General features: G+C 37.2%; 5 protein-coding genes and 3 non-coding genes across 13 annotated transcripts; 5 read left to right on the forward strand and 3 right to left on the reverse strand.

Annotated features, from left to right (window-relative positions):
• The first annotated feature begins 1286 nt into the window (after positions 1 to 1286).
• LOC111793914 (BURP domain protein USPL1-like) lies at positions 1287 to 3209 on the forward strand. Its single transcript, XM_023675986.1, has 2 exons — positions 1287 to 1387; positions 2204 to 3209. Exons 1-2 carry the CDS (start codon positions 1328 to 1330, stop codon positions 3077 to 3079), a joined length of 936 nt encoding a protein of 311 aa, XP_023531754.1. The 5' UTR covers positions 1287 to 1327; the 3' UTR covers positions 3080 to 3209.
• Positions 3210 to 4483: 1274 nt separating this feature from the next.
• On the reverse strand, positions 4484 to 7869 carry LOC111792274 (EKC/KEOPS complex subunit bud32). Of its 2 annotated transcripts, none has more exons than XM_023673639.1 (7): positions 7695 to 7869; positions 7356 to 7511; positions 6983 to 7096; positions 6608 to 6886; positions 6384 to 6497; positions 4779 to 4851; positions 4484 to 4688 (listed from the first exon to the last, which is right to left on the reverse strand). In XM_023673639.1, the coding sequence occupies exons 2-7, from the start codon at positions 7416 to 7418 to the stop codon at positions 4651 to 4653; spliced, it is 681 nt and encodes a 226-aa protein (XP_023529407.1). In that variant the 5' UTR covers positions 7419 to 7511; positions 7695 to 7869; the 3' UTR covers positions 4484 to 4650. The 2 variants fall into 2 exon arrangements, with proteins under 2 accessions (XP_023529407.1, XP_023529406.1); XM_023673638.1 differs by having other exon boundaries at positions 7356 to 7470; positions 7695 to 7868.
• Positions 7870 to 28609: 20740 nt separating this feature from the next.
• LOC111792857 lies at positions 28610 to 34351 on the forward strand. Of its 4 annotated transcripts, none has more exons than XM_023674459.1 (3): positions 28610 to 28774; positions 30484 to 30599; positions 30726 to 34351. In XM_023674459.1, exon 3 carries the CDS (start codon positions 30826 to 30828, stop codon positions 33385 to 33387), a length of 2562 nt encoding a protein of 853 aa, XP_023530227.1. In that variant the 5' UTR covers positions 28610 to 28774; positions 30484 to 30599; positions 30726 to 30825; the 3' UTR covers positions 33388 to 34351. The 4 variants fall into 4 exon arrangements, with proteins under 4 accessions (XP_023530227.1, XP_023530228.1, XP_023530229.1 ...); XM_023674460.1 differs by having other exon boundaries at positions 28610 to 28824; positions 30726 to 34153; XM_023674461.1 differs by having other exon boundaries at positions 30824 to 34153.
• Positions 34352 to 39691: 5340 nt separating this feature from the next.
• On the reverse strand, positions 39692 to 42189 carry LOC111792881. 2 transcript variants are annotated; one of them, XM_023674496.1, is made up of 7 exons: positions 41732 to 42189; positions 41327 to 41545; positions 41161 to 41247; positions 40927 to 41073; positions 40819 to 40845; positions 40466 to 40561; positions 39692 to 39916 (listed from the first exon to the last, which is right to left on the reverse strand). In XM_023674496.1, the coding sequence occupies exons 1-7, from the start codon at positions 41936 to 41938 to the stop codon at positions 39716 to 39718; spliced, it is 984 nt and encodes a 327-aa protein (XP_023530264.1). In that variant the 5' UTR covers positions 41939 to 42189; the 3' UTR covers positions 39692 to 39715. The 2 variants fall into 2 exon arrangements, with proteins under 2 accessions (XP_023530264.1, XP_023530265.1); XM_023674497.1 differs by having other exon boundaries at positions 39817 to 39897; positions 41732 to 42187.
• Positions 42190 to 44352: 2163 nt separating this feature from the next.
• LOC111792900 (probable histone H2AXb) lies at positions 44353 to 45479 on the reverse strand. Its single transcript, XM_023674522.1, has 2 exons — positions 45179 to 45479; positions 44353 to 44832 (listed from the first exon to the last, which is right to left on the reverse strand). Exons 1-2 carry the CDS (start codon positions 45365 to 45367, stop codon positions 44611 to 44613), a joined length of 411 nt encoding a protein of 136 aa, XP_023530290.1. The 5' UTR covers positions 45368 to 45479; the 3' UTR covers positions 44353 to 44610.
• Positions 45480 to 56145: 10666 nt separating this feature from the next.
• TRNAC-GCA lies at positions 56146 to 56217 on the forward strand. Its single transcript has one exon. It is a non-coding gene; the product is annotated as a tRNA-Cys (tRNA).
• A 160-nt stretch (positions 56218 to 56377) lies between these two features.
• TRNAC-GCA lies at positions 56378 to 56449 on the forward strand. Its single transcript has one exon. It is a non-coding gene; the product is annotated as a tRNA-Cys (tRNA).
• A 428-nt stretch (positions 56450 to 56877) lies between these two features.
• Positions 56878 to 56949, forward strand: TRNAC-GCA. The gene has a single exon. It is a non-coding gene; the product is annotated as a tRNA-Cys (tRNA).
• Positions 56950 to 71911: the final 14962 nt, after the last annotated feature.

Raw genomic sequence — 71911 nt, forward strand, 5'->3', positions numbered from 1 at the left:
TCGATACTCAATCATGAATCCTAAATTTGAGACATTTCTCTAACTAGACCAATCTAGGTCACATGATCACTACAAAATTGTGAAGCTACCCATTGGTTTAGTAGAATTATATGTGACATCTAACAAATTAAGGCAAGACAACTGACCTATCTAAGTGAGAAATATTGAGATCATGATTAACCAAGAGGTAGGGAGATATAAGGTGACTTTGTGCATGGCTAAGGTGCCATGTTATATAGGTTTGACTTGGTACGAGATATAGGCTTGACTTGAAACCGTTAGAGTGTTAGAGTGTCATGCAGTTGGTGAAGAATTGTTAGAGTGTTTGAGTGTCATAGCTATTTACGAGAAACCATTGGCTATAAATAAGGTACGAGATATAGGCTTGACTTGGTCCATCTCTTGAGGTCGTACATAGCTAATAGGGTGCCATGTTAGGCTTGTAGGGTGCCATGTTAGAATCTCAAACAAGTGTTCTTATCTAAAGATATTCGATCAACAAGGTAATTTGAATCTTAGTTTCCCAAGTGATTCCTTATCAAAATAGAAATAAATAAAAGAATGTAAGAAGATTCGAGAATGCAAAAATATTTTATCCTAACATTTCTCGTCCCTTCATAGCAAACCTCATCATTCACTTAGGATATCCTTGCCTTCACCAACAAAAGAATAACGTTTTAAAAACTACGAGTATTGAAAAACATCTAGTAAATGATTTCACTGTTAGAATCAGAATATGCAAACACATGCAACATGACTGAGACTACCTTTTCTCTAATGGAATTTAAAATCTTTCAACTTTAAGTGTTATCTTTCTTCTAAATGTGCACTAGTTTCATACACGTCAATGTACGCCGTCTAGAGTTGTGTATCTCTTTCACGCTCTTCAAATATACCTCCATCACTTTCCCGTGCATCAAACCCTCTAGATATTCATCACTCTCGTGCCTTATCATGTGTACATTATTTTCATGTACATCAATAACCATAATTCTTTCAACTACTCTTGCCCATAACCATTTCAATAAAATATAGACAAATTTAATTATAATATTGTTTAAAATGTGGAAAATTCAACTATGTTCATAACATTATTTAAAAAACATGAAGATATTATCCACAAATAATGACACTATATCTAAAAAGCAGATTCTTTCAAGATATGATTCCCATAAATTATCATTCATCAGCTATTTGGAAGCATTATACTCAGATCCAACATACCATAAATGACAATAACAGGATCAACTACTTCCACTATAAGAAGTTTATTCCACATCCCATTTTATGCACCGAGTAGAGGTTGAAGATAGCTCAAGGGAAAAAGATGGGTGGCACCACAATGACTTCTTGCTTCCTCTTGATACCTCTTCTATTGCTTGTTATGGTGAAGTTTTACAAAGAAAAAAACAAGCTACTAATTCAAAATTTAGTGTTGTAACTTGTTCATGTGAGAATCTCGGGTCATGGGTCTCGTAGGGTTTTGGTCGAGTTGATGAGATGAGGCGTTGAGTTGACTTGCAAGGAAGATACTTGTTGTGTCGATGTGGTGCTATGCTCAACACTCTTTGATCATTGAGTAGTAATACTAATTGTGTAATAGCTCAAGCCCACCGCTAGCGGATATTGTCTTCTTTGGACTTTTCCTTTCGGGTTTTCCCTCAAAGTTTTTAAAACGCGTCTGCTAGGGAGAGGTTTCCACATCCTTAGTGTTTTGTTTGACTCCCAAACCGATGTGGGATCTCACAATCCACCCCCTTCTGGGCCCAGCATCCTCATTGACACTCATTCCCTTCTCCAATCCACTCCCTTTGGGGCTCAGCCTCCTCGCTGGCACATCGCCCGGTGTCTGGATCTGATACCATGTAAGATCCCATATCGGTTGGGGAGGAGAAGAAACATTCTTTATAAGGGTTTAGAAACCTCTTCCTAGTAGACGTGTTTTAAAGCCTGGAGGGAAAGCCCAAAAAAGACAATATCGGCTAACGATAGGCTTGGGCTGTTATAAATTGGGTTGAACATAGAACTTATGTCGTTCCCCACAAATGCACTAAATGTTTGTGTCGTCTTCCTTGCATGTCAACCTGACACTATGACTTGACTACGAGTCTACATGAACATAACTCAATGCTATCATATGAGACTCATTATATCCTCATGTCTAGATTTTGAAGTTCCTAATTACTTGTTGCATATTTTGCAGTTTGGTGAAGCAAGGCAAGGCTTTAGTGAAATTGAAGAGAAGAACAAGCAAATTGAGTTGAATGATCATATAGAAGCAACAATTAAAGCAAAACCCATCATAAAAATGGTGACCAAAATGGCTAATGATCACAATTCCCATGATGCTCATTCATCTTCATCTCATATGGATCACATAAACCCTTTACTCATAGTTTTCTTCACCATAAATGACCTAAAACAAGGCAAAAAACTCCCAATTTACTTCCCTAAAAGAGACCCATCAAAATCCCCACCATTATTACCCAAAGAACAAGCTGATCCAATCCCTTTCTCCCTAAAAAAACTCCCTCAAATCCTCTCCTATTTCTCCTACCCTTCAAACTCCCCTCAAGCCCAAGCCGTTAAAGAAACCCTTGAACAATGTGAACTCAAACCCATCAAAGGAGAGACCAAATTTTGCGCCACTTCCATGGAATCAATGGTCAATTTTGTAAGAACAGCCTTTGGCCCAAAAACCCATTATGAAGTTCTTACCACTTCACATCTCACAAAATCCAATGTCCATTTACAAAACTACACGTTCATTGAAGCCCCTGAGGAAATTGCAGCGCCTAGGCTCGTGGCTTGCCATACGATGCCGTATGCATATGCGGTTTATTACTGCCATTACCAAAAAGGTGACAATAATGTGTTGAAGATTCAATTGGAAGGTGAAAATGGAGATAGAGTTGAGGCTTTGGCCATTTGCCATATGGATACTTCGCAATGGAGCCCTAGCCATCCGTCGTTTCAAGTGCTCAAAATCCAACCCGGGACTATCCCCGTTTGCCATTTCTTCCCGGCTGATGATTTTGTGTGGATTCCGGTGCCTACTTCAAACTCTGAATTATATTAAGTGATGAAAATTGGGAATAGTATGTTGAACTCGAATAAAATAAAAAAAAAGTTTGATTGTACGTGTTCAATTAGTGGTTGAAGTATGTATTAGTGTGTTTATACGTAGATGAGTAAGTTTGAATTTCGTATCTTCAACTATGCAATGTAATAAAAGTTTAAATTTTGTTATATCTTAGTTTAAACGTCTTTTTAGTGTTTGAACTTATTTATTATTTTTTGTTGAAGCTATAGCAGTTAGAACAATCGACCAAATTTATTCTATCATGTGAGAAATGTGTCAAGTATGTTAAATTGTCTAGTTGTTGCAATTGATTATACCTAGCATACGGTTTATGATTATGAGCTTCTTTATGCATATGTTATCAAGATATTGTGTGTGGGAGCTGATAGAGGGTCACCAACTAACCTCTAGGAGTCCTGCCCCTTATGTTTATAAGCAAGATACAATATACGGACTATTAAAAAGTTAACCTCTAATAGTGAATTATTTAGATTGGTATGGTATGCATTTGTATCGTGGTAGTTGGTAGCTATGGGGTCGCACCGTCCATACATATAACATGTATGATGATATGCGTGTCATTTTATCAAGATACTATTTGAGGGGACTGTTATGAGATCACAACTATCTTCTAGAAATGAACTTGCCTAGTTAAAGATATGGGTCTACATTCATATCACCATAGTTGTTGTCTCTGCCAAGGGGTCACTCTCCTAACTACTAGAAAGTCGTCTACTAATCTCAAACACGAACCTTGTTTTTTGACAGGGTTCCTATATTTAGAGGTGCATCGGCTACAATGTATTATCTTATCCGTTGCAGAGAATAGTAAAGAACACTCCTAGACTAGCTCAACCAAAAGTAAAACCTCGAGAATAGTAAAGAACACTCCTAGACTAGCTCAACCAAAAGTAAAACCTCCACGTTTAAGATAAACTCAAACGAGCTCATGGAATATTAAGAGACCATAGCCTAAAGGATTTCGTAACATGATTTATGAATGGTTATAGCCCTACAAATGAGACTACTTAGAATAGGTAAATTATCATCATCAACTTCNCCACGTTTAAGATAAACTCAAACGAGCTCATGGAATATTAAGAGACCATAGCCTAAAGGATTTCGTAACATGATTTATGAATGGTTATAGCCCTACAAATGAGACTACTTAGAATAGGTAAATTATCATCATCAACTTCTATTTTAATGCTGTTATGGAATCTCTTTTTGTTTTGATTTTTTTCTTCTTTTTTCTTGATTTTAGGAGAGCATTCTTTATGTTTGAATCAGGGGGTACTTTAGGCATTTTGTTCAATAGAAACACATTTGGCCATTTAACAATTAAAGAGACTTGGCTGCGAGTCAGCATCTGTAAAAGTCGAACTTACAGGAATAGTCTCATAAGTGCAAAAAGCTCACCACGTCTAATTATAAATCTCCAAAACAACATAAACAAATCGTCTGATTCACTTAAATATATAGCTTTTATAGTCAAAGACACTTCACTATAACTAAATACATAAGAAGTTCAATGAGTCTACTACAAAGGGTCACTAAAAAGAGAGATGTTAACCAACCATGGTGCGTTTTCGGCCTCGCTGACGCACTGTAAAATCGAAGTGAAAAGCAAGAGAAGTAAACTAAGAAATCATAGGGAATAAAACAGACAATGAATGATAAAAGACGGGATTGCTACCTTGAGCTAATTTGTTCGAGGTTGACGACCACTGTTTCGAAGTCTTCCGGTATGAAGCAAGAATTTGCTCCATCTATAAAATATGTAAGAACCATCAATGTATATCAATTTGGGTATCAATTCAGCCCAGTTTGTCAACAAGTAGTCATAAGATTGCATGAAAATCACTAAAACAAGAAACCAACAAGAGGGCCAACTAAATGACAGCCTAAAAAAAGAGCCACAAACCTAAGCCTGACATGTAATAACAAAAGACTTCGGAGACCGATGCTTCAAGTGAGGCATCAAACCTAGCAAGGGACTATACCTCCTCCCAGACCTCCACTTTTCCAAAGGTTTTATTGTTTCTCTCAAGCCATCCCATAACACTGCATAAACACTAGCACTCTAGAGGAACGGCCATATGCCTGAGGGGAGGGTGAAAGAAAACCCTCTTCAACGTATGGCAACAGTCCCGGTTACGACTGAGTTAGACTAAGAAAGGGAACCAAATTTATAACTACGCTACGAATTCTACCCTGAGATAACAGTAGAGTTGCAAGAGGGAAGGTTAGAAAAATACACTTAACAGAACGAGAGAAAATTGTTAACTTATTTTGGTTGTTCAGCAGAATATGAATATGTCAGCTTGCAGGAGAGAATCCTGGGAGGAATTTCAATATCCCTCTTTTTGCATAGTTCTAGAATTAGAGAAATATGAAGAGAATAGTCAGAAGAATGGGCACAGAGGGTATGATATAATAGTAAAATTGCATGGAGGATGGTGTAAAATATGGCTAGCAGAAGGCCGGAAGTCTGTTAACTTCTTTTGTCATTCAGCAGATAACATCGTGCATGAGAGAAGCAAGGGGTCTTGATTTATAGTTACATCTTTTGGTACTTCCTATCTAGATAGATGTAGCAGCCCAAACCCACCGCTAGCCGATATTGTCCTTTTTGAGCTTCCTCTCAAGGTTTTTAAAACGTGTCTGCAAAGGAGAGGTTTTCACACCCTTATAAAAAAATGTTTCGTTCTCCTCTCCAACCGATGTGGGATCTCACAATCCACCCCCCTTCGAGGCCCAGCGTCCTCGCTGGCACTCGTTCCCTTTCTACAATCAATGTGGGACCTCCCAATCCACCCCCTCCTAGCATCCTTGCTGGCACACCGCCTCGTGTCCACTCCCTTTGGGGCTCAGCCTCTTCGCTGGCACATGACCCGGTTTCTAGCTCTAATACCATTTGTAACAACCCAAGCCCACCGCTAGCAAATATTGTCCTCTTTACACTTTTCCTTTTGGGCTTCCCCTCAAAGTTTTTAAAATGCATCTGCTAGGGAGAGGTTTCCACACCCTTAAAAAGAATACTTCGTTCTCCTCCCCAACCAACGTGGGATCTCACAATAGAACTCTAACTGTCATCGCCTCCTATCAATCACTAATTCTATTGCTACACGCAGGTGGATAATAAACATCATAAGTCTTTACCACACAAATGTTTACATTTATAGAAAAAGAATCTCTAATTGGGAAGGACAAAAAAAAAAAAAAAAAAAAAAAAAAAAAAAAAAAANAAAAAAAAAAAGAAAAACTTACAGCAAACCAAGTGCAAGGGAAACCAACTTACCACATTGCCACATGAAGAATGCATCGATAGCAGTGCTCGTTCCAACACATATAGATCAACTGCTTTATCTTCAGGAATAGTTGAAGTAAAGCTCAGACCAAAATCAATAAGGACCTGAGAAAAGACAATTGCTCTTATGACAGAGATCAATTTATTACAAATCTTAGCACGACAAACTAAAATTTCTCACATTGTAAATTATTATAACCAAAGATTCAACTCACAAGTTCATTGGTACTACTCCTGACCAACATGTTAGACGTCGTCAAATCACCATGAATTAAACCACCATCATGCAACTTCCCAATTGCAACGCCGATCTGCATTGCAATGTCCTTCAACTGTTTCGAACCATCACCACTTGACCCAATTTCAAGTAATATATCTTTCACAGAACGACCTTCCACGTACTCAAATGTCAGGGTATATAGTATCGGATCAACAGCATACAACACTGGAGTAGAAACCGCAAGTCGCCTAGCTTTGGTCATGCACCTTGCTTCCTATATCATTTAGTTTCAGTCAAACATATGCAAGACAATCTTTTCGCTAGTTATTTCTTCAACTACAAAAAGGCGTTTCATTAGAAGAAAACAAACTGCATTCAATCGCTTGAGTGTGAGTTTGGAATCCAGAGATGGATGTCTATATTTCTTTGAGAAGCGTTCCTTAACAATCGATCGCCTTCCTACGAAAGTAGACTCAAACACTCTCTGCAAGGTAAGAACAAAAAACAATATAACAAAAGACCTGTGTACTTAATACCTAAAATTCGTAAGATGAGTTTGGTATAACTTTTGGAACAATGAAAAACATTTTTCAAATTCTTCACTATGTTTGCTTACAAAGTGAAAATTAATTCTGAAAGTTCCAAAAAACTTAGTTAGTACTTCTTCCAAAAATGTTGTTTATAGAATAATCTCCCTTTTCCAAAGAACATCCCAGATTAATGGACTAGAGATTCAGACTTACAGCTTCAGCTCCTTGCTTAATTAAAACGAGTGAGCCATCATTACTATCCGTCTTTATCTCCATAACTACAGCAGGCAGCAGCAGCAGGATGTGTTGAATAACAAAATAGAAGTTCCTGGAAGAAACTTCCAAGTTATTAATTCTACAACCAGAGCCCTAAACATGAATCCCATAGTGTGAACATATAAACCTACTAATAAACTCAACAAATTTGCAAGAAAAAAATGAATTAGCCAGTAGTTCATACACTCGGAAAATTGGAATCAAGAGAAGGCAAGAACAAGCAGAGTATAGAAGAATCCCATAAACGAAATTATGATACACGTTAGAGAAACTCACCCGAATTAACTCTTAGAATCGATATGAAATCAAACTGAAAATGAAAGAAATACAACTGCAAATGAGAAATAGGAGCCGAACGAAGCCGCAAGTCCTCGTTGTCGCTGGTAGTGTGGTGGTTTAAAGAGGAAGTTTTTGTAAAGATTAGAACCCAAAATTCTATTAGTCCCCAATTCGAAATTCTATTTTAGCCAACAACCCTAATGGAAGTCAAAAAGCCAAAATTAATAAATAAATAAATATTATATATTATTGTCAGCAACCCTAATGAAATTCTTTAAAATTGTTTCTCAGTGACCAATAGTGATTGATTACTCTCGATACACACCGTGTATAACCCTTACCACGAAAATAATTTTCAACAATCACCCATGTGACCAATAATAGCTAGCTACATGCGCAGCGTGTAACCCTTACCACATTTATTTCGTTAAAAAATCATAACATGCACATATGCGGTCCAAAAACAATTATTTCCATGATCAATAAGCATGACAACATACAACAACATTCATATAAAAATCCGTATAATGGCATACACATCCAATCGTATTTTAGAAAACAAAACAGTTTAGTTTCAATAGGAAAATCTCTTACATCAAAACGCTTTCCTTAATCACTACTAGAAATATTGGTTCAACCCTAACTTAGACTGAACCTACATTAACATATCTACAAATTAATCTAAACTGCACAAGGCATGACACTACCAAAAATTTTGGGCTTTAATTCTCATCGTCCTCTAATAGAATACATGGCCTCAATTCCTACTTTTACAACACAGATCGTTGTTGGTGCTTCGACTTCTCACCTTGGTACTTTGGTTACTGTACTGAAAGTTAGATATAACCGTTAGTGGTACGTCAAATCCAGAATCGAGATTGGGTTAAAAGTATCAAGCCTCACGAAAATAATCGTTCACTCTTCCCAGCGGCAACAGCAATGGCTGCTGCAGTAACGGTGCATAGTGGCACCAACTGTGAGCTACCGATGCTTTTGGCGGTCATGGGTGGTCGCGTTGACAAGGAGATGGGTCTGTCATATATCGTTGTAACATAGACACATGAAATATTATGGACTCCTGCAAGAGCAGGTGGTAGTGTCAAACGATAAGCGACTCGTCCAACTCACTCCAAAATCTCAAATGGCTCAATATAGCGTGGTCTTAACTTTTCCTTGCATCCAAACTGAAGGATGCCCTTTATAGGTGTCACTTTTAAGAATACCTTGTTCCTCACTATGAACTCAATATCTCTTCGTCTCACATTCGCATAACCTTTTTGCCTACTTTGGGCCGCACACATCCTAGTTCTTATCTTTTGGATAGCCTCATTAGTAGCTTGGACTAGGTGTGGACCCACCAACTTGCGCTCTCTCACTCCGTCCCAACACATTGGGGATCGACATCTTTTTCCATACAGGGATTCAAACGGTGTCATTGTCAATCATCACTTGATAACTGTTATAATACACGATTTCCATAAGGTGCAAATGAGTGTCTTAGCTACCTGCATAGTCCATAATACATGCTCGCAACATATCCTCTAGGGTTTGGTTTAGACGTTTTGTTTACCCACCTATCTATGGGTGGAATATTGTACTAAACCCCAGTTGCGTACCCAATGTGTGTTGTAGGCTCCTCCAAAGTTGTGATGTAAAATGGGAATCTTAATCTGACATAATTGACACTGGTACTCTATGCAATCTGACAACTCCCCTCAGGTACAATTGAGCCCACGGGTCTATAGAATAAGTGGCTTTACCGGGCAAGAAGTGTGCAAACTTCGTGAGTCTATCAATCACTGCCCATATGATTGTATTGTTAGGTTATGGAGTCTGCTCTCTTATTTATAGCTTGGTCAACGGTTATATCCGATAAAGCTATATTTGGTAAAGCTATATATAGTAAAGCTATATATGGTAAAGCTATATCCGGTAAAGCTATATATGGTAAATAGCTATATATAGTAGATGACTAAATCTGGTAAAGCTATATATAGTAAACTAAACCATATATATATATATATATATCTAGTCCGGTAGAGCTTTGAAAATGTACTTTCTATTCTTATACTCTCTCTTGTTGTACATACCTGAAGTCATCAATAAAAAAAATCCTTTTAGCCAGAGTTCTCCTTGCAATTTTCTCTATCCTGTTCTTTGTGTTCATCCAGATCGAGCGTGTGCGTTGTTGTGCGATCCTAACAACTGGTATCAGAGCTAACAACTGGTATCGATCCCAACACGTATAGCCCTTGGTTGTCCCAAGCACCCAGCGATAAAGTCCATTGCAATATTCTCCCATTTTCATTCTGACACATTAAGAGGTTGTAACAATCCCGAAGGTCTTTGCCTTGGAGCTTTAACATGTTGACAATTGAGACATTTTCTTACAAATTCAGCTACATATCGCTTCATATTCCGCCACCAAGAATATTGCTTCAAATCCATATACATCTTGGTACTCCCTAGATGTATTGAGAATCGCGAACAATGGGCCTCGGTTAGAGTTACTATCCTCAATTCCTCACTGCTCGGCACACACAACTGTCCATGATATATAAGAGTCCCTTGCCAGATGCTAGCGAAAACTCCTTAGTCTGTTCTGTGATTAATAACCTCCATTTCTTGATCAATTTTGAGTCCATCTATTCCTCATCAATAATGCGGTGTCTCGATATTGGTTGTATTGTAAGCTAGGCAAATTGTGTAGTGACGAACATGGCTACCTCGACATGTTCCATATCACGATCATGGTCGTGGTTAGTGATTAGTGTCGATGTACGTGGTGATTTCCTACTTAGTGCGTCGCCCACCATATTGGTTTTTCCAAGATGATAGACCATCTCCACATCATAGTCCTTACTAAATGTAACCACTTTCTTTGTCTCATATGTTCTCTTTTGAGGTGAAGAAATACTTTAGGCTTTTATGGTCAGTGAAAATTTTGGATCTTCTCCCCGTACAGATAGTGCCTCCAAATCTTTAACGCAAACACTACTAATGCTAGCTCAAGATCAGGAGTAGGATAATTCTTCTCATATTCTTTTAGTTGACACGAGACATAGGCGATAACCTTCCCATGTTGCATGAGGACACATCCCAACCCCTTCTTCGATGCATGGTTGTATACTACAATGTAATAGCCCAAAAATAAATAAACAAATAAACAAATAAAAATAATTATATAAAAATAATAATAATAATAATAATAACTCCTCAACCCATCCGCCAGAAAGTAAAGTAACAGTTACTGCAAAAAGAAACAGAAAAACAATAATGGTTAGATTTACTTGAAAAAAAAATGACCTTTAACCAGTTGAGATTCATCGAAGATTTACGTCAAGATATATCTTGATCGTATATATTAATTCTTCATTTTCTTTTATCCTATTTTTTTTAGAAATCACAACCAAATTATAGTTAGATCTTCATTGAATTATTACAATGGTTTAGCTTTGAGATAGAAACTAATGGTCTAGCTCTAAGTTAGAAACTAAATGTCGATCATTTATAAGTAAATCATGTCAGATTAGTAATATTAGATTAAATTTTTATCAGCAGCCAAATGAATAGATTAAAGATAGAATGACCAAGAAACACTGAGATAAGGAAAGATTTAGAACAGTAATTCACTCGAAATTTGGAATGCATGAAAACAGAATTAGAAGGCAACAAATAAAAAAAAATTAGGGAATTAAAAGCCACATACTAAATATAGAGGGAAAGGTAAACACAGAGGGTAAATACAGAGAGTAGTAAAGCCGAGAATAACTTGAAATAGCTGTATCTACTTTCTTATACAATAGTAACCATGAAAAATAAGATTTTTAATAAAAATATAATTATAGATATATAACATTTCAGACTTTTAACAATAGACCAATGTAAATTAGAGAAATAATGTTGTAGTGTTCAAACCTGAAACTAATGTCATGGGCTCATATAGGTTAACTCGGATTTCAAAGGACGGAATCGAACTTTCATTAAAGATATATTCGTAACAACGACTTAAGCTAGCCAATTAAGTGACCTTACTATCGGCATAGTTATATTTAATGTTGACACGTGCCCCATGGGTCTGCACGTGTCATATATATTAATATGTGTGAATTGTCTGTGGATTGATATGTTTCTTATATGTTATGTATATGTTATAATATGTGAATTGTATGATAATAATTACGGTACGATATGTTCAAGGATATGTTTGAGATAGGATACGAGAAGGATGCACAAAAGGAAATGTAACGATAGGAGTAAAATACATTCATGAAACGTTAAGGTTAGGTTACATACCAGAGTGATATGGATAAGAGAGATTGATGAAAGAATATGGTTAAGCTACGGGTAGAAAGGGATAGGTTTGTGATAGATTGATAGAACGATAGCGTTAGGTTACGTTCTTGTGATGATATGACTGAGGTACGTTCACGTAATGATATCTCTGTGATAGGTATAAGAACGTTAAGGCTATGATAAGTTAGAAAACGATATGACTACGATTTACGTTATGACTTGTTTATGATATGATACATTGTGATGCAATATGTCATGGTTTTTCATTAAAGATATATTCGTAACAACGACTTAAGCTAGCCAATTAAGTGACCTTACTATCGGCATAGTTATATTTAATGTTGACACGTGCCCCATGGGTCTGCACGTGTCATATATATTAATATGTGTGAATTGTCTGTGGATTGATATGTTTCTTATATGTTATGTATATGTTATAATATGTGAATTGTATGATAATAATTACGGTACGATATGTTCAAGGATATGTTTGAGATAGGATACGAGAAGGATGCACAAAAGGAAATGTAACGATAGGAGTAAAATACATTCATGAAACGTTAAGGTTAGGTTACATACCAGAGTGATATGGATAAGAGAGATTGATGAAAGAATATGGTTAAGCTACGGGTAGAAAGGGATAGGTTTGTGATAGATTGATAGAACGATAGCGTTAGGTTACGTTCTTGTGATGAGATGACTAAGGTACGTTAACGTAATGATATGTCTGTGATAAGTAAAGAACGTTAAGGCTATGATAAGTTAGAGAACGATATGACTATGAAGTGTTTATGTTATGACTCGTTTATGATATGAGACATTGTGATGCAATATGTTATGGTATGATGTGTATATGATGAAATGTTATGTTAAAAGCATAGAACGTTATGTTAGGTCTCCTAAATTGTGTGTATACAGCATGATATGAATGACATGAAATTACGATAAATGACATGAAATATAACCCCGTTAGAATTATGTATGATTTGAGAACTGAAGAATGAGAAACAATATGATATGAATGATGAATGATATCTGAAACGATATGAAAAATGATATGATATGTACATAATGCTAGCGGGGTTGTATTAAAGGATAATGAAAATGGAAAAGTTTTGGGACCTCATGCATGTGGGGGATACCCCTATCCCATCACGAGGGTACAGACACGTACATCCAATGGCAGGACGACGATAGTTATGCTTTGCATAGCGCTGCCGTGACGGTTACTAGTTCTAACAGGTTCCGGCATAAGGGTCTCCCAGAGTATGCCCACCGGATAAGGAAAGTGGCCCAGCGGTATGCGAACTAGCTGGTGAACCCATACTCACACGTACGGGCTGTGTGTAGAGTATATGGTACAAGTCCAAAATTACTCATTAAGACAGCACCGTAGGGAAAACGAAACGAAACGAAACGAAAGATAGGTCCCATCCTTTCATTGCATGTGATTGTTGCATTTAACCCCAATAGTTGGGTCACTTACTGAGTATTTCTTTTAACTACTCAAGTCATGTGCTACTACATTTTTCAGGTTAAGGCAAGGCATTCCTGTATGGCTGACAACGGCATCGCAACTCGAGACCATGGCACATGCGTAGGATAGTGGTAATTATTTTCTTAGACTTAGGCTAGAATAGGATGTTTTTAACTTCAACTTTTATTCTTTTTATTTAGACTTTTGTTATGTCGTTTTAAAGATGTTTTCGAAACACTTTCCATGGCTGTGTTTTAAGATAAAGGTTATGTTTTATGAAATTTTAATAAGTCTTCCGCATTCAATGTTTATGGTAAGTATACAGTAGCGACCTTAAATTAAGCAAAAAATTTCGGATCATTACACTACAAAGTCCCCCATCTCCTGTCAGCATGGTTTAGAACTAGTGCTAACACCAATCTCTGCTTTAAGTTCTTGGAAGCTATCTTCACATTGTCTACTTCATGTAAATGATTTTCCCTTCTTAGTCAATTTTGTGAGAGGGGTTACAAAAATCTAAAGAAAATAGGTTGAAAACGAGTTTTGATTGAAATCTAAATTTTTTTGAAGTTTTAGGAGACTTACGCGAGGACATGCAACTGCCGGAGGAGAGAAGAATGTGTTCGCCTCAATGATCGACACATTTTGAGTGTTGGGTGGAGAGGCGCGTTTGGCTTCAGATCACGATGCATGTCGCGGGTTAGCCCAACTCAAACTGTATTCGATCCAAGATTCATGTGCAACTTGGCTTAGTACCTGCGGTCCGACTTGACTTGGAGCGCTTATTAGTGGTTATCACATGTCACTCCTAGATATTCAAAGGTAAAGATTGTGTTCGCGGGGGCTTGGAAGCAAGCTCTACCTGCACACTGACTAGCCTATCCACGAGTGTATCACAATATATCATATCATTAACATGTCAATTTATCACATATCTCATACCATAACATATTCTATATCATTTCGCAAACACTTCGTAGTCATATCGTTTCCATATGCATTTCTTAGCCATATCGTTTCCTAAACTTGTCATAGTCTTATCGTCCTTATACATTTCATATTCGTATCATTTCATAAACATACCTTAGTCATATCGTTTCCATATGCATATCCTAGCCATATCGATTCTTAAACTTGTCATAGTCTTATTGTCCTTATACATCTCAGAGTCGTATCATTTCATGAACATACCTTAGTCATACCATATCCCAACATATCCTAAGTCGTATTGTTTCATGAACATATCCTAGTCTTACCATTACAGGGACGCATCCTAATCATATTGTTTCATAAGTGTATCCTATTCATACCGTTACAGGAACGTATCTTAACTATATCGTTCTATCAATCTATCATAATCATATCCTTTTCTATACATAATCTAACCATATCGCTATGTCAATCATATCTTAGTCATAACATTACTATAATGCTCCTAATTTTCTTAACCTAATTAGTGACGTCACCCATACATAAATAAATCATTAAGCGGAAGTTCATCATAAATAACTTTGAAAAACAAAACGAAGTCTAACATAAAGGTCCAAAAATCCAAACCAAACATGTCTGCGAGAGTAAAACCTTCAGTAACTGAGTTCAGAAAATTCTAAATAAAAACAATGTTCAATGTTTTAGCTTAAAACAGTCAAATAAACGTAAACTACTAATAATGCCCCCTCTTCAACTTCCATAATGTCCTCAGCTCCATCGTCATCCGTACACTGGTGTCTTGCCTTTACCTGAAAAATGTAGGTAGCACATGACTTGAGTATTTTATGAAATACTCAGTAAGCCACCCCACTGTTGGGGTTAAATATGCAAACACATGCAACATATGAGCGGGACCTAACTTTTCGTAAATCTTACATGGCCTTGGGTGCTTTTCTATTCTAGGTCGGTTGTGGATGTATATAATAAAATGACGCCAAAAACCGATCAAGTTTTTGGCGCCGTTGCCGGGGAACCTATCTTGATCGCTTGTGGATGTATATAATAAAATGACGTAAAATTCACAAGAATAAGTGCAAGTATACACTATCACAAGTAGCAAGTAATATGTACATTATCGATTCCACAGGGAACCTATCTTTTTGGTTAATTTTATCGCTGGAAATTTAAGTGAGTTTTTGGGTAACATTCAAATGGGCGTTGGAGATTTTAACTATTTAAACAAAACTAAAACAGAGTGTCACTGCTGTCGAAAACAGAAAATGATGAGAAAATCAATTATAATGAGGAAGGTTCGGCTAAGAGAGATTAAATAGATAAGTTGTTGAGTTTGTGGTAGATTTTAGTTCCCTTTAATAGATTCTCAAGCCCACTTTCGAGGGTCATGAATGGTGATTATTTCCATAATCGTTGTAATTTCTATTAACAAGGCTGTAGGAGAAGAATTATTCATAACCCTTTTATTACCCTTCAAGTCTCCTTGCTATGGAACTAGAGTATTAAAGAGAATTTCATTGCTCCCTCTCTTCTCTCGAATAAGAGAACAACTATGTATGTAAAGTAGCTAATTAAACATACATGTAAATCATTAACAACAACTCTTTAATAAACTAAAATCATACCGTCAACATACTTAAACTATATAAAACTCTCTTGCCTCCCCTATTAAGTTTAGCTCTCCATACAAACTGAATTAAACAGAGGAATATGCATCTTCATCATATAAAATTGATGGAATAAGGAAAGAGAATAAGGAAATAGAGAGTTATCCCGGTTTGTTGTCGTTCGTCAATGGAAGTTCCCTTCTCTTGAGCTCTCACGTCCACCTCTTTGCCCTAATCAATCCTTGTCGGTCTCCTTTTCCTTCTACTATCAACAGCTGCTGGATTAGGGTTTTCTTCTTTTTCTCGGGTTTCACAGCAGTTCACTGCAGCAGAAACTGCTACTGTGTAATTCGATTTTCTCCCCCAAAAATGTGTATCCTCCTCTTGGTCTTCCTTTTCCTTTTATATTGAGCATGAGTTCCTCTTTAGGGCTGAAAAGGAATAAGTTGTCCAATAAGATGTTTCTCATTGCTAGTCAATGACCCACTTGGACTGCTGACGTGGATTTAAAATTTCCATATCCTCCCCCATTTGTTTCCAAATTTGCTACTCCCACATGATTTAGCATAAATGTCTGAAATTTTACCACATAACTCAATTAAATATACAATTAAGATCAATTTATGCAAAATCATATACTTTTCATGTTGGACCGCAATAAACGATTTCATGCTCACTAAGTAGAATAAATGAGGAATAAATGAGAAAATGGTGAATAAGAGTGCAATATTAACTACAAAAAAACTTGATAGGACTCTACATTTAGTCAGTTATCACACCCCAAACTTAAAAGATTGCTCATCCTTGAGCAATCATTCTCTCCACTCTCCCCTTTTTTTCTCATTAACAAAATGTTCGTAGAGTATTCATCAAAGACATGATTTAGATCACATTCTTTATATTCCTTCCTCAAATTAGTTATTTCCCACATTTCACCCTATACTTATCACCAAATCTTACAAAAAATAACACATTCCTCACTTCCACCGTATTCCCCAAAACACTTCTAAAACGATTACCATTCCTTTTTACCTTTGCTTTTGTGACTTGAGTTCATAATTTATTTCATTAACTTTCTCTTGTCATGACAAAAAAAAATTTTCTCCCAAGAATCCTTCAAGTCATCCCCCTATTCTCTGGGTGCTTCCACTTGTGGTGCAAATCACCTAAGTCTTCAAGGGATGACTATACAGGCTAACACTAATTCTCCCCTTAGCTCGACTCTTTTGCTAGCATCCTATAGTTTTCAGTGTGGCCACATTTGTGATGCAACTCACCTAAACAATAAGGATACTTTTTTTTTTTTTTCTACATCCCAATTACCTTCGATTCAGACACCTCCATTGGTGATGCAAATTTCCTGACAACGAGCAATTAGGACTTTTTTTTCTCCATTTTTTTTCTTAGCATTGAGAGTTCAAGCTTTAGGTTGAAGAGGAGTGGTCTCGGGTATGGATTCTTTTTCGTTTTTTTTTTTTTTTTTTGTGGGGGCGATGGAATTTGCTTTAATGGCGAACATAAATATAATATTTCATTCTTTCATAACATAAAGAGGAAGAATCCCAATGCAAGTGACATACATATATGCATGAGGTTCCTTAACATACCTAATATGGCATTACATAAACATTACTAACATTACATATACGTTGCTTACATTACATGATATATTACATAACTTACATTACATGGCATATTACATAACTTACATTATATGACATATCACATAACATGAAAATACGTTCCAATTCCATAAGCATTTCATAAACAGTCACCCGTCAACACAATCCATAACTTTTCATAGCGTAAATAGTCAACATAATCCATACATCACATAATCATATCACATAAGATATGGTGCATGCAGGGTCCATAGGGCACACACCATCATACATCACGCAATAAGCTAACTCCAACAATAAGGTCACTTACCTCGACGGCCTTGGCTGAAGTCACTCACAAAACAAGCTAATTCCAACGGTTAATTACGTCCTATAAGAACCACATAAAAATTTAGGAACCTTTCATAACATACCCTAGCTAAACCTCGTGCTATTTAATAAAATAAACCCCCAACACAACCTGTCTTTGACGGTTAGGAACCATATTGACCTTAAATGGTAAAAATAAGGGCGGAAACAACTTCGGAAGGGCCGAAAACCTTCTTCATCCGAAAACAACAACCCCAATGTTCCAAGAGTCCTTCAAAATACCCAATGAACAAACCCCTCGATTTCCCTTCAGACGCTCTTGATTTTTTCGTTCTCCCAGACACACTCAGACACCAAAGGCAACTTTGGGAGTAAAATCGTTTTTAAGGGAGGTAAATGGTTGGGCATAAAATATAAAATGAATCTCAAGACATTTCCCAATAAGGTATTATAGGGTTTTAGAATAAGGAAACTTAGAGAAATAGGAATGTTTTTATTAGGCAATAAATGTCTTGCCAGAAATTCCACGATGGAGATTTCGTGAGACCTTTATTTTATTATTTTTTTTTTTTTCAAAAAGTCGAATCGTTACAGTTACATTACATTTATCGCATCTCTCTCGTATCCTACCTCACATATATCATTGAACACATCATAACGTAAGAGTTATCATATCATTCACATATCATAGCACATGCATAACATATCATAGTCATATCGATTCATAAACGATTCACACATATCAAATTTATGACATGTGTAGAACCATAGGGCACGTGTTAGCATCAAATATAACCATGCCAATAGTAAGGTCACTTACTTGATTACTTAGGCTGGTGTCCCCAATTTATCCTTAATGAAAGTTCGACTTTTCATTTGTATCCAAGTCAATCTATATAAATCCATGACATCAATTTCACGTTCAATTCTCTAAATTTTACAATGGTCCATGTATTAGACTTCATGTGAGCATTAAGGACTTCATGAGTATTAGACTCCAGATTTGTTTCCAAGATTAGTGGTTAGTTTCTATTTATGGTTATTTATAAAGCTATAATTTCAGTATTCAATAATATCATCACTTCAAAATTCAATAGTTTTGTTTCTGGCTTCGTTATGTCAAAACCTAATAATTGGTATCAAAGCCGCAATTTTTGAGTGATCAAATAGAGAGAGTACGAGTGAAAGACAAAACTTTAGCGAAGATCCCTCACTTTAATGGTCACTATGATCATTGGAGTGAGCTGATGGAAAATTTTCTCAAGCAAAGGGTCTATGGAGTGGGGTGGAGATTGGTTTCTCAGAACCAGAGGAAGGAACAATGTTGACTGAGGCACAAAATGGTCACCTTGATGATGCTAGACTCAAAGATCACCAAGTAAAGCATTACCCCTTCCAGGCAATTGATCGTACTGTCTTTGAACAACTCTTGAATCGTCGTACAACCAAGATTGTTTGGGACTCAATGAACCGAAAATTTGGTGGAAACCAAAAAGTGAAGAAATCTCTTCTTAATGCATTAAGGAGAGAATTTGAGATCCTAAAGATGAAGAAGGATGAAAGCATCACAGATTATTTTGCAAGAGTGATGATAATCTCTAACAAGATGAGAAGCAATGGAGAAGATATGCCAGACAAGAAAATTGTAGAAAAAATATGCATACCCTGACTGAAAAATTTACTTATGTTGTAGTATCAATTGAGGAATCCAAAGATACTGATAACATGTCTATTGATGAATTACAAAGTTCATTAGTGGTGCATGAACAAAAATTTCGAAGATCCAGCATTAATGGAGAGAAGCAAGTTCTAAAAGTCTAAGGACCAACGAAAATAAGTAATAGAGGAAGAGGAACTTACAAGGGCAAAGGATGCGGAAGAGGAAGATCAACTTTCAACAAAGCAATGGTTGAATGTTATAGGTGTCATGACTCGGGTCATTTTCAATATGAATGTCCAAAGATGAATAAGGAATTGAATTATGCAGAGCTAGAAGAAGAGGATGAAATGCTGTTAATGGCTCATATGGAAAGACATGAAGCAAAAATGAGTGATGCTTGACTCTTAGATTCTGGTTGCTCAAACCATATGTGTGCATTAGATTCTGGTTGCTCAAACCTTATGTGTGCAAGTGAATGTATGTTTTCAAGCTTAGACAAGACATTTTTCCACATTGTCAAACTTGGAAATAATACAAGTATGAAGTTATGGGAAAGGGTGCAGTGAAATTAACTTTGCATGGCGTTCGTTGCACTATTAGTAATGTGTATTGGGTACATGAACTCAAAAATAATTTCTTGAACGTTGAACAACTACAAGAAAAGGAAGTAGTAGTGTTGTTTAAAGATGATGTATGTGCATTTATCATCCACAAAAAGGAAAAATAGCATAGTCAATTATGAGCGCAAATCGGCAGTTTATTTTGCGTAATGAACTATCTACCACAACAAATGAAGAAAGATGCCTCCAAGTTTCAAATACGGATCAGTCAATACTTTGGCACTATCGTTATGGTCATCTCGACTACAAAGGCTTGTGCACCTTGAAACACAAAAACATGGTGAAAGGCCTCCCGCAAATTGTAGCTCCAAACACCACTTGTGAGGCATGTATGAAACGCAAGCAACATCAGACTCCATTTCCAAAAATGGGTAAATGAGAGCAACGGAAAAATTGGATTGAGGAAAATATTGAAATTGATAAGAACACAGCTGAAGGAGGAGGAATGACAGAGGAAACGATTGAACCGGTTGCTGAAAAAATTGACCAATTGCTGAAAACAATTTTCCAGTAACTGTTGCACCAGATTTGACAATTAGAGAGGGGAGAAATCAACATCCACCTGTATGGTTAGCAAATTATAATTTCGGTGAAGGTTTATATGAAGAGGATGAAAAAAATATGACATTCTTGATGATTTCAGATCTTGTGAATTTTGAGGAAGCTGTCAAAAGCTCAAAATGCAGATTGGTTATGGATGAAGAAATTAAATCCATTGAAAAAAATCAAACATGGAATTTCGTGGTTCTACCAGCTGAAGCGAAGAAAATAGGAGTGAAATAGATTTATAAAACCAAGCTAAATGAGTCTGGAGAAGTTGATAAATACAAAGCAAGATCGGTTGTACAAGACTACACACAAGAGCATGGAATATGGAATTGCAAGTCTCTGATGCACACGTCAGTCTCTGATCACGATGCCACTGTCAACTGTACATGGGAGCCTTGCCTTTACCTGAAAAAAAAAATGACACACGGCCTGAGTATTTCGAATCAGTAAGTGACCCCACTATAGGGGTCATGCTAATGCAAACACATGCAATCATGAATTAGGGACCTATCTTTAATCATCTTAAGGGTGACCTCCAGTCTCGGACAAATTGAATGTGTAGTACTTCCCTACACACGACTCACATGTGCGAGTGTGAATCCCTAGGGCACTCGCACACCCCTTGGACCCTTTGGTTAAGCTAATTTGTAGCGACGTCCGGAGGTCAGCGGAACCCCATAGTGTATGCGCCTCATGAACACCCTCATCTATGTGCGTTCGCACCTGTGTGCATTCGCGCTCATCATACGGTGCGCGTCCGCACTCATCATCTCTAGGGAAAGTAGCCCTATGCTTATGAACATACAATAGGCATGAGGTCCCTCTAAGTTCAATTATATATCTCTTCTGACACAACCCTCTAGTCTCATCTCTTGGTTACACTATGTAACACGTGCTCATGGATATTTACATTAATATCATTTTCATACTCTTAGGGTTGTGTCCTATGTCGATCTAACAACATGATGCAATATGGTAAACAACATCAATAGGCATGTTCAACATGGAAAACATCATCATGTTAATAACATCGTCATGCATACATCATACTCATCATAGAAGACATTAAGTGCATCAAATATAACATGTACGTCATGCATCGAAACATAAATAACGTACATTTAACAGACATCACAACATAACGTCATACTCACATATCATCATAATTCAAACAATCTTTGGCCTATCCTATAGTAAGATGTAAGAGCCATACAGCTGGTAACAAGTGAGGAGAGAGAAAAGCCAGTTGTACTACTCTTTTAGGGTTTAAAAAAAAAGAAAAAAAAAGAAAGGTCGCGGGGAGGAAAAGAGAAAAGAAGAAAGAGAAAAAGAAAAAAGAAAAGGAGAAGAAGACAAAGGAGAGGGTGGAGCGGAGGAGACGAACGACGAGCTTGAAGCGCTCGTCAGCAACGGTGGGCCGAACGGTTGAGGAAGGGAGAACGCCGATGGTAAGTCCTAGTGGTGTGATTTTCATTGTTGTTTTCCAAAGCCCTAATACATTTCACTGGATCGGTGTACCTAGGTTATTGTCGAGGGAAGTTTGTGAGTCCTTGTGAAGAAGAAGGCATGGGGTGTTGAGAGGAAAGAAAGATCAAGAAGAAGGTGGGAAGAAGAGGCTGAAAACTAAGGGGGCACGACCTGACCCGACCCGACCCACCTATACAGAACCGAAACCTGATTTTTCCCATTTCGCACCATTTGATTCGTCTTTATTCAGATTTAGGTATTTGACTCACACACTCGATAATGCCTTATTATAGGAAAATTCCAAACTTAGTCAAGGGGACACTTGAAGACTCGATAAAGTTTTAGGAAGTCTACGATCAGGTAAGTAACCATCTAGAGCAAGATTTAAGTAATTGCTTGTAGGAGTCGGTTTGGATTTGTGGCCAAACAATTTAGTATCGTATTTAGGAATGGATAAAGTTAGTTCATGGAGGTGGTACTTCGATGATGTATGTGGTTGTACTTTGATTGTCGTTATGGTTATATAGTTTCGTTGGCATGAATGTGAAATTTTGTATAGGCATATGGGATGGTATGTTTTTATGTTGAGCTAGATGGTTATTATGTGACTTAGCATGGCGACGTGTTGTTGTCGTGGTTCTTTGTTAGGCATTGGGTGTGGGGCTTGGGTAGCCCATTGTTACCCTTTGTGAGTTGGATCATTTATTAGGTGCTAGTTATCATAAGTTATGAAGCACATAGATGACATTGTACCGTTTTCGTAGTCACCCACAAGGGGTTGAGGGTAATCATAGTATATTACTATGGAAACACGTCAGAGGTGCTTAGTGGGACGAGCCATGGCCTTTTATTGATCCAGCCGAGCGGCATAGTGACAGGTAGTTACTGTTTCTAAAACAGATAGTTTTACTGATCTGAGTCGACAATGGCGTAAGACATGTAGTGACTGACCTGGCCTAGAGAGGCACAGTGGCAGGTAGTTACTAATCTTAGGAACAGTTAGATGTTGCCAGGCACCACTAGGTCTCTGACTATGATTGTTCGAGCATAAAACTTAGGATCTCGTGAATAGGGCTAAGTTCGACAAGAGCTTACGAGCAAGTTGCTTACTGGGTATTGTTTATATACTCATTCTGTGTTGTTTCTATTTTTCAGGAGAAAAGTAGATCTGGGTCGGTGGCAGGGACGTGTGGAGTCGTGCAGCTGCAGAAGGGGGCCCTTAGATTGAGTCCTCTTCTCCCATGTCATTTTGGTTATGATTTTGACGTTTTTGGAAAACCTACGATATTTTGTAACCGTTTATTTATATGTGACTCCGCGGATTTTCGTTATATGTTTTGTATTATTTTGTTTGAAATGTATATCAGGCAACTTTTAACTTTTAGTCCCCTGTTCAAACTATAAGAAGTATTGAAAGTTTTTTTTTTTTTTTTTTATCTTGAGTCCATGTGGTGACCCATGATTCGGTATTTTTGAAGATCGGTCGTTACATAAGGCCACTTACTTAGTTGGCTTTAGCCGAAGTATTCCCTAATTAGCTAAACGTAAGCTCCCGTTCCGTGAGAGCTGCTTCCTACATTGCCAGGGTTTGTTTCCTATCACATCGTTCACCATCTTCCGTTAGTATTCCACAATTAATTAACCAGTAATTTAATAAATGTGAAATACAGCTTTAAACCGGTCTCGGATACCTTAATTGGGACCGAAAACAGATCTAGGAGGGGGTCGAAACAGTGGAAACCGAATTGAAAACAGGTGTGCCAAGTCAAACAGCCGCTGGTGCGTCATCGGAGGGAGCCCGAGCTGTTTGCACCGAGCCAAGCTGAGGGACCCTCTGTGTCGTTGTTTGACACGTGGCAGCAGCAGAACGAGCCATGTCGTGTGGTAGCGTCGGGTTGAGGCGCGAGTCACAGTTCGGTTCGGGTCGCAGTTCGGGTCGAGGGCTGCAAAAGGCTACTGGGCTAGACTAATTGTTGGGCCTCGGCCTACTGAGCCAGACTAATCGTTGGGCCTTGGCCTATTGGGCCAAACTAATCGTTGGGCCTCGACCTACTGGGTTGGGCCACAAGTGTTTGTGTTGCAGTCTGGTTCGATTGGACCGTGGGTCTGGGTCTCAGGTTGGTTCAGCTGAACTGTTGCTTCTAGGCTGGTTTGAGGTTTGGGCCGCTATAGTTGGGCTAGGCCGAAGGCAGAGACCGAGGGAAAGAATCGGGCTGGCTCTCTCAGGTTTTGGGTTTGGGTTGACCTAGATCCGTAGATCTCGTCTTCCTTACCCGACTTCGGCCGATTTTTCGGCGCGTCTTCTCTCTCCTTCCCGCAGCGTTTCCGTTGCCTATTTTGGTCTTCTTTCTTCCTTTTCCTCGTTGTTTGTCGTCCTTCTTTCCTTCCTCAAAGTTTTGCGGCCTAAAAGTTCCTAAAACCACAGATCTAAGAACGTTTAGGAAAATTAGATTTTCCGACCTCGGTTACCGCAACGGCGCTTACGAAAAGGCACAAAATGTACCTTAAGTTATTGTGCTTTCGTTAGGGATCCTTCTCGTGGTGGTAACTGAGCGTTTGGCATCGGTTTTAGGGTGGTTTGGGGCTCGTCGGAGGAATTGGAAACTCGCTGACGTTATTCGAAATCTCTCTCTCTCTCTCTCTCTCTCGTATTTTCGTCATTTTCTCTGTTTGCAGGTACTTTGATCGATTTTGGGAATCGTGGGTTGAAGGCTAAGTGAGGTGTGGCTGTCATTTCGTGTGGGGTCCGTGAAACTCGGCGGTCGCTGGAAAACTCACGAGTTTTCCGGCAACTGTGTTTTTTTTTTCTTTCTTTTTCTTTTTCCGAGTCGTTACAGGAATTTAAACGTTCCATTAAGAAATAGTTTGATATAACTGACTTAGGTCAGATGAGATTTTTTCTTGGAATAGAGATAATACAAAGATTAAATGTTATTTTTATATATCAAAAAAAGTATGTTGCTGAAGTTTTAAATCGATTTGGCATAGAGAATTACAATTCTGTTTGTAATCCCATTGTTCGAGGACAGAAAATTGGCAAAAATAAAAATGGTGCAAAAGTAGATGTAACTTTGTATAAACAAATAGTGGGAAGTGGCATAGAGAATTACAATTCTGTTTGTAATCCCATTGTTCCAGGACAGAAAATTGGCAAAAATAAAAATGGTGCAAAAGTAGATGTAACTTTGTATAAACAAATAGTGGGAAGTGGTATAGAGAATTACAATTCTGTTTGTAATCCCATTGTTCCAGGACAGAAAATTGGCAAAAATAAAAATGGTGCAAAAGTAGATGTAACTTTGTATAAACAAATAGTGGGAAGTGGTATAGAGAATTACAATTCTGTTTGTAATCCCATTGTTCCAGGACAGAAAATTGGCAAAAATAAAAATGGTGCAAAAGTAGATGTAACTTTGTATAAACAAATAGTGGGAAGTGGTATAGAGAATTACAATTCTGTTTGTAATCCCATTGTTCCAGGACAGAAAATTGGCAAAAATAAAAATGGTGCAAAAGTAGATGTAACTTTGTATAAACAAATAGTGGGAAGTTTGATTTATCTCACAGCTACTCTGATCTTATGTTTGTTGTAAGTTTGATTAGTTGTTTTATGGCATGTCCAATACAACAATATTTTGCAACAGCTAAAAGGGTTTTAAGGTACTTGAAAGATACAGTAGATTATGGTGTATTTTATAGAAAGGGAGGAGGTGGTAGTGATTTAAATGGATTTACTGATAGTAGTGACTATGTCGGAGACATGGAAGATAACAAGAGTACTTCAGGCTATGTGTTTATGATGAATGGAGGAGCAATAACTTGGTCTTCTCGTAAGCCGCCTATAGCCACCTTATCAACCACAGAAGCTGAGTTTGTTGCTGACAGAACCTTATCAACCACAAGCTATGTGTGATAACTTCAACTATTAAGCTATCCAAAAATCCAATTGTACATGGACGTTCCAAACACATAAGAGTAAGATTTCATTCTCTTAGAGATTTTACAAAAGAATGAAAGGTTAATTTATTATTTTGTGGTACCCAAAATCAGCTTCCTGATTTGTTGACAAATCCTCTAAAATTAGAAGCATTTTGGAAGTTGGGTGAACTGGGTGTACAGAGTTTTTCTGACTTAACTAATTCTTGACTAAGAAGAAGTTAAAAGGAGGGATTGTTATAAGAATTTGATTAGCTCATAAGAGTATTTTTAGGTATTTAGTTTAAATATTTTATAAGATTTGTTATGAGATCGGTGGTTAGTTTCTATTTTTAGTTATTTGTACATTATTCAATATCGTCAATTCAAACTTCAATTGTGTATGTTTTTTATCAACTCATTATAGCACAAGAAGTAGAAGCAGCCCGCTAGAATTATCTTCATATTCATATTTCATCAGGTATTTATTGCTTAACTTTAAACTTTTAATTACTGTGATGTCCCACATTGGTTGGGGAGGAGAACAAAACACGGCAGAAACCTTTCCCTTGCAGACGCATTTTAAAGCCTTGAGGAGAAGCCCGAAAAGAAAAGCCTAAAGAGGACAATATCGGTGGATTTTGGTCGTTACAAATGATATCAGAGCCCGACACCGGACGATGTGCCAGCCTTCTCGCTGTTCCCCGAAGGGGGTAGACACGAGGCGCTGTTCCCCGAAGGGGGTAGACACGAGGCGATGTGCCAGTAAGAACATTGGCCCCCAAAGGGAGTGGATTTGGAGGGGTTCCACATTGATTGGGGAAAGGAACGAGTGCCAGCGAGGACCCTGGGCCCCGAAGGGGGGTGGATTATGATGCCCCACATTAGTTGGTTGGGGGAGGAGAACAAAACACCCTTGCCCAAAACACCCTTGCCCTGGCCCTGAGGGTTTAAACTTGAGGGAAAGCCCAGGACAATATCTGCTAACGGGAGAGTTTAAACTCTTGAGGGAAAGCCCAAAGAGAACAATATCTGGTAACGAGGAATCTGGTTTGTTACATTTAGTTTGTTTAAATCTGAATAAAATCGAAGTTGTGTTGTACACACTCTCATGTCATGGAGTCATTCGTATCAACAAACAAAATAAGAGCACCTTTAGCAAATGATGTCCACATAGAAGATTTTCTCTACCACTATACATCGAGTTTTTTTTTTTGGCACTTCACTCCCGAGATGCAACAACCTTATAGAGAACTTGTATGTAGCTCAACCCTGTTACGAGACGAACCGACGAACCCTTTTACTAGACCTAGAGTCCTTGTATGCTCAAAATTGAATATCAAAATTAAAAAAAAAAAAAAAAAAAAAAAAAAAAAAAAAAAAAAAAAAAAAAAAAAAAAAAAAAAAAAAAAAAAAAAAAAAAAAAAAAAAAAANTTGAAAAGGTCCCTAGGTAGGATATAGGGGTACTTCCCTTTGATTAGGGGTCCCTTTGAGCAAGTCTACAACTAATCTTTCCTACAAAGAGTGGATAAAATGTTCAATAAAAAAATTAAATTAAATCTTCAAAATACCTAAGAAACCCTAGCTCATTCCACGCGCACACACGCACGCACACACGCGCATATTTCTTCCTTCCCGTCGTAATTGAAAACTATGTTAATCGATTGTTTGTTACAAACACACACATCGAGAAATTTAAAGAAAAAAACTCATTATTTTGCACTAATCTTCTCTACATTTTTAAAAGACGGAAAACTCGATTTTTATTTGGTGTTCGGTTGCAGGTAATTTTTATAAATCAAAGTTTTGCATTAATTTTCATTGAAATAAGGAGGAACCTTTTGGATATTATTAGCCAAAACCGAGGGGAACTCCGAATACACAAACTTTTGGTAGCTTGTCTTCTCGAGGGAGTGAGAACTATTAAGAACAAAATGGAAATGGTCCCAGCTAGAAAGAGTTCGTTGAGAGAGGAAGAAAACGAATACGTTTTTTAGTAAGGATATTTTTGAAAATTTGTGAAAGGTCAAAGGTATTAAAACCCGTGTTCGTTTTACGTTTTTGCATTTAATGACAAGTTGGAAAGTTTGTGTTGGAAATGGACGTGGATTTTAAAGACCGAACAAAACTAGGGTTGAAAAGTCTGGAGCACTTTTCAGAATAAGATGTTCATTTAACTCATAGGGACCTATCTCGAATGGGGTAAAGAATACTAAGAGAGTAGAGAAAGATATTTCTCCGTGAATGAAATGGTCTCGAGGACATCGAGGACAGGGATTATATTTTTATTATTTTATTTTTGGCAGGAATAAGAATTGAAATAGGAAGCGGGGACGTGTCGACCGGGCCGGGTGACATGTCTACTTTGATTGGGCTTGGGCCTGCGAAAAGTACGGTATAAAAATGGGATGAAAAGAACCAGAAAACTGGAGAGTTGGGAGGGTGGAAGACAGAGAGACACACAAACACAGCCGAATTTCACAGAGAAAAACTGGGAAGTCGGGCAATTTAACTTCCTTCTTCCCCCCAAAATTTTTCATTCTTCCCGCGCCATTTTTCTTCATTTCTCTTTCATGTCCGATGCTGCTCAATCGGCTTTTCAGCTCTCGGTAACTCCCTCCCTCCCTCATTCGCTACTTCTCTCTCTTCTTGCCTCCAGGTTCCATTCTAGGGTTTTCTTTTCATTTCCTCATTTTAATCCATTTTACTCTCTTGTTTCCATCATGTTTATTGATTTCTAGTCTCTGTTTTTGCTTTTGATTTATGTTTTGCTTATGTTTCTTCTCCTTCAGCTGATTGTTGCTTCTAATTGGTGTTTGTTTCCTGGTTTGTGAGGTCTTCCGTGTTTTTTGTTGCGGATTTTTGTAATTTTTGCTGCTATTGACTTGTTTTCATCGAAGTTGAACTTTGATTGGATGGTGTTTTGGTTACTGCTGAATTGTTATGTTGTTTTTGTGAATGTGGGAGTTGAAAGTTGATCTACTTTGTTCAGATTTTTCTTGAAGGAACTCATTAGTTTCTAGGCTAGATGCCGGGGAAATGAAATGGAAATCTATGACAAAATTATAGCTACTTGAAGAGATAATTAGACGTTTTGAAGTACATTAGTAGTAATGCTTTCCTCGAGCGGATGGAAGGTTGATTTTCAATTTGTGCGGGTAAAAATGGTTTGAAGTCTAACAGTTGGTGGGTCTATTAGGAAGAGCCTTACTAATTTCTTAGTTAAGGTGAAGTGGTAAGAGTTTAAACAACAATTTTTTTTTTAGAGTTTACGTTGTTTTATAACCCTAAAAAGAACGGATCTTAGCGCACCTTGCAGCTAGGTGCAAGTGCAACATTCTTAGACAGTGGAAACTAGGGTTTAAATTAAAATCAAATTTAATAATGGTATAACCAAATTAGGTGATGATAGTTTCAAATTATAGGAATTTAAAATAATTTTGTGGGGTCGTTGTTGTAAGTATATTTTTCAAATCACTACGCACATTGAAGTGCAAGAGCCCTTTGGAACTTGAGTACTAACAGCAAAAATGTTCAAACGAAACATTTTATAAATGATTTTTTTTATTTTTTTATATAGTAGCTGCTTGGGAAATGAGGTTTTACAGAACACATTTTATTAATTTCTTAGGGGGAAAAAACGTAGGCCTGATGTGGCATATACCTTAGTGAGGGTACCTGGCTTTATCTGAATTGTGGAAGCCAGATGACCTTAAATGGGCCTTTCCTCTATTTTCTCTTTTCATGCTTCGTCTCACATGAGTACTCACATATTTTTTGGGCTCATTGTCCTCAGAGGGTTATTTCGCATTCTTCTTTGAAAACATTGATAGTATTTTATGAATTCGTTGTTTTCTTCATATTAATAGCTAGGACATCCTCACTGAACTCCTTAAATTTAAATTTGATAATATTGTGTGTACCAATTAGGTGAAAAAAGAAAAAAAGAAAATTCCATTTGCATTAAATGAGGAAACTTCGTTCGTTGGAACTTGGGGGTTGATTGAATATTTGGATTGCTTTCACCAGTTACAATAGTTCTTTAAGTAAAAAAGTAATTTTCTAATGGAAATGCATTGTTCATGAGGAATGGTGTTTAGGTTTAGAAACTTGTGCTTATGATCTGTCTGAGGAGCAATTGACTATGTGAATAACCTACAATCATAATGAATAAACAAAGAAAAAATACAAAAAAATATAATGCTTGTGATTGTTTCGGAGTTCCAAATTTTAGTTTTGCGTGTATTTCTCCTTTTTGCTCGTATATTTTCCATACACTTGCTGGTTCTGATTTTTCATATTTGAACTGTACTTGCAGATATTAATTTCAAGTATTAGGATCCCCTGCACTCATAATGTTGTAGCTCCAATCCCTTTGATTGAGATGCCATAGTTTGTTTCAAGTTTATTACAGTATATCCAACTGTGATGATGGTAAAATTCTCTCTGTTCTAAACTTAATTTCATGCCTGCACTTCAAATCATGAATATTAATATACATCTTTGTTTTTAAAAAGTCCTGGGAAATGTTTTTAAGTTTACTGGCTTACCTTAATGCAGATTGAAACTATTGACTTTTGGTGCTGACTGACAGTCAGCAAAGTGAATTGAGAAATCTGTGTTTGAAAATTTAAATGGTTAATACTTAAACGTGGTAGCAATGGAGTGCAACAAGGAAGAGGCCATTAAGGCTATGCAAATTGCTGAGAAGAAGCTGGAAATCAGTGATTTTTTGGGGGCGAGGAAGATGGCTCAGACAGCACATAGACTCTTTCCTACACTTGAAAATATTACACAACTGCTAACGGTATGTGATATTCACTGTTCAGCTCAGAATAGAATATGTGGAACTGAAAATGACTGGTATGGGATTCTTCAAATAGAACAATCAGCAGATGAAACCACTATAAAAAAGCAGTACCGGAAGTTTGCATTGTTGCTCCACCCAGATAAGAACAAGTTTACTGGTGCAGAAGCTGCTTTTAAACTTGTTGGTGAAGCTAACAGGCTGCTCTCTGATCAGTCAAAACGCAAGTTATACGACATGAAGTGTGGAGCTGGAAGAAGAAATATTGCACCTAAGTCATCTCATGATCAGTCAAATGGATATGCAGCAATGAACAAGCAAGAGAGTGGAACTGCAAATGGTTACTCAAGTGTTCCTTTCTCACATTTTCCTGGAAGAAATTCATACAAACCACCACCACCACAGCAGGCTTTTTGGACGTGCTGCCCATTTTGTAATGTGAGGTATCAGTACCTCAAATGTTATCTTAATAAGATGTTGCGATGCCAGAATTGTGGCAGAGGTTTTATCTCTCATGACTTGAATAACCAAAATATGCCTCCACCCTCCCACCAAGGTCATGTCCCTCAGAAGAAAGTAGCTCCTGAGTCAGGACCCTCAAAATCAGCTACACAGATCAAACATGGTTCTGATAATAAATCTCAGGATAGGTCTGCTGGGGTTGAACGAGCATCAAGGGAAAATTACACTGCTGGCAGTGATTTGAATGCTAAAGGTGGAAAAAAACAGAAGGCACATGGGGATGCCAAAGATGGACAGGGTGGTAGTGTTAAGCCCAAATCAGCTCCAAAGAGTGGAAATAGGAAGCGACAACGAAAATCAGCTACAACACCTGTCAACAATTCTGAAGATGACCAAGATGTTGATGATGACGATTTATATGAAAAGGATTCTGGTCAGGGTAGAGGCAATTGTCAAAGGAGATCTTCAAGGAACAAGAACCATGTTTCGTACCAGAAATATTTAAGTGATGATGATGATAATTTACAGATTCCAAAGAAATCAAGGGGCAGTGAATCTGCGGACATTAAAGAGAAAACGAAAGATGCAACTGCAGATGTTGCAGCATCTACAGTTGACAAATCTTCAGTTGGTAATGGTACTGTTGATGGTCACAAAAAGGGCATCAGACACGAAGTACCTTCTCAACATCCGGAAGTCTTGCCCAAAATGAAACCCAAATGTGAGGAACTGAAGGTAATGGAAGAAGGAAACAACATGTCAGATCAAAATGATAAAAAATCCAAAGTTGAGGATATTGATACAGAGAACAAAGATGTAAAAGTACATGTTTTGGTATGTGCTGATCCTGAGTTTAGCAATTTTGATAACGATAAAACGGAAGATTGTTTTGCGGTCAATCAGGTATGGGCTATATACGATACCATTGATGGAATGCCAAGATTTTATGCTCGTATTAGAAAAGTGTTCTCCCCTGTATTCAAGCTCCAGATTACTTGGTTCGAACCAAATCCTGATGGCAAATATGAAATTGATTGGAGCGATGCAGAATTGCCTATTGCATGTGGCAAGTATACTTTAGGAGACACTGAGGAAACTGCTGATCTTCCCATGTTCTCTCATATGGTACATTGTCCCAAACAGTCTGTGAGGAATACGTACTTGTTGTATCCCAGAAAAGGAGAAACTTGGGCTCTTTTCAAGGACTGGGATATTAGATGGAGCTCTGAACCTGAAAAACATGTAGCTTTTGAATATGAATTTGTTGAAATCTTGTCTGATTATGTCAAGGATGTTGGCATCTCGGTTGCTTACATGGACAAGATCAAAGGGTTTGTCTGCTTGTTTCAGACTACTGAGAAGCATAGACTGAACTCCTTCAAGATTGCACCTAACGAGTTGTACAGGTTTTCTCATCAAGTTCCTTCAGTTAGAATGACTGGAAAGGAAAGAGAAGGCATTCCGAAAGGATCATTTGAATTAGATCCTGCTGCACTTCCCCCGAATATTAACGACCATGTCAATCTTACTAACATCAAGAAGGAGACTGACAATGCTGCTGCTCCAGGAATAATTGATTCATCTCATGACTGTGAATCTCCCGAAGTGGAAGTGGAAGTGGAAGTGGAAGAGATTGGTATTGAAAATAATGTGGCTGCAAACGTACAGAAGAAATGCAACTCAGAGAAGAGTAATCTGAAAAGTGAGGCCCCAACTATCGCACGAAAATCTCCAAGGAAGTTAAACACGACTGAAAATGATGCTCAGGTAGACATAGATAGGCACATGCCTGAAGCTAATGGAAGTAAAGTTGCTAGTCAAAATGACCAATCAGCACACAACAAATGCAGTGTGTTTCAAATAAATGGAGGAACACACAGTCCGAAGAAACATGTCAAGATAGGCATCGAGCGAGAAACGGTGATACTTAGAAGATCACCTAGATTTGGGTAAGAAAAATGCAGGTTAATGTGTTAGAAAGGGAGAGAACAGCCAATCTGGATTCTTCCGATGTTTAAGGCAAATTTTGCTTTAAAGAACGGGAAGTATTCATCTCTCTATAAAATGAGAGCCGCCCAGTTGATTTCGTTTCTTTCTTTCTTTTTTATATTTTCTCGTTCTAGAGAACTCTCGAACACTGTTCCATGCTTCTTTTCAAGAAGGCATCTATTGACAAGTTCGAGTTTCAAAGTTTCTAGCTGAAGAAAACTTGGATTTTGCTCAGACTGTCTGACAGTGGAGGGTAGAAGAGAGAGCTGGGTAGGCATGTCCTATCATAGATGAATGATATCAATCCAATGGGAAGAGCAAGGAGTTGAGTGAGGCTGTTGTGAGGTTCATATCTTGGTTCTAATTTGAAGATTGGTCTGCAAAAGCAGGAATTGTAAATTGGATGATCCAACATTTTAGTGTAGGAGTAGTAGAGTCAATAGACAGAGAGGAGGAGCTTCATATCTTCCATGTTACTGGAGTTTGAATGAAAGTTACTCGTGTATGGAGAATTTGTTGGTGGATTTTGGATGAAAATGTTCATGTAGGGAGAGAGGGGGATGCCTTCTGATATGTTATCACTAAGTTCATCTTAGGGGTCTGATTTTCCCATATTTATCCATTTCTCTTCTACTATCTTAGTAGCTATGTTTGTAAAGATGCTTGTAGGTTGGACTTTCTTCAGCAAAACTTTCTAAGGATCAACAACAGATTATAATCCTTTTGTGAACTTGGGTCCTTTGTACTTTGCCTAATGCTTTGTGAGAGCACTTCTAGGAGTTTTGAGAAATAGTCCATAGTCGGACTTGATGAGAGGGATAGCTGTCTCGAGAACGCTACTGATATTGACATTCAGTCGAATTGTCATATTTTTGTAAGTCGTATTGTCGTATTTTTTTACTTATAATTCTAATCCAAATTTTTGTGAGCCTCTAATTTTCAATCGTGAAATATAAAAAAACCATGTGTGACTTGACCTATCTTGACTTTCATGGTCTTTCCAGCATTTATCGTCATCCATGCAAGGTAGCACGTGACTTTATCTATCATGACTCCATCATCCGGGGAGCTTTACCTTTACCTAAAATATATAAAGGTAGCATGTGGCTTTAGTATCTTAAAAAATATTTAGGAAGTCACTCCAGTGTTGTAATGCAATCACACACATGACATAATTGGGACGATCTTTTAAAAATATAACATAACTTCATGCTTTTTCCAGTTCCATGCAGGGTTGGATGTGCAGTATTTTCCCACACACAACCCACGTATGCGCATATGGATCCACCAGGTGGGCTCATATATGTACTCCCTGAGCCTGACTTGGTCGGGCACAACGCATTAACACGTCACCGGACGCCGCAGAAAATGAAAAGTCTGCATGATATCATGGNTGTAACGTAATTTATGCTTTTTTCAGTTCCATGCAGGGTTGGATGTGCAGTATTTTCCCACACATGACCCACGTATGCGCATATGGATCCATTAGGTGGGCTCATATATGTACTCCCTGAGCCTGACTTGGTCGGGCACAACGCATTAACACGTACCGGACGCCGCAGAAAATGAAAAGTCTGCATGATATCATGGTGAACATAATTATCAAAGGTACACGTCCGTACTTGCATAACATAACGATGAAGTATTCCGATTCACATGACATACATACATGCATGAGATCTACATGATTTTCATTCATAGCATAACATTACACCATTCCCTTTTTCCTTTCGTTCATGGTTGTACATATATGCATCATATATACATCACAATCATCATATGATCCATCACATAACTTTACGTGACAATATATAACATGACATATATGGTGATTCGTTTCATTTACGACATGGCGTAATGGATATCACATGCATACATATTATAACATCATATGTCATTACATAGAACACATACACATAGCACAAACAATATGGTGCACGATGTAGGGGCCATGGGGTATGCACCATCATACAACATTCAACTACCTAACTTCAACAGTAAGGTCACTTACATGGTTGAGTAAGTAAGGTGACTTCATGGTTGGCCTTAGCCGAAATTCCTAATTATTTCAGTGTTGCAGCCTTTTTTACCTTATATCAATTCATATAGGGTTACTTATTTTTTTAAATCTCAATTAATTTAAATCTCAATTAAATACTTAAGTCATGTACTACTTTTTTGAGGTAAAGGTAAGTATCCTTGTGCAGATAATGACACAACTGGAAATAAAGTCAGAATAGTTTCATTTTCATTAAGTTGTAGCCTTAGATCAGATTAGGGCGTATGCATTTCTTTTAATTTCAATTTCATTATTTTATTGAAGTTTAATTTTTATTCTAAATGAATTTTACCAACGTTCAAGTCTATGACAATATTTTAAACTGTATTTAAGAATTTTTCGTATATATTAGATACGTCATGTATGTAGTGACAACTTTATTTTAATATTAAAAATAGGGTCGTTACATCAAGCCACATTAAGGTTGAGATAGACAAGTGTTATGATCCGACGACAACACATCAATCCAACACACCAAGGAGAGTGTACATTTAAGCTAAGTTGAGGCATAAGCAAGATTAGAGGGGACAATGGTGACACAGTGTTGAAGACAAGCTCAAAGAAGACCAAGTAGGGCCTCGAGCATACTACAAAAGTCGAGATTTTGACATGAGTTTCAACATGCGAATCTAGAGTTAAGTCTGTCTATATGAAAGATGAAAACTCACCAATTTTGGTATCAATCGGATATCTGACGGACGCACCTCGGGATTGTATGATTGCTCGCTAAAATCATGTCAAGTCCAAAAAGATCAAATATGCCAAAAAATGTATTTTAGGGGAAGCATCTTAGCAGCTCTCCACCATCTATGGGCCCTTTGATCTAAGTGAGCTACCATGTGGCAATAAGTGTATCACACTGTGGGCGAGTGATGCAAGATGAATGTCTTGAGCGTCTTCCTTTGAAAATAAATTTTTTAGGACAGTGTTCAACGACACGGGTGTGTCGACATTGCACACCAGCCCATGAATCAAAGGTTGGTATATGGGACCGCTCTCCAATACAAAATTCATAAATGACTTGGCATGAACATGAGAGGGTTCATGCCTTGATAGTACCTAAATGGATAGATGCTCAAGATGTCTCAATGACATAAACGACTCATGGTCGATTTTCGACAAGTGTGCCTAAGTGACTAGTATGGGCCAATGACATCCCGAGACTTGGAATGACATCATGATGCATGNTACATAACATAACGATGAAGTATTCCGATTCACATGACATACATACATGCATGAGAGCTACATAATTTTCATTCATAGCATAACATTACACCATTCCCTTTTTCCTTTCGTTCATGGTTGTACATATATGCATCATATATACATCACAATCATCATATGATCCATCACATAACTTTACGTGACAATATATAACATGACATATATGGTGATTCGTTTCATTTACGACATGGCGTAATGGATATCACATGCATACATATTATAACATCATATGTCATTACATAGAACACATACACATAGCACAAACAATATGGTGCACGATGTAGGGGCCATGGGGTATGCACCATCATACAACATTCAACTACCTAACTTCAACAGTAAGGTCACTTACATGGTTGAGTAAGTAAGGTGACTTCATGGTTGGCCTTAGCCGAAATTCCTAATTATTTCAGTGTTGCAGCCTTTTTTACCTTATATCAATTCATATAGGGTTACTTATTTTTTTAAATCTCAATTAATTTAAATCTCAATTAAATACTTAAGTCATGTACTACTTTTTTGAGGTAAAGGTAAGTATCCTTGTGCAGATAATGACACAACTGGAAATAAAGTCAGAATAGTTTCATTTTCATTAAGTTGTAGCCTTAGATCAGATTAGGGCGTATGCATTTCTTTTAATTTCAATTTCATTATTTTATTGAAGTTTAATTTTTATTCTAAATGAATTTTACCAACGTTCAAGTCTATGACAATATTTTAAACTGTATTTAAGAATTTTTCGTATATATTAGATACGTCATGTATGTAGTGACAACTTTATTTTAATATTAAAAATAGGGTCGTTACATCAAGCCACATTAAGGTTGAGATAGACAAGTGTTATGATCCGACGACAACACATCAATCCAACACACCAAGGAGAGTGTACATTTAAGCTAAGTTGAGGCATAAGCAAGATTAGAGGGGACAATGGTGACACAGTGTTGAAGACAAGCTCAAAGAAGACCAAGTAGGGCCTCGAGCATACTACAAAAGTCGAGATTTTGACATGAGTTTCAACATGCGAATCTAGAGTTAAGTCTGTCTATATGAAAGATGAAAACTCACCAATTTTGGTATCAATCGGATATCTGACGGACGCACCTCGGGATTGTATGATTGCTCGCTAAAATCATGTCAAGTCCAAAAAGATCAAATATGCCAAAAAATGTATTTTAGGGGAAGCATCTTAGCAGCTCTCCACCATCTATGGGCCCTTTGATCTAAGTGAGCTACCATGTGGCAATAAGTGTATCACACTGTGGGCGAGTGATGCAAGATGAATGTCTTGAGCGTCTTCCTTTGAAAATAAATTTTTTAGGACAGTGTTCAACGACACGGGTGTGTCGACATTGCACACCAGCCCATGAATCAAAGGTTGGTATATGGGACCGCTCTCCAATACAAAATTCATAAATGACTTGGCATGAACATGAGAGGGTTCATGCCTTGATAGTACCTAAATGGATAGATGCTCAAGATGTCTCAATGACATAAACGACTCATGGTCGATTTTCGACAAGTGTGCCTAAGTGACTAGTATGGGCCAATGACATCCCGAGACTTGGAATGACATCATGATGCATGAGCCATGTTGTGGGGAATCAAGATGTGATATGAACCAAGAGACATCAATCATACAATATGCTTCAATGAAGATGTGAAGAAAATATTGTTGAAATCATCAAAAGATATTTCAATTCATGCCACATTTAAGAAGAATGAAGTTTCATGTGATAAATTTTGGGTGGATTACAATTTAGAGTTATTGTATTTCATTAATGTAGTTGAAGAGTTTTTATTTACTTTAGGTTACAATTACATAATGGCTAATTATGGCTATTAAGTATGAATGTTACAACTTTTGGAATGCCTTTAATAGTTTGATTTTGAGGCTATATAAAGCCATATATGTTGGATATGTAAGAGACTTCGAAAATATATACAAAAGGAGCATTTGTGCTCTCTTTAGCCAATGACTAAGTTTATTTGCAATTCTATGTAGTTTAGGTTGCATGTAGAATCATTCAAGCTCGACATGATCAATCTTACTTGTGGAGTGATTCGAATCTCAAACAAGTGTTCTTGCATTGAGATATTTGATCAACAAGAATCATTCAAGCTAGACATGATCGATCTTGCTTGTGGAGTGATTCGAATCTCAATCAAATGTTCTTCTTGCCTTGAGATATACGATCAACAAGGTAATTTGAATCTTATTTCCCTTGTAGTGATTCCTTATCTTATCAAGATGACAAGATGAGATGCGACATTGTAAATGGAAGACCTTGATCTAGAGTAGAGACAAGTCAGCTAAAAGTCGCAAGCAAGAGAACATGCACACATGGGCAGCATGTGTAGCCGATGCATGAGTTGTGTTCAGTCAGCGAATGAGAACCTCACTTATTCAACAAAGCTGCAAAGACAAGCGATGTAAATGGGGTTTGAGTTCCTCTTAAAACTTTTCATGAGCGTGCAAGATTATGACTACGTTTGGTTGAAAATGTATAATAATCACACTTATCAAGATAGTTTCAAATTTATAGGATGAGAAATTCAAGTCTACCTCGTGATTTAGAGTCTAACTCTTCTAAAGTTACTAAACAATTTATGAACTATTTATAACTTAAAAGTTTGTAACACTTAAACCTCCTAACATATAAAATAATTACCAATGACTTTGGAAGGTTCTATTCAATATTGTTAATCATTCAAATTTCACAACGAGGATTCTTTGCGCAAGGATGTTCGCTTGTACGTGTATCATAAATAATATACATCACAAGTCGTGTGATAAAAAACTCAATTTCCGCTCAAATAGGCTTGTGAAAGAATCGAATGGAGGAGAAACATAAAATAAATCTACTCTTATTGAGTTTATTGTAACTCAATAGAATTGAAAATTTTCACCTCAAACAACTCCCGTTTCCTAACTCTTCGTGATCCGTTTTCTCGTACAGTAGCATCTTAAAAAATCAAGAGAAGTAGAAGTAAAACGTGTGATTTCATTTAGATATCATCAAAATCAATACTTTTCTCAATAATGTCAATACAATTCCCTACAGATTTTCCAGAAGACATAGCATCTGCAAGCTTAGCTCTAGCACTTTCATGGCGGCGCAATATCAGAACAGTGTTTAGAACTGCCCATCTTACTTGGGAATCTGCCTTCTTCTGTGTAAACCCTAGCCCTTTCAGCAACAAATCCAACTGCCCCAATTGTAAAACAAAAACCATTCTTCAAGATATAACAACAATTTTAACAAAAATACAACCATTTGATTGGTTCGGATTGATTTTCACTACTCAAATGGAATAATCAACCTTTTAAGACCAAAACAAAATAGAAACATTCAGTCTAGATTTCATTTCTAAAAATATAAAAAATTATAAGTTTAGTTCTCGAAATTTTAAGATTTCGAAATTTTTCTAACTTCAAAATTTGGGAGAAGAACAAGAAAAAGTGTTATGAAAAATTATATCCCTTTTCTATTAAAAAGATACAAAAAAAAAATTAGAATAATAATGATTACGAAACACATTTTTGTGAACAAGAAGCAGAAATATTACCAAATTTTGTTAGTTTTTCAATTTTGGGACTTATTTTGGTGGGGGTTTGATAACGTCTTGTTCAAAAACAATCAAATCAATTATTAGATGATTGTTTCCTCGAGTAAAACCAAAGTTCTAAAAGCAATGAAAATCATATCCAAACAAAAATGTGATAGGATTTAGGTAAAAGACAGTAAGAAATGAAACCTTGTTAATGTCAGCAAGGCCTCCCTCGGCACATCCATATAGAAGATACTCTGTAGCCACACCAGCAAGTGCTATGCATGAGAATCTGTTCAACATCTGATGAACAACCCAAACAATCCCAAATCAATGTCTTCACTTACTAAAACACTTCCCATAAACAATTTTTTTAGTTATTCTCGTCCGAATCTTCTGAATATTTCATTTTAGTTCTTAATTTGGAAAAGTCTTCAGATTTTTGCACAGTGATTTCTAAAAAACTAATGTAAAAGATTAAAATGGTATTATAGGCAAACTTTAGGAGTTCTAATAGAGCATTTTAATGTTGGATGGGGTGTTCAAAGTAGAAAATGTACCGTTCCAGAAACTTTTCCTGCATTGACCTGTGAAATCAAAGGATATTAGCAGAAGTGAAATGATAAGAAGCACAAGTAATTGGGTTGAACTACAATTCTGAAACTTACTTCTTCAAGGAATTCAAAATCAACGAAAGCAGTGCCGGCTTGAAGATTCAGAGATCCTTCCTTTTGCAATGCTTCCAAACTCGACAACGTATAGCCCTTCGGAACAACTCCGAGCAAGTAGGCGATCAAGAAATGCCCAGCTTCATGCTATTTCATAACTATGTTTTCTTAGAAAACTATTCCAAACAAGCTGAAATATAGTAAAATAGCAGGATGATGCATGAAGATTGTTACTTGAATAACTCTGTTGTGGTACTTTTGACTGAAAGTGTGACCAATTGTATCAAGAACTAAGCTTCCAACTCCTCCATTCAAACCCACCTTCACATATTATTCAGTCTCATCATTTTGATGGGCTTGGATTCAAGTATAACTAGAAGATATAAGAAAGTTTAGTTACCGAATCCAAGGTCCAGAGAAATAGGAATCCGACCGAAAGGTAGAACAGCTGTTGCGGGGTAATGTGAAACACATTCCAAGCACAAACACCAACCAAAGCAGCAGCAGCTTGAATATTTCTTTCAATCGATCCAAGGGTTGCATCCAATGGTGACAAAAGAGATGAAGCTTCAATTCCATTCAGCTTTAGCTCGTCCAATGTGTAAATTCTCTTTGGAATCTGAACAAAAACAACTCTACTTTCATGAAATTGAAGATCAAAGTACAATCTCCCATCAATCTGGTTGAAGCATTTTAACAAACACCTTGAATGCAATATGAAGATCAACGATAAAACTTCTCTAAATTCCATCTAAAAATTCCTACTAACCACAAGGTTCCGATCAAAATCTATGCAAATACTGACCTGACGAGCAGCTCCGAAGCATCGAAGGCCACCAGGCTTGCCCTGCCATTCCTTAAGGAGAGACAAAGCGGCTCGATCGTCACCTTTGGCTAGCTCTCCGTCCAATTGGTCAAGAACTTGGCGGCGCCGGACACCCACCTCCAATGAACAGTTCCGGATTCTGATCGCTCCAAAACATGGTCGGTGACATAAACCTGCATACTGCATTGAAATTTTCTGGTTGGAAGCGATCTCAGGAGGAGAATTTGTGGAAAGAAATTTGAAGAGATTTTGTTTTGTGGATTTTGTGAATTTCGCAATCGTTTTCTAACCTCACAGTTACGGATAATTTATGAATAATCCGAAAACTGTGAGAAGCTGAATCGGAAAACGACATCGTATAATCTCCAAACAGTAAACGGGAGGGAGAGTTATGCTCTTCACTTTGGCTCATTACAATTGCACCTGCAACTTTTAGCTTCGTCGGAGGATTCCGTCTACCGGCGCCGTTAGCTTCGTCGGAGGATTCCGTCTACCGGCGCCGTCGCTCCGCTGTTTCACCCATTGAACCAGTTTTCGTGTCGGATAAATGCTACAGAAGTAGTTTGGATCCAATAAATTCATTAATTAATTTTAATCGTCCACAATAAATTCATTAATAAATTAAAACAAAAATAAATTCCAAAATTGTAAATTAAATATATTAAAGGTAATTATAACTACCTTATTATTTTATATTAAAATCAACGTCACCAATATATGTTTAACACGTCGTGTTAAAATTAATTTAAAATATTCATAAATAATGCAAGAAATTTGTAATAAAAAATTTAAAACGAACAAAAAATTATTAAAGTAATTTAAATAAAATAAAAAGTAAATTTTATCGCTATGAATAACATGAATGCATCTATCAGCCCCTAGACGTCACCACAATGCTGTTATCCATGTAGAGATGTCTTACTTTAACCTAAAGAATAAAACTACTATGTGGCTTAAGTATTTTAAGATATACTAGTAACTCCACTATTGGAGTAAAAAAATGCATCATAACATGACCTTGGTTTATATTTCTAGTCCGAGCAAAATTAGATGTGTAATACTTATTTACACACAGTTCACATACGCGCACATGGACCCCTAGGCAAACTCGTATACGTACTTCTAGACTTAGTCTTCAACTAGCATACACTCATGTTACCGATATACCACGAACGGAAGGGAGCACGCATAGTATCATGGTGTACATAATACTGTATCATAATACCATGTGTGCGCATTCATACTAATTATAGCAATAAAGTATTTCGATGCACGTGAACATACAATATGTATGAGATCTCCATAGTTTAAAAATCATGGCATGTATCTATGATGCAAATTATATTTTCTTTTATTTCATATGTAACCTAATCATTTTATATGCATGAAGTCCCTGTAATTTAAAAATCATAGCATGTATCTATGATGCAAATTATATTTTCTTTTATTTCATATGTAACATAATCATTTTATGCCGTCTCATAATGTATGTATAACATGTTATAACACTTTCATAATTACAACATAACATATCAAGTTCCATAATACAACATACTCACAACACATCAATAACATAATAAACAAACATTAAAAATTACAAAGTATGATACATGCAAGGGAAATCCACTTATGTAAGTAGCGTCACTAATTAATCTTTGGAGCTAATCCAAGTTAACCTAGGTCAATTCACAACACAAAATGAGATTAGATTAATCTCTGGAGCTAATCCAAGTTAACTAGGTCAATTTCCACTTATGTAAGTGCTTAACTGAGAGTCACTCATTAATCTTTGGAGCTAATCCAAGTTAACCTAGGTCAATTCACAACACAAAATGAGATTAATCTCTGGAGCTAATTTTTGGAGTGCTAATCTTTGGAGCTAATCCAAGTTAACCTAGGTCAATTCACAACACAAAATGAGATTAATCTCGGGAGCTAATCCAAGTTAACTAGGTCAATTCACAACACAAAATAAGAACTCACTTAACTTTGGAGCTAATCCAAGTTAACCTAGGTCAATTCACAACACAAAATAAGAACTCAACACAAAATAAGAACTCACTTAGCAGCCTAGTCTACGTAATAGTCATAATCAAACCTCTAATTTAGCTTACAACACTTTATCTAGCCTTTCAAAATGTCAAAATCAACTCTAAAAGGGTAAAAATGATAAAGAAGTTTAAAATAGTGGAATAGGTTAAAAATTGATAAACCGAGTGGTTAAAGCCATTGGAGCCACCGAAAGCTAAGTCGAACCAAGCAGCGTTGGAGTTAGGGATGCACGAGTTGAAGACAGGTACGGGTTCATTATGGAGCAGGCGCAAGTAAGTCAGCTGGTAATAGGTGCATGGACATGTGTTTGGGGCGAGGCGGATCTGGGGAAGGCTGTTGCACACACGGGTTGGGCGCATCTAACACATGGGCTGGGTTAAGGATCTGGCCTCATTATCAATTATGAACATGAGGACCGAGAACCACCCTTTCAAAGCTCAGGTTCGTTTATCAGGATGCATAAAGAAAGGGATTCAAGGTCCCAAATGAAATGAAACAAGTTTCTATCTAAAATCATTTCAGATCGAAGCAACCATTAAGCAGAAATAATCAAGAACACAAAATTGAGTGCTTTGAACAAGAAATTACACATTTCATACTTCTAAATCTAGAAGGGAGTATCACCATCATCATCATCATTCTTGATAACAACATTACATGGATCCAGACCAACCATATGCATCTAAGCAAAACTAAGCAAGATGACCCAGCAAATGGAACAGATCCAAACCCCATTCATTTCAACATCACACTTCTGTCATCTCTGGTAAAGAACCAAAATCATCCCCAAATTACAACCTAAAACCCTAGAACTCTTGTGATGCAGACCCAATATCACCCTTGTCTTTACCAACCTTTTTAGGCAAAAGGGTTTGGTGAATGTTGGGCAAAACTCCTCCATTTGCAATGGTTACGCACCCCAAAAGCTTGCTCAACTCCTCATCGTTCCTTACGGCAAGCTGAATATGCCTTGGCACAATACGATTCTTCTTGTTATCTCTTGCTGCGTTCCCAGCAAGCTCCAATACCTAATTCCAATCGACAAATACAAGATCAAAAACAAAATTCCAAGTTCGATCCATTAAAATCTGTGCTCAGATACATTTTCTTCATTATACTACAACTACAAGTGTTAAATCACCACAAGATGATTCTTGAAGTGCTGTTTTAATCAATCGTTTTAGATTCTAAGCCAAAATGATTGTTCCTAAAATGATTATTACTTGGTTACACTAATTTTAAAGAAGAAAACCAATTTTTGCCTTACTAAAGCACTTGAAAAACTAGTCCAAACGAACACACTCTATATCAAAGACAGCATTATATCAAAACCACTACAAATTAAAAAAGCAAAAGAACAGAGGATCCAGTCACCTCAGCGGCAAGATACTCAAGAACGGCAGACAAATACACCGGGGCTCCAGCTCCGACTCGCTCGGCGTACTTCCCAGCCTTTAGAAACCTCGCGATTCGACCGACGGGGAACTGGAGGCCGGCTTTGTGCGATCGTGTGACCGATTTGGTGGCTTTGGGCTTTCCTCTGCCTCCCTTAGTGGAACTCATTGTTGAATCGGAAGAAACTGATGAAATTTGACAGAGATGAAAAATCGAAAAACCCTAAACTGTGGCTTCTAAGAGTATCGGCTTCTTGAAGGTGAAAGCAAGAGTGATGATTTTGGTATATATAGGAACGAAGAGAGAGATGTGATTGGTTGAGAGAGCGACCACGCGGATTGCCAGCGTGGTGATGCTTTAGATTCGCGGGAAAACATGGAATTTTGGAGGATTTAATTTTTAATAAGGGGAAAAATAGTGGCGCGGCGAAGCGGGAAATTATTTCAAAACATCATTTTTTTTTTTATAATTAAAAAAAATAAAAAAAATTAGAATTTCAATAATGATCATAAAAGTTACATATGTTTTTTTTTTTTTTTTTTTTGACGTGCGAAGACACTCCATAGTTAAAAAGCGTGTGTAAAAACGCAATTTAACCTAGTGATCGATTAGACTGAATCACGGGAATGATTGATTCAACAAACTATCTCCCTCTATTCTCAATACTAATAGTGTGAAGATGAATCCTCATTACTGGTTTTAGCGTTAGACCTTAGCCGTTGTCATAACTCGAATTTCAAAGCACTTAAAAGTAGGAGTGATGGACTATGCAATGCAATATGAATGTATGAGAAAACAATGAAAAACTACCATAAAATTTCACACCATTTTTAAACCATTAAACAACGTTTCCAAAACCAATGTAATAACTTATACGTGTACAAATGTTCAATTTATTCATAAATGAAAGAACGGGATCGGGATACGAAAGATGTATATGACATTTTAGACTATAAAAATATGTGGACAAGATAGACGCTCTGGGTCGACGTCACTCTATGGCTACTGGGCTCCCGAGTGCCACGGTCGTACTTTTTCAACCGTGCGTTGTCGTCGTCTTGACACACTCACGACCAGCCTTGAGGGGAACACAAGCCCTATATTTATTTTTTGCCTGACTTTTTGGCTTTGTTGAACCTTAGGTAAGGTTTGTTTTCGCTAATCGAACATCACTTGTGTGAAATCCAAGCTTGTTTAACCACACATGCCGTCAGTGAGTGCATGTTCAATCATCTGCGACACAACCAACTTGTCTCTACACTAGGCCAAGTCATTCGCCTCGACCTTGCCTCTACTTGAGGCCAAGATCTCTCATGTGCAACATCACATCTCAAATCATTTTGGCTCATAATTAACATGGCCCTCATGTTTTGACGCTATCCCGAGTCATGGGGTGTCGTTGCCCATCGCAGGTCACTCGGTAATGCTATAAAAAATGGACGCACATGTCATTCATAACATCGGGACATCTGAATATCCATTCATCTAAGTTTAATCGAGGCATTTGCCCTCCCGTGCCTATGTCATGTCATTTATGAATTTCATATCAGATAGCAGGTGCATGATCCAACCTCTGACACATGGGCTAGGGCACAATACTGGCACACTCGTGCCACCAGTACTGTCCTTAAAAGATCCATTTTAAAAACAATTAGCCCATGACACTCGTCTCGCAACGCTCGCCCTCACTATGACACACGTATGTGCCACAAGGTAGCTCGCTTAGGCCACAAGATCCACGGGTGGTGGAGAGCTGACATTATGTCTCCCTTTATGGTACATTTTGAGGCATTTTCAATCCTCCTCAAGTAGAGGTCATTTTGGCGAACGATCATACTATGTCATGGAGTGTTCGTTCGGTGTCCGATTGAAACCAAATTTGGCGAGCATTCATATTTCGTATAGACAAACTTGACTCCAAAATCGCATGCCAAATTCTATTTGAAACCCTAACTTTTGAGGTTAAGGCTCAGAGCCCTACCCGACCCTTCAATAAGCCTATGTTTGACACTCGTTGACCATATCTTGCTTATGTCGTGTCTTTTTTCAATACTCACTCGGTCGCATCATGACACTTATCTAGGCCCTTGCATGGTTGGATGGGCGCCACTTGAGAGTTGCCACTTTACTTGTCGCTACATGAGGGTCACAACCTACTCTCTCCATAATATCATTGTGATATTCTCCCCCACTTAAACTAGTCATCATACTCGATAACTTACTTGGGGGCACAATCACACCACAGATTGTGACACTCTCCCACACTTAATCTTGGCATCATCCTCGATGATGATCTAACTTGGAACTGGCTGCGGACGGACTCATTAGAAATATGTCCTTTAGATTGAATACATAAATTGCAGACTACTTATGAGCTATCCCACTAATGGACCTTCCCTCGATCTTTAAGAGTCGCAACATAAGCACGGCAAAAAAAGTTGTACTATGGGTGTGGGTTATCCCCTTTGGAGTCTCCCTTACCCTTAGACTCGACTCAAGACTCACCAGACAAAGCAAGACAAACTAACTAGTTTTGAAATATTCTCGCCTAGGCTTGGGGAAGTGCACCCCAAGCTTGGCCACTTTGCCTCACTCATCGTATTCTCTCAATTGCACATAAAAGCGCACCCCTCGAGGTGAGGCTCGTAAGCCAAGCACAACATTTACTCATAGTGACACCAACCCTTACAGTAGCAATGTCTGAAAGCTTGTAACATAGCTTTGTGTTGGCACTAAAATTCAGTCAACTCTTCAACTGGCCACCTTCATGTGGTGATCGCTGCCTTGACACTTGTCTGCTCTTCCTACAACTTCACTTTTATTTTCCAACGTCCAACTGATGCTCACTTCTCGAGCTGATGCTGGTCTTGATCCTCTTGAAACCACTCACCTTAGGCACGAAGTGGTGGCTCAAGAAATACACGTGTCCTCATACTTTAGAGCACATTCACAGGGTGAGTAACCCATTCACTCGGGCTCTCCCCCACTCAAACTCGGTCGCCTCTCTACAACAAGGTCATTCCCTCCATAAGGACTTCTATTGTGCTCAACTTGGCACTTGGCAGACGCTTGTCTCGTCTGACCCCGGCTTCTCTACTTTGCAACCATTGACACTTTTCCTCTAATGTGAATGGTTCTTTGGAAGACACTCGACTTATGTGCCTTTTATTGAATCTCTTGCCCAATTTGAAACCCCAAACCCTTGATAAATGAGTTTGGTCTTGCTTGATGGTTAGATCTCCCCACAATGAGGCGTCGACACACAACACTAATGAACTTAAGGAAGTTTTGGCTTCAACCCATAACTTGTTTTCGATCTTGACAACACAACTGCTCTGTCAATACTGACACTCTTGATGCACTGGTGCTACTTTGATTTGACCCTCGGATTCATTTCTCTAACAATCTTGTCTAACTAGACACCCGAAGTATGATTCCGATACCAATTGTCACAGTCGTATTTTTTTTTAACTGTGCGACGTGTGACCGAACAAGCTTAAATTTCGCACAAGTGATATTCGATTGACGAAAACAAACCTCATTTAAGGTCTGACGAAGCCACAAAGGCGGACAAAAAATGAATATGGGACTTCAAATTTCTCTAGGTTGGTCGTGAGCGTATCAAGATCACAACACCGCATGGTTGAAAAAGTATGACCGTGACACCGAGCACCCCCCTCGCCTCGACCAGTAGCATCATGCACCTGAAAAAGAAAATGTAGGAAGGGTTTAGTATATAGATATACCTATTAAGCAACCTTTTGTAGACTCTTATTGCATCCTTAACATAGTAGGTTACCACGGGATTTACTCAAAGCTCTAGGTGAAGGGCTATTCTTGTTCTTAGACTTGGGTAGCTAACTTAGCTTACGCAACGGTAAACGGTGAAGGGCTATTGTTGTTCTTAGACTTGGGTAGCTAACTTAGCTTACGCAACGGTAAACGGTGAAGGGCTATTGTTGTTCTTAGACTTGGGTAGCTAACTTAGCTTACGCAACGGTAAACGGTGAAGGGCTATTGTTGTTCTTAGACTTGGGTAGCTAACTTAGCTTACGCAACGGTAAACGGTGAAGGGCTATTGTTGTTCTTAGACTTGGGTAGCTAACTTAGCTTACGCAACGGTAAACGGTGAAGGGCTATTGTTGTTCTTAGACTTGGGTAGCTAACTTAGCTTACGCAACGGTAAACGGTATCCAAGGTTGAGGCACTATCTCAAAGAACTCTCTCTTCAAGGTGGGGACAACATGAGAGTGCTAACCTGCTCGTCATCCATGGAAGGTTAGCTGGCAAACCCATCCCATAGGTCCATGTAGTGGCCCAAAGTTGGGCGGAGCGACCCCCTTGTACGTGTCAGCTCTACTAATTACTTGCATGATCAACGCTTACCACCGTGCAAGATGATTCAACTGAACTATCAATTCTCATATCCTTAATCAACCTCACGCCTAGCTCAATGGTACCGTACCAGAGTGGAAAGAAAAGTGGACCTCTATAAATATTGAACCGAATGCTATCAGCCTAGGCATCTACCTTTGTTTACCAAGGTTGTTGTGGTGGCCTTATAGGTCCCTAGGGCAGTTTGGCAGCCTTGACATAGATTTATGTCACCAAGTTTTTCAGTTTCAACTCCTCGAGTCTGGTTCGGTCGGGAGCACTAGGGCTACACCCTCTAATTGTCCCTGACGATTCTAATGCACTCGGACTACTGGAGGCGTTCCCTCTTAGGTCATAGTCTAACCAAACTAACACTCACACCCTAGTCTTATTACTTTTCCACTACTTTCACTCTACATGAAGATTTACACAATCAATCAATCACCTAGAGTTACTATACTATACATCATGCATTTTGCAACGACCCGAAATTTTCTACTTAATTTAAGGTCGCTACTATATACGTACCATAAACATTGAATGCGGAAGACTTCATTTAAATTCCATAAAACATAACCTTTAACTTAAAATACAGCCATGGACTTACGTGTTTCGAAAACATCTTTAAAACGACACAACAAAAGACTCGAAATAAAATAAATAAGCGTTTAAGTTTAAAACCTTCTATTCTATCCTAAGTCTAAGAAAATAAATGCCACTATCCTATGCATGTGTCATGATCTCGAGTTGCGATGTCGTCGTCAGCCGTACAGGGATGTCTTGCCTTAACCTGAAAAATGTAGTAGCACATGGCTTGAGTATTTAAAGAAATACTCAGTAAGTGACCCCAGGTTAAATGCAACAATCACATGCAATGAAATGATGGGACCTATCTTTCGTTTCGTTTCGTTTCATTTCGTTTTGTTTCGTTTCGTTTCGTTTTCCCTACGGTGTAATCCTAACACCATCGTTCTATCAATCTATAACAAACCTATCCCTTTCTACCCATAACCTAACCGTATTCTTTCATCAATCTCTCCTATCCATAGCACTTCGGTGTGTAACCTAACCTTAACGTTTCATGAACGTATCTTACTCCTATCGTTACATTTCGTTTTGTGCATCCTTCTCGTATCCTATCTCAAACATCTCCTAGAGCACATCGTACCATAATTATTATCATACAATCCACATATTATAACATAACATAACATATAGAAAGCATATCGATCCACAGACAATTCACACATATCAATATATATGACACGTGCAGAACCACAGGGCACGTGTCAACATCAAATATAACAATGCCGATAGTAAGGTCACTTACCTGGCCAGCTTAAGTCGTTGTCACGAATATATCTTTAATTAAAGTTCGATTCCGTCCTTTGAAATCCGAGTCAACCTATATGAGCCCATGACATTAGTTTCAGGTTTGAACTCTACAACATTATTTCTCTAATTTACATTGGTCCATTGTTAAAAGTCTGAAATGTTATATATCTATAATTATATTTTTATTAAAAAACTTATTTTTCATATTGTTGTATAAGAAAGTAGATACAACTTTTTCAAGTTATTCTGGGCTTTACTACTCTCTTAAACTCTCTGTATTTACACTCTGTGTTTACCTTTTTCTCTCTATATTTAGTTTGTGGTTTTTAATTCCCTAATCTTCTTTTTTTTTTATCTGTTTCCTTTTAATTCTGTTGTCATGCGGTGCAAATTAATTTCCAGTGATCTCTGTTTCCAAATCTTTCCTTATCTCAGTGTTTCCTATTCAAAAGTTTTGTTGGCAATTCTATCTTTAATCTATTCATTTGGCTACTGAAAAATTTAATCTAATATTACTAATCTGACGTGATTGACTAGAATCGTATAAATGATATAAATGATTGACATTTAGTTTCTAACTCAGATCATTGTAATAATTCAATGAAAATCTAGTTATGATTTTTAAAAAAATAGGATAAAAGAAAATAAAGATTTAATATATATCTTGGTGATCGGATCTATCTTCACTTAAATCTCAGNTAAATGTTACTTGTTGTCGTAAGGATAGGTTGAGGAGAGATAATTGTGGGGGATGAGAGGTTAGAGGAGAGGTTAGCGGAGAGAAGTGGGGAAAGATTTTTTTTTAATTAATTAATTAATTAATTTTATTATTATTATTATTTTAACTATTTTTATAATTATGTTTATTAGTTTATTTCTTTATTTATTTTTGGGCTATTACATTATTGTGATATCTTGGTTGAGGAGGAGAACAAATCACCTTTATAAGGGTGTGGAAACCTCCCCTAGCGCGTTTTAAAGCCTTGAGGGGAAGCCTAAAAGGGAAAGCCCAAAGAGAACAATATCGGCTAGCAGTGGATCTGAGTAGTTACAAATGGTATCTGAGCCCGTCACCGAACGATGTGCCAACCTTCTCGCTGTTCTCCGAAGGGGGGTAGACACGAGGCGGTGTGCCAGTAAAGACGCTGGGCCCCAAAGGGGGTGGATTTGGGGGCGGTCCCACATCGATTAGATAAAGGAACGAGTGCCAGCGAGGACGCTGGACTCCGAAGGGGGGTGGATTGTAATGTCCCACATTGGTTGGGGAGGAGAACAAATCACGGAAACAACAAATCACCTTTATAAGGGTGTGGAAACCTTCCCCTAGCAGACGCGTTTTAAAGCGTTGAGGGGAAGCCCAAAAGGGAAAGCCCAAAGAGGGGACAATATATGTTAGCGGTGGATCTAGATTGTTACACATTTAGTCGCACATAATCAATGAGGTGATAACATTCATCAAGTGCTCGGAGCGCGAATACACAAATTTTTATCCTCCATTACAGCACGACTATGTATAAGTAGTATAAAAATAGTTCATTACCTTATGCAAAGAATAGTTCAATTATACCAATAACAAGTGTGACTATTCTCAAGCTGATCCGATCGTACTAGGGACAAAAAATAGTAGAAAAGAAGTTGAAACGAACAAAAGTATATCCCCACACACCCTACGTGCAACTGGGAGGCTTGCCACATGTCACGGTCATGCTTGTCCAAGGCATGTTGTCTATGGCCACATACCTGTCTCAAACCTCTTTTGTCATGTTTTGAATCTTTAGCTTAGTCGTATAGCATTTGACTGTAGATTAAGAGGTCATCTGTAACGACCCTAAATTTTCACATACTCGGAGTCGCTACTAACGTCTCATGCCATCTATAATGCGAAAATATAACTTTTACATGAACGTCATTTATAACGTAAACTTCGAAAAACGTTTAAAATAACTTCTTGTCTGGAAAACACAGTCATGGTCTTACATGTTTAAATACGAAATACTAAAATTTAGAGAAAATAAAAACGAATACAAAATAATTTAAAACAATGAAATGTGAAACAACGTATTCTAACTTAAGACTAGGAATTTAAATATGAGTCTACCCTATGCACGTGTTAAAGTCTCTGCTCGCGATGCCGCCGTCCTCCGTACAAGTGTGCCTTGCCTTTACTTTAAAAATGATGTGGCACACGGCCTGAGTATTTCAAATAATACTCAGTAAGTGGTCCCACTATAGGGGGCCATGCAAATGCAAACAAATGCAATCATGACTTAGAATCCTATCTCTAATCATCTTAGGGGTGGCCTCCAGTCTCGGACAAATTGGATGTGTAGTACTTTCCTACACACGATTCACACGTGCGAGTGTGAATCCCTAGGGCGCTCGCACACCCCTGGACCCTATGATCAAGCTAATCTGTAGCGACGTCTGGAGGTTAGCGGAACCCCATAGTGTCATGCGCCTCATGAACAACCTCATCTGTGCGCATTCGCGCTCGTGCACATTCGCACACATCAACATACTGTGTGCGTTCGCACTCATCATCTCTAGAAAAAGTAGCCCTATGCTTATGAATATACAATATGCATGAGGTCTTTCTAAATCCATCATAATGTCTCTTCTGACACAACCCTCTAGTCTCATCTTTTTTGTTACTCTAGGTAACACATACTCGTGCATATTTAAATTAATATCATTTTCATGCTCTTAGGGTTGTGTTCTATGTCGATCTAACGACATGATGCAATATGGCACTCATCATCATATATCAAGCTCAATATGGAAAACATCATCATATTAAGGTAAACGTCACACAATCATCATACTTATCATATTGTCATAAAGTGCATAAAGTATATCAAATACGTTATTCATCAAAATATATATATACTACGCACATCATCAAGCATCATAACTCATACATACTAGTATACGACATCATACAATACAACTCATAGATCGTCATAACTCATACATCATAACATACTATCATACGACATCGTACGACCCAGTTCATACATATCATAATTCATACGATTTTTAGCCTATCCTAGTAAAATCACTTACCTGATTAGCTTGGACGGGTGTCATCAATTTATCCTTAATGAAAGTTCAATTTTGTCCTTTGTATCCAAGTTAACCTATATGAATCCATAACATCAATTTCACGTTTAATTCTCTAACTTTTACAATGGTTGATGTGTTAGACTTCATGCGAAAAGTCTTGTAACGTTATAACATCCTCTATACATATATATAAAACTCTATTTTTATTAAGATTTCATTTTCTACTCTTACCATCTTAAGAATTTGATGGAGTTACTTGAAGTGACAGTATTTTGTACTTTTCATTTTCTTTTGTACTCTACTTTGTCTTTTAATATTTGTTGTCTTCTCATATTTCTCATCTTTCATTTTTTTGGTTGTCTTCTGATATTTATGATCTTTCATTTTCTTATTGTCTTCCAATATTTCTAATATTTTTACATTCCATTTTCTTGTTACCTTCGAATATTTAATCTCATCTTTGGTTTTCTTTCTATGTACATGTAATCTACTTTATCTTTTAAATTTTTGTTCAGAAATATTTTCACTCACTTCTAAATCTTTCACATATATTATTGGTCAATTTTTAATCCATTGGTACTTTTAAATCTTATTTTCTTTTATTTTACTGTTTGTGTTTTCCTTTTTTTTTCTTTTGATTTTGTTAGGCCTGTCTCGGGCCTATTATTCTTCTTTGTATTCTCAACGTATTTCTTCGCTCACATTTTAAACACATTTCTCTCAATCGAGAATCAAACATGATGGTTTGAATTTTTCATGGCTTACCTGTTCGCTAGGTTAGAACAATTGATGTGGTGTACAATCAATGTCCCACTAGTGCTGCTGACTTGTTCATTAGATTAGAACAAGGTTGCAGCTCACAATCTACACAATCGCTTTTTTAACACATTTCTCTCAATCGAGACTCGAACATGATGGTTTAAATTTTTCACAGTTTACTTGTTCGCTAGGTTAGAACAATTGATGTGGTGCACAATCAATGTCCCACTAGTGTTGCTGACTTGTTCGTTAGATTAGAACAAGTGTTGGTGTGCATACTCTGCACAATCGTTGTCCCACTGCCGCAAGAGTAAGATTGCATAATTGTTGTTCTACTGCCAAATGGTCATGCTTGTACCATTGTTTCATGTTTTCATCTTAAATATGTATTTTATTATATCACAAGGCGATCTTTAGCTCAGTGGTAGAGCATTTGACTGTAGATCAAGAGGTCATTGATTTGAACCCGATAGGGCCCTTTTCTTATTCTTTTCTCTCATCACTCTTCGTTTTCAATGTATTTTCTCGCTCATATTTTTGAAATATTCCTCTCTTTCGAGACTCGAACATACCCGTTTTCTTATTCTTTTTTCCCATCACTCTTCTGTAGTGCATTTTATTGTTCACAACGTGTTTCCTCGCTCACATTTGTTTGTTTTTTTAATTTTTTCTCTCAACACTCTTTGGTAGAGCTTTTGATTATTTTCAATCGTATTCTTCGCTCACATTTTTCAAACGTTTCAATCAATTGAGGCTCGACGCATGCCAATGTTTTCTGCAAAGTCTGAATTTTTCACGGCTGATTTATTCAATAGATTAGAACAAGTGTTGTGGTGCACAATCACTGTCCCACCTAGTGTTGTGCACCACACAATCGTTGTCCCACTGTCGTACAGTCATGCTTGTACCCCTTTTATCAGGTTATCATCTAGATAACTCGGTAGGGCCCACTAGTGTTCTAAGTGCTTGCTTGTACCCCTTTTATCATGCTATCATCTAGTATGAATTCTGAATTTTGCACCGCTGACTTGTTCGATAGGTTAGAACAAGTGTTGTGGTGCACAATCTCTGTCTCACTACCGCACGATGATGCTTGTACCCCTTTTCTCATGCTATGATCTTGGATAGGTCTTTTATTGTATCACAAGGGGGTCCTTAACTCAGTGGTAGAGCATTTGATTGCAGATCAAGAGGTCACTAATTTGAACCCGGTAGGGCCTCTTTTTTAATCTTTTCTCTCATCACTCTTTAGAGTAGTGCATTTGATTGTTTTCATCGTAGTCTGAATTCTGAATTTTTCACCGCTGACTTGTTTGATAGGTTAGAACAAGTGTATCGGTGCACAATCACTGTCCCACCTAGTGTTGTGCACTGCATGTTATGATGTTAGATAGGTCTTTTATTGTATCACAAGGGGGTCCTTAGCTCAGTGGTAGAGCATTTGACTGCAGATCAAGAGGTCATCGGTTCGAACCCGGTAGGGCCCTTTCTTTTAATTCTTTCTCTCATCACTCTTGGGTAGTGCATTTGGTTGTTTTCACCGCTAACTTGTTCGATAGGTTAGAACAAGTGTATCGGTGCACAATGATACTTGTACCCCTTTTATCATGTTATGATATTAAATAGGTCTTTTAATGTATCATGAAGGGGTCCTTAGCTCAGTGGTAGAGCATTTGACTGCAGATCAAGAGGTCATCGGTTCGAACCCGGTAGGGCCCTTTTATATTTATTCTTTTCTCTCATCACTCTTTATTAATGCATTTGATTGTTTTCATCGTATTATTCGCTCACGTTTTTTAAACATTTCTCTCAATTGAGGCTCGAACGCACGTCAAGGGTTTCTACATAATCTGAATTCTGAATTTTTCACCGCTGACTTGTTTGATAGGTTAGAACAAGTGTATCGGTGCATAATCGCTGTCCCACTGCCGCACGATGATGCTTGTACCCTTTTATCATGCTATGGTCTTAGATAGGTCTTTTATTGTATCACAAGGGAGTCTTTAGCTTAGTGGTAGAGCATTTGACTGCAGTTTAAGAGGTTACCGATTCGAACCCAGTAGGGCATTTTCTTTAGTTCTTTTCTCTCATCACTCTTTGGTAGTGCATACTATGATCTTAAATAGGTCTTTTATTGTATCAAAAGGGGGTCCTTAGCTCAGTGGTAGAGCATTTGACTGCAGATCAAGAGGTCATCGATTCAAACCCGTTCGGGCCCTTTTTTTTAATTCTTCTTTCATCACTCTTTGGTAGTGCATTTGATTGTTTTCATCGTATTATTCGCTCACGTTTTTTAAACATTTCTCTCAACTAAGGCTCGAACACACGTCAAGGTTTTCTGCATGGTTTGAATTTTGAATTTTTTATGACTTGTTCGATAGGTTTGAACAAGTGTATCGGTGCACAATTGCTGTCCCACCTAGTGTTGTGCACCGCATAATTGCTGTCCCACTGCCACACGATGATGCTTGTACCCCTTTTATCATGCTATCATCTTAGATAGGTCTTTTATTGTATCATAAGGGGGTCTTTCGTTTAGTTGTAGAGCATTTGATTGCAGATCAAGAGGTCATCAGTTCAAACCCGATATGGCCCTTTTTATGATGCTTATACCCCTTTTATCATGCTATCATCTTAGATAAGTCTTTTATTGTATCACAAGGGGGTCTTTTGCTCAGTGGTGGAGTATTTGACTGCAGATTAAGAGGTCACCCGTTTGAACCTGGTATGGCCTTTTTTTATGATGCTTGTACCCCTTTTATTATGCTATCATTTTAGATAGGTCTTTTATTGTATCATAAGAGGTTTTTAGTTTAGTGGTTGAGCAATTGACTACATATCAAGAGGTTATCGTTTCTAACCTAATAAGTCTTTTTTTTTTTTTTATTCTTTTCCCTGCATTTAATCTTTTTCAACATATTCTTCGCTCACATTTTTTAAACATTTCTCTCAATCGAGGTTTGAACGCACGCCAAGGTTTTCTGCACAATCACTGTCCCACCTAGTGTTGTGCACTACACAATCGCTATCCCACTGCTGCACGATGATGCTTGTACCCCTTTTATCATGCTCTTATCTTAGTTAGATCTTTTATTGTATCACAAGGTGGTCCTTAGCTTAGTGGTAGAGTATTTGACTATAGATCAAGAGGTCATTAAATCGAACTTGGTATGACCCTTTTTTTTTATTCTTTTCTCTCATCACTCTTTAGTAGCGCATTTGATTGTTTTCAACGTATTCTTCGCTCACGGTTTTTAAAAACTTCTCTCAATTGAGGCTCGAACGCACGCCAAGGTTTTCTACACAGTCTGAATTTTTCACCGCTGACTTGTTTGATAGGTTAGAACAAGTGTTGTGCACTACACAATCGCTATTCCACTACTGCACAATGATTCTTGTACCCCTTTTATCATGTTATCTTAGATAGGTCTTTTATTGTATCACAAAGGGGTCTTTAGCATAGTGGTAGAGCCCTTTTATCATGCTATCATCTTAGATAAATCTTTTATTGTATCACAATAGGGTCCTTAGCTTAGTGGTAGAGCATTTGATTGCAAATCAAGACATCATTGATTCAAACTTGGTAGGGCCCTTTTTTTTTTTATTATTATTATTCTTATCTCTCATCACTTTTTGGTAGTGCAAGGTTTTCTGCGGTCTAAATTTTCCACCGCTGACTTGTTCGATAGGTTAGAACAAGTGTTGTGGTGCACAATCACTATGTTCTAAAACTCATCGTTTGTAAACAAAAACATATTCTATTTTCAATAAAGTTATTATTGATGTTTATTCAGTAAAGATTGTTATTGAATAAAGTGAATTTTACGATTATTAATCTAAATCCAATAAACTAATAACACTCTAACTATAGTATGATTACTTGAACTATATGTAGAGACATAAGAGTGGATCAAGTTCAATTATATAGTCAAAATGATCTATAGTACAGGGATAAGGCTGAGTACCTTATCCTGGGACACTATGGATGCGGCCCACTTTTGTATATGACATAAACAATGTGATCACTAAATTGTACATGCGGAGATATGTGAGTAGGGGCGTCCTATGCAATGAGTATTGCATAAGATCGGACCATGAAAAAAATCACTCTCACTTTATAATGTCGTTTACTGTTGAGACTGATTTTCTTTTCATTCGATGACCTAGGTAACTTGATCTTAATCCTGAGTTAACCATGAACTCTTGTTTATTCGGAATTATCCTTAGATTTGCATGGGTGAGAGTGGCTCGAGTTCGCTGACTCAATAGGCCTCCCATTTCAAGGGTAAGACTGGGTGAATGTCTGGGGACGTGGGGTGCAAGATGGAATTGACTCCTACCCACTTTTAGGGATAGAAGAGAGGTAGTTCCCTTAAGTACTGACTCAAGGTCTTGAACAAAGGGTCCACCCTCTCATTGGCCTGAGAGGGATTTGGTTTACTGGTTGGATAACAAACCAATTGTTCATTAGAGGATCAGCGAGACATAAGAAACAAGAAGTAACTTCAGGGGTAAAACGGTAAATTGACCCAGCTCTAGTTATGAACAATTTGTGAATGATCGACTTACTAATCATGGTTATATCAAATGGACAGAAATATATCTATAGTGAGGGGAGTGCAACTACTAAGCTATAGTGGAGTGTCCTAGTAGTTAACGAATGTTGGTTAACAAGGTTAATGAGTTTAACTAGTTAATCTTGGATCGTTGGAGCCCATGATCTATAGGTCCATTAGGTCTCCCTAGTAGCTCATATCGGACTAAACCATAGAACAGTGTGACGAGGGAGTTCAAAGTGTTCAATTTCAAATTAGGGAATAGGCGCTAAATATATAGGATATATTTAACCCATTTTTGTTTTATTTACGAATTAAACAATAAAAGAGAATTGGAGATATTTAAATAAGATTTAAATATTTTAATCAATGTATTGAACTTGATTGGGATTGACATTTAATATTACTTTAATTTGAAATTAATTATTTAAATTAATTGTTGAATTAAAATGGAGAAAGTCAAAAGGTTGACTTCACTTAATGGAAAAAGAGTTAGTGGAATTTTGAGTGTTAAAATTTGGTTAACTCAAACTTGCCTCCCACACATTTGAGTGGAATTTTGAGTGTCAAAATTTGGTAATCTCAAATTTGCATGAACATGTAAATATGACTCTATGAATAGAGTGATCAAGGTACATGGAAAGTCTTCTCGGAAAAACCTTGACGAAGTCAACTACCCCTCACTACAACATAGTTGCTACAACATTACATGGTAGTTGGTACTCCAGGAACGGTCCGGGCCTTCCTCTATTCGCTTTGCTCATAGCGGACTAGTATTGAACAAGTGAAAAACAAGGAAAGCCTCTTAGCAATACAGCGTAGCGCCTACTTGCTAACAGCTTTCGCGAGGAAAACCATCACAAACTCTCTCTTCAAATATACTAAATCTCTTCCAAGTTTAGTCACTCACTGGATTCCACAATCCCGTTCTAAGACTGAAGAATAGTACGGAAGATACTAGTAGTGGTTCGAAACCAGTTCGTGAGGAAAAAGGAATTTGAACTACAAAAGGTTAGTACTCAAACTTCTTAGTTTTTATGCTTATGAGCATGCTAGCTAATTTACTATATAATTGATGTACTTAGAGTGTCTAAGATTCAAATTGCTTCCGCATGTGTTATAACAACACCATCACCCTTTTATCATGCTATCATCTTAGATAGGTCTTTTATTGTATCATAATGAGATCCTTAGCTTAGTGGTAGAGCATTTGACTGCAAATCAAAAGGTCACCGATTCGGACTCGGTAGGGCCTTTTTTTTTCGCTCACATTTTTTTAAACATTTCTCTCAATCGAGTATCAAACACACGCCAAAGTTTTCTACACAGTCTGAATTTTTCACCGCTGGCTTGTTGATAGGTTAGAACAAGTGTTGCGGTGCACAATCACTGTCCCACCTAGTGTTGTGCACCGCACAATCTCTGTCCCACTGTCGCTCGATGATGCTTGTACCCCTTTTATCATGCTATCATCTTAGATAGGTCTTTTATTGTATCACAAAGGGGTCCTTAGCTCTGTGGTAGAGCCCTTTTATCATGCTATCATCTTAGATAGGTCCTTTATTGTATCACAAGGGAGCCTTAGCTCAGTGGTAGAACATTTGACTACAAATCAAGAGGTCACCGATTATTGTATCACAAGGGGGGCCTTAGCTTAGTGGTAGAGCATTCAACTGTAGATCAAGAGGTCACCGGTTGAACCCGATAGGGCCGACCCTTTTTCTCGTTCATGTTTTTGAAACAATTATCTCAATCGAATCTCAAACATGATGTTTTTTGCGAAGTCTAAATTTGTCCTATTAAACCGTCATGGTTGTTCCCCTCTTTTCATGCTTTCAACTCAAATAGGTCTATAATTGTATCACAAGGGGGTCTTTAGCTCAATGGTACAACATATTCTTCACTCACGTTTTTTTAAACATTTCTCTTAATCGAGGTTCTAACATATGCTAATGTTTTCCACGAAGTCTGAATTTTTCACGGTTGACTTGTTCGCTAAGTTAGAACAAGTGTTGTGCACAATCGTTATCCCACTGCCGCACGGTCATGCTTTCATCTTAGATAGGTCTTTGATTGTATCATTACGGGGTTTTTAGCTATATAGAATAGCATTTGACTGTAATCAAGAGGTCATGGGTTCAAACCTAATAGGACAATCGAGACTCGAACATAACCGATATTTTTTACGAAGTCTGAATTTTTCACGGCGTTTTACCACAAGAGTGTGAGTGCACAATCACTGTCCCACTCCGCAAGAGTTTGAGTGCAATCGTTGTCATTCCACTAGTATCGATTGACGGGTCAGTTTCTTGTGTCAAATCCTAGACATCGCGTCTCCATTGAATGGAATACAAATTCAAACCATTTTCTTCTCAATTTTGTGTAGAGTTTCCATCCATCTACACTAAGGTAGTTCTCTTATAATTTTTTGAAAACCACAAATCAAATTGAACACGTTCAAACATCAAAGTTTATTATTTTCGAAGAGGAAATTGTAAGTTTGTTTGCCAATGAAAAGTTGAAACATGGTAAACACACACTATTTAGTCAATCGATTCAATCTAAACAGTTAACTAGTTCAGTCTGTAATAAATAAATAAATAAACATAATATAAAAAGACCACATCCTTGAGGATATGATTTGAAGGATGGAAACTGTGATTCATGGTGGTTCAAAACTCTGAAACAAGTGTTAACTTGTTATATATGTGTGAAGTGTCACGGTCATGCTTGTCTAAGACGTGTTGCTCATGTCATGTCAAATTCTTTTATATGTTGTACTTCTTTATTGCTTTCTTGTTGTATTAGGTTGTAATTTTAAAATATGATGTTTTAGCAAAATCATGTCTATGCCTAATAGATTTGACATGTCTCAAAGTGTATTATAGGGTGGTGCAATTAGTCGTCTATTTTTCCTACTCGGGTTATATGTTATTTGAGCTTTTATGTGCTTTTCTTGCTTGGGAGCCTATAACATTATTTTCACTCTCTTTTTAAATTTCTCTGCCCCTATTTTCTAAAACCATCTTCTCAAAGCGGGGCGAGAGGCTTAGGTATATGTCGTCTGACCGAAGCTGGCACGAATTTGAATAATATAACTCACTTAGTGGTGAGAGTGAATGCTCCACAATCACTTGCAAATTTATCGAAGTACGTTTGTGACAGTTAATATCAAAACCAAGTTAACACTAGAAGTGATTCAAAAAAAAATAAAAAATACCACATTGACCAACTGGTTGACATCGAAGAACATATGAAATACTTGCAAGAAGTCCTTGACAATAGTTGGTACTTAAACGTGAAAGAGCTTGTTGTCAAGACTGCATGATTGACATAGTAGCAAGCGGCATGGAGAGGTTGTCCATCAAAAAAACTAATGTACAGGGTTATTGGCTTCGAGCAAGGAGATAACTTAGACAGCTCCCAGAAAGCGATCCTTCAGATAGTCATTGAGCTATCTAAAGATGTGAAAGCAGTCCTCAACGTTTGTTAAGGCAAAAATGCAAACTTGAGCGCTATCATAGAGCGAGAGCCCTATAATCAAAACTACTTCAATTTTCCACCTCCTTCCTAGTTCATATGCAAAGGGAAGCATAGAGTGTACGAGTGCCCCAAGAAAGCGGCCATCCAAGCCTTCCTGGCCACAAACTTGGAATTGTGACCATAGGCCGTGGAAACTGAAGCGTCGTTATCAGAGAGCATACGAAACTCTTGTACGGGCCCTAAAATTTCTGTTAGGTTATGGAGCATGGTGCTTATTTATAGCTTGGTCAATGGTTATATCCGGTAAAGCTATATTTGGTAAAGCTATATCCGATAAAGCTATATATGGTAAATAGCTATATATAGTAGATGGTTAAATCTGGTAAAGTTATATATAGGAAACTGAACTATATATATCAGTCCGGCAGAGCTTTCAAAAGGTAACTTGGTATTCTCTGTATTCTCTCTTGCTGTACATACTTGAAGTCATCAATACAAATTCTTTTAGCCAGAGTTCTTCTTGCAATTTTCTCTATCCTGTTCTTTGTGTTCATCTAGATCGAGTGTGTGCGTTGTTGTGCGACCCTAACAATTTCTTTTCTCCTTCAAAAGAAAGTAGGAGAGTCAAATGAGACAATTGAAATGGGTCTCATATATGTAGAGGCGTGGGTTAACCATAGATCGACTAAAAGCATAATGACCCACCATTGTCAAAATGAGTATTAAACAACCCAATGGCATGAAGATGATATCAACCCTCCAACTGAAGCGAGGGCTTGCTCACAATGAACTCACCTTCATGGTCATTCCTATTGTTGAAACTAAGAGTTCGACAAAACCAATGCTCTTGAAGATACAAGTACTAGAAGAGTAAAGCGAGGGAATGATGCCTAAGAGAGCATCAAATAACACTTTGCCAAAGACACAACTACCCACGTCATCAAACAACAGGAGGTAAAGACCTACGAATTTTGGGTCGAGAATGATCTACAGCTCACTAAGGGTAATCAACTGTACGCTCCTTGTTCGAAAAACTTAAGGAGACTTCTACTGAAAGAATATCATGATATTCTATGGGTAGGTGATATGAAATCAACCCAAGGAAAGCTCTGATACCAAATGATAAGGAAATACTACAAGGGAAGTAAGATTCGGATTACCTTGTTAATCGAATATCTCAAAACAAGAACACTTGTTTAAGATTCAAATCGCTCCACAAGAAAGATCTATCATGTCTAACTTGAATGATTCTAAACATGCAATCTAAACTTAACCCTAATGATAAAAGAATCACTCCAATGGAAAGTAAAATTCTGATTACCTTGCTGATCAAATATCTTAAGATAAGAACACTTTATTGAGATTCGAGTCACTCCACTAACAAAATTGATCATGTCAAGCATAAATGATTCTACATGCAACCTAAACTACATAGAATTGCAGGAAAAAAAAAACAAAAAAACTTAGTCATTGGCTAAGAAAAGCACACATGTTTTTTTTCCTACATTTTTGAAGTCTTTGTATAGCCTCAAAATAGTTGACCTTGTTTGTAACCTTTACCGTTGATGACTAAAATTAACCAGGTATACTTGCCATAATTATCCACAGTGTAAATAAGCCTTAAAATAGATTAAAGAACCACCATAACTCTACGTTACTCTAAATTATGATCCACAAAAACTTTATAACAATGAAGCTTCATGCTTCTTCAATGAGGCATGAATTGAAATATCTTCTCATAATTTCAAAACATTTTCTTCACATCTTCATTGAAGTATCTGGTATGATTGATGTCTCTTGGTTCATATCATTCTCCAGTTCTTCCNGGAAACTGAACTATATATATCAGTCCGGCAGAGCTTTCAAAAGGTAACTTGGTATTCTCTGTATTCTCTCTTGCTGTACATACTTGAAGTCATNCAATAAGTTAATACAAATGACCTCACAACACTCTCTCACAGGTATACACTCAAGGAATTTTAGGTCATTCTGTATGTCATTTACACAAATGAAGCTCTCATTCTCACCTCTCAAAATTTGTCAATAGAACCAAAGATTCGATTTTAAACTCTAGGACGATTAAAAACTAATAAGATAAAAATAAATAAAAATCAAATTGAGAAGAAACGCAAACGAAACACATATCTGATTTTGAGCCTGAAGCTCTGATACTAAATGATATGGAATCAACATAAGGGAAAGTTTTGGAACGGATTACCTTGATGATCAAGATCAAGATTAAAGAAAACTCGTGATTTAAATCACTCCACAAGAGGTTTGATCAATACCACTTGAATGACTCTATGTGAATGTTTGATTAATCCACCACACCATTTAGGTGTGAAGTTATTTTATTTATAATCAAATAAATTACAAGGATGTGGAAATACTAATAAATGGAAATCACAATAAATGAAAAGATACCCACGGTAATAAAGCAAATATCTAATATTTGCCTTATAATAAAATATCAAATATAATATATATGGTGAACTATAATTTATTACTAAATATCCTTATCACCCCACCGCAAGCTGAACGTCGGATTTGAACGAACGTGAAGCTTGAATCTGCAAAATTCAAAGAGGTTGAGAAACACTTTTCGTGAAGATGTCAACAACCTGGTTCAGAGGAGGCGTAAAGAAACACTTTCTTGGCCATCGAAAATTGCAGAGGGATCGTCGCTTAGTGGCGATGCTGCCTTGGCTTCGGCGAGAATATGTCCTAACCCATGAAGAGGGATCGTCGCTCAGCGGCGATGCTGCCTTGGCTTCGGCGAGAATATGTCTTAACCCATGAAGAGGGATTGTCGCTTAGCGATGATACTGCCTTGGCTCTGGTGAGAATATGTCTAACCCCAAGAAGTAGAAGGGGAAACCTAGAGCAAGGGACAAAGACAATGTTGAAGCCGGAAGAGTCGCCACATTGGGCGAAGGAGCCAATTTTGGCGAGAAGGGCGGCGGCAACTTGGTTGGCGAAGAGGCCAGTACGGCGCCCAATTCCAAAGGTAAATCTCTGCATAAGGTCGTTGAGCTTATCAAGATTCTATATATTTTCGAAGAGAACGCTGATGAAGATTCTAAGATTATGGTTTCTGTGAAGGATGAAGGATGAAGGATGAAGGGAAAATTGGAAAGAAAATGAAAGAGGTTATGTTTGAAAAAGGTGAGGTTGTATGTACAGAGTATGGCGAAGGATGATTTGGAGGTTAAAAGGGTGGAGCCGAACAGTAATCAATCGGCTTTGCATGTGGCAGCCATGACGACTGCCCCTGTGGCGTCAAAGACAGCCATGCTGGAGAAGAACAGTAGAAGATTTCAAAAGCCATTGAAAAGAAAGGATCCAGGTTGCTAAACCAAAATGGCTCTGATACCATGTGAATGTTTGATTAATCCACCACAAAGAGAGGGAGGTTTTCGCTGTTATGTGAAGTCAGCCTCACGCTTTGCCCTCCACTTTAGAAGCCAATGAAGCCATGAGCCTTCATTCAGGCCCCATGGCTTAGCTCCCTGCTTGAAACGGGCGGCCAGACATAAGCCCACTGCGATGGCGAAGGATATTTGTTAAGGATATTTAGTAATACATTATAGTTTACCATATATATTATATTTGATATTTTATTATAAGACAAATATTAGATATTTGCCTTATTACCATGGGTATCTTTCCATTTATTGTTATTTCCATTTATTACTATTTCCATATCCTTGTAATTTATTTGATTATAAATAAGATAACTTTCACACTCATTCAGGTGTGGTGGATTAATCAAACATTCACATGGTATCAGAGCCATGCCCTAAACTTAGTCGTGCCAATAGATTGGTAAATCCTCAAATCCTCAAATATCGAACAAAGAACTCCAAAAGAAAAGGAGCCAAGCCCCTCCTCGAAGGCAGTAAAAAATGACTAAGACTCCAAAGGAGTCGAGCCTCGATTAAGGGGAGGCGCACTTTGTTCGAGGGGAGGTGTTGGATGATGGAAGTCCCACATCGGCTAATTTAGGGAATGATCATGTGTTTATAAGTGAGGAATACTAACTTCATTGGTATGAGGCCTTTTGGGGAAGCCCAAAGCAAAGCCATGACAGCTTATGCTCAAAGTGGACAATATCATACCATTGTGGAGAGTCGTGTTCGTCTAACACTCTAGCATGCAAGTTCTAACTTGCAAAGTAATAGCTTATCTCTCAACAAAGCTAAAATAGAAATTCTATTCTTTTTAATTCCAAAATGTGATGTCTATAAAAGAAAATAAAACTTTATATAGCCTTTGACAATGTTAACCTATGTGACACATAATCTCCATATTAAATCAGCTAGTTAATAAGAAATACGCATAAGCTTCATATTAAAATGAGCTAGTTAATAAGAAATACGCATAAGCTTCATATTAAAATGACTAGTTAATTATGGAATATGGAATATGGTAACCTACGTGGGTTACCATATAACTCTAACTCCTAATTAAAACTAGCTTAAATATGACAAAAATATATATATATTTAAATTATAATTAAATGATGCAACAAATGTAATGTGCTTATTAACCATCTTTGAACTAGTTCCAGTTCATTAAATTCAAATTAAAATGCATTTAATGCATCTCTATCTTGATGTTCAACTTTGCACATCTTTTAGAATTTTCTTTGACGAGCTCACCATAACTTGAATATAAGTATACAAAACTTGTTGTAATTTTTTTGCTCTCGTCCTTGTAATTAGACTTTGAGGTATAGACATTTCTTGATCATGGTTCATATCTGTAGGCCTTAATGGGTGGTAACAAACCTATTCCTCCATGACAGGGGACTCTATAGAATTTTCTTTGACGAGCTCATAACTTGAATATAAGTATACAAAACTTGTTGTAACTTTTTGGCTCTCGTCCTTGTAATTAGACCTTGAGGTATAGACATTTCTTGATCATAGTTCATATCTGTAGGCCTTAATGGGTAGTAACAAACCTATTCCTCCATGACAGGGAACTCTATTGGCCCAAACTTCAAGAAGAGGAAATGCAGTTCATGAAGACATGTCTTATTTTCCAACAAGACAAGGTCAACGAACAAAATTGCAGAGTTGTTAGAAACCAAACCAGTCCCCTCACGTAAATGGGAGAATTTATCTATTGATTTCATCACTCACCTCCCCAAATTGGGAGAGTTCTAGTCCATCTAAGTGATTGTGGACAGGTTTTTCAAGTACGCAACATTTATCCCGACAACAGGTCGTGTTCTGCTGAGACAAGACCTACCCATGAGCTTCATAAGTGATTGAGACGCACTTACTAAAATCTTTTGGACCAAGCTATTTAAGCTACTGTGGTAAAACTTAAATATCTCTTCAAGCTATCATCTCTAGACAAATGGACAAACCGAAATACTCAACAACATGCTTCAAGAGTTCTAACATCACTTTATTGATGTGCGACAGAAAAATTGGGTTCAAATGCTCGATGTTCCACAATTTAACTTCAACTGTTAGCAAAGCTCATCGACTAGAGAGACACCCTTCGAGATAGTATGTGGCAAACAACCCTTCATTCCTCATGTATATACCTTTAAAGTCTAAAACTTCACCAAGGAGTGGAAGTAAACCTTTGAAGTGACATATGCTTACTTAGAAAAAGTTTCAGGACATATTGGTATACCTAAAACGAAGGCTACTAGAGTTTCAAGCTAGTTACTAGGTTCTGATCAAGCTTAGGCTAGAGAATTTTTTAATTTCGAAGCAATAAGAATCAAAGACTAGTGCGGAAATATGAAGGACTAGTCAAAGTCATAAAAAATAGGGAAGACTTCATATCAGCTTCAATTACCCGCATGGATGAAAATTCATCCTGTCATCCTTGTCAGCAATTTAAATAAATATCACTCTAACGATGACGACCACATGCACAAAAAAGTGATGATATTCGGTCACGATGAAGGGTAACAACGTGAAAGAAGTATAAGAGATTTTAGCTGAGCGAACACATAGCATCGACAACCAACGACGGAATGTTCAAGAATTCTTAATCAAGTGGAAAGAGCTACCAAAAGTAGAAATCAATTAGGAAGGTGCTGACGACCTGAAGTCGGCTACACATCAAATTGTTGAGTTAAATAGATGGTTGACAAGGATGGTGACCAATAAGGTGAGGGAGAATGTCACTATCATACTTGTCCAAGGTGTCTTGCCCATGGTTGTACTTCTTTATCTTTTTCTTTTGTATTAACTTAATTTAAGAGTACGACGTTTCGAAAAAATCATGTCTATACTTGGTAGATTTGAAATGCCTTGTACTATAGAAGAATGTGACTAGTTGTCAATTTTACCTATCTGGAGTTATATGTTATCTAAATCTTTGTGTTGCCTTTCTTGCTTGCTAGCCTATAACATTCCTTTCAAACTTACTTTTTAAAATCTCTATGCTCTCATTTTCTAAAATATTCTTCTTAAAGTGGGTCCAAAGGTTTGGATACGCGTCGTTCGATCGAAGGCGACATGAATTCGAATTGGTTAACTCAGTTCGTTGTGAGAGTGTGTGTCCTGAGAAAGTGTAACTGTGACATGAAACATGTTGACAATGTGATTAGGAGCTTGGTTTGATAAACATATATGAATTGTATGATTTAAATTATAATAATTGTGAATGCATGCATAGAAATTCTTGATTATTATGCATGATCCACGTCTCTAATATATGCCTATGAGTTGATTCGTAGATGCGATATAGGTGAGTGTACTTAGTCTACCAAACCCTGTAGAAATCTAACGACACGTGTGTGCTAAATCAGGAACAATGAGTATTCCTAACTTTCGAGTTGTATACAACTTCAAACCATCAGAGAATTCAATAGACAGATCATATTTGACCAAGAACAAGCCATACATACAATTCCAAAATTTATATCAAGCATAAACTGAACCAATAGACAGAGGTTAAAGTTAGCTAATACACCTTAATATCGATAGAGAGGCTCTAGCAAACAAGCCTACGAGACAATAAAATAGTTGGAACAAGGACTCGATCCAAACTAAAAACCGATAGATGAATCGTTAAGTATAAAACTTCATTAAAATATATTATTTATTATAAATTTTGTAAAAAAATAAAAAAAAAATTAAAAAAAAAAATCTATATTTTTGTTATTTTCCATTTCCAACTACATGCAATGCTTCCTTTGTTAAGTAAAGCCCATGTGTGGCCCAACACAAAAAGGAGCTATTGGGCCATTCCCCAAACAAACTGAGCCCATCATACAATTATGATAAAATTACAAAAATACCACAGCAACCCATTTTCAAAATTAAAATAATAAAAATATTTTAAAAGTACATTCTAAAAATAATATATTAATTATTTAGTTATTTAATATATATATATATATATATATATATATATTCTATTTTTAGTTTATAAATTTGATATAGTTAGCATTAATTTTAATTAATTAAATAACGAATTTTTTGTTAAAATATAATTTTATAAATATGAAAATGACGTATATGGTTTATTTTTTATAGTAATTTTTAAAATAAAATATGTATGAGAGAGAGAGAGAGCCAAAAATTGAGGAGGAAGAAGACAAAATAGATAGTGAAAGGAGGAGGGTGAGGTGTAATTTTTTGGGCCATAAAAAATAGTTTATTTATTTTAATTTAAAAAATAAATAAATAAAACAAGTGGGGAAGCATATTGGAAAGGAGGTGAAAAATTGGAGGACATGATTAATTATATTATTAAAATGCAATTTTTTAAAAAGAAAAAAAAAAAAAAAAAAAAGGAAAAAAGAATAAAATTGATAAAGAGCCAAAAACTGTTCCTAGTTGTTGACCTAATGCCCAATGCTGCCAAAACTAACCCATTGGGAGGGATTCCAATTATTATGGCACTCCCTTCCCCCTTGCTAATGTACTACCTCTCTCTCTCTCTCTCTCTCTCTTCTTTTTCTTTTCCCAAATTGCCCTTTCTCTCTCCTTCCAATTAAATAATAGGAAAAGTAAATGTCTTTTTTACCCTTCTCCCACAATTGATTTGGGTGAGTCGGGTTGAGACATTTTTTCGACCTAGTTCTAGGGGTGTACATTCAACTCGACAATCCGAACCAACTCAACCTGAACTATAAGGGTTGGGTTGGGTTCATTTTTATGTACCCGAATTGAATCGGTTTGGTTTCGGGTTCGTTGGGCAAAACCCTCAAGTTGACCCGAGCCAAAAAAAATATATATAAAATATATTAAGAATGCTTCAGAATTAATGTTGGTTTATTATTTTTTTTAATTTCTTTATTTTTTTTAATCCCCATCCAATTATAATTTTTTTTTTTTAATAAAAGTAAATGGGGAGCCACCTGGTGGTGTGGTAGGAAGTGGGTTTTGTACGCTTTGCCAAAACAACTTCGAAACAAACAAAAAAAAATGTGTGTCGCACTCACAAGGGACTGCTAGTGATATACTGGAGGAAGGTGGAGATGGGCCACACACGTGCTACAATGGCAATTACAATAGGAAGCAAGACTGTAAGATGAAGTGAATTCGGAAATATTGCCTCAGTCCGGATTGTTCTCTACAACTCGAGAACATGAATTTGGAATCGCGGATCAGCATGTTGTGGTGAATGTGCACCTGAGCCCTGTACACACTGTCCATCACACCATGAACATGGGTTTTGCTCAAAGTATTAGACCAACTCTCACCCATGACTTCCGTGTTGTTTACTTATTTTCAATCATTTCCTTAAAATTTGCAACGGTGTATATTTTGAAAAATAATACCTTCCAAATAATTTTTTATAAAAAATTATTGGAGAATAAACAATAGAGAAGTAATTATGAAATTAAATAAAATAATTATATATACGTATACACTTTATTTTAAAATTAACCATGATTTGAGCGGATTTTATTTAACCTAATCTACTTTTAAAAAGAAACTTATGAACCAACTCAATCTATAAATTTTCATTTATTTGAATCCAACTGGTTGAATTTCTCGAGTCGATCATCAGATGTTTTGAATGCCTCTATCGATATTTACTGACATCAAATTGAACGCTAAATTCACATAACTCGTAAAGCTAAGACCTTCTCAAGACTAAATTAAAAAGTTTCTCATTACTCAGCTAATTAATGACCTCAAATCCAACATAAAGGTAT

Source organism: Cucurbita pepo, chromosome LG04, assembly GCF_002806865.2.
Source record: "Cucurbita pepo subsp. pepo cultivar mu-cu-16 chromosome LG04, ASM280686v2, whole genome shotgun sequence".
Classification (NCBI taxonomy): Eukaryota; Viridiplantae; Streptophyta; class Magnoliopsida; order Cucurbitales; family Cucurbitaceae; genus Cucurbita; species Cucurbita pepo.

What these genes read in the sequence shown, in the direction of transcription:
- LOC111792857 (XM_023674459.1), top strand. Translation starts at nt 30,826, where the DNA reads ATGGAGTGCAACAAGGAAGAGGCCATTAAGGCTATGCAAATTGCTGAG.
- LOC111793914 (XM_023675986.1), top strand. Translation starts at nt 1,328, where the DNA reads ATGGGTGGCACCACAATGACTTCTTGCTTCCTCTTGATACCTCTTCTA. An exon ending in CTCTTCTATTGCTTGTTATG is followed by an intron (nt 1,388 to 2,203) that starts GTGAAGTTTTAC and finishes CATATTTTGCAG; the next exon opens with TTTGGTGAAGCAAGGCAAGG.
- LOC111792900 (XM_023674522.1), bottom strand. Translation starts at nt 45,367, where the DNA reads ATGAGTTCCACTAAGGGAGGCAGAGGAAAGCCCAAAGCCACCAAATCG. An exon ending in TTGAGTATCTTGCCGCTGAG is followed by an intron (nt 44,833 to 45,178) that starts GTGACTGGATCC and finishes GATTGGAATTAG; the next exon opens with GTATTGGAGCTTGCTGGGAA.
- LOC111792881 (XM_023674496.1), bottom strand. Translation starts at nt 41,938, where the DNA reads ATGCAGTATGCAGGTTTATGTCACCGACCATGTTTTGGAGCGATCAGA. An exon ending in GCTTCGGAGCTGCTCGTCAG is followed by an intron (nt 41,546 to 41,731) that starts GTCAGTATTTGC and finishes GTTTTTGTTCAG; the next exon opens with ATTCCAAAGAGAATTTACAC. An exon ending in GCCTTGCTGACATTAACAAG is followed by an intron (nt 39,917 to 40,465) that starts GTTTCATTTCTT and finishes CAATTGGGGCAG; the next exon opens with TTGGATTTGTTGCTGAAAGG.
- LOC111792274 (XM_023673639.1), bottom strand. Translation starts at nt 7,418, where the DNA reads ATGGAGATAAAGACGGATAGTAATGATGGCTCACTCGTTTTAATTAAG. An exon ending in GGAGTAGTACCAATGAACTT is followed by an intron (nt 6,498 to 6,607) that starts GTGAGTTGAATC and finishes GTCTTTTCTCAG; the next exon opens with GTCCTTATTGATTTTGGTCT. An exon ending in ATTCTTCATGTGGCAATGTG is followed by an intron (nt 4,852 to 6,383) that starts GTAAGTTGGTTT and finishes CATATTTTATAG; the next exon opens with ATGGAGCAAATTCTTGCTTC.